The 72,089-nt window shown below is 24.8% G+C and overlaps 12 protein-coding genes across 13 annotated transcripts in view; 8 read left to right on the forward strand and 4 right to left on the reverse strand.

Moving 5' to 3' along the window:
- Positions 1 to 11,345: 11,345 nt before the first annotated feature.
- Positions 11,346 to 12,495, reverse strand: LOC128958563 (uncharacterized). The gene is made up of 2 exons (XM_054304442.1): positions 12,327 to 12,495; positions 11,346 to 12,250 (listed from the first exon to the last, which is right to left on the reverse strand). The coding sequence occupies exons 1-2, from the start codon at positions 12,386 to 12,388 to the stop codon at positions 11,485 to 11,487; spliced, it is 828 nt and encodes a 275-aa protein (XP_054160417.1). The 5' UTR covers positions 12,389 to 12,495; the 3' UTR covers positions 11,346 to 11,484.
- A 1,465-nt stretch (positions 12,496 to 13,960) lies between these two features.
- Positions 13,961 to 15,197, forward strand: LOC128958947 (serine proteinase stubble-like). Its single transcript, XM_054304914.1, has 3 exons — positions 13,961 to 14,076; positions 14,249 to 14,797; positions 14,875 to 15,197. Exons 1-3 carry the CDS (start codon positions 13,989 to 13,991, stop codon positions 15,195 to 15,197), a joined length of 960 nt encoding a protein of 319 aa, XP_054160889.1. The 5' UTR covers positions 13,961 to 13,988.
- A 907-nt stretch (positions 15,198 to 16,104) lies between these two features.
- On the reverse strand, positions 16,105 to 18,373 carry LOC128958562 (exosome component 10-like). The gene is made up of 6 exons (XM_054304440.1): positions 18,220 to 18,373; positions 18,036 to 18,153; positions 17,536 to 17,952; positions 17,319 to 17,429; positions 16,999 to 17,142; positions 16,105 to 16,487 (listed from the first exon to the last, which is right to left on the reverse strand). Coding segments are annotated over exons 1-6 (1,140 nt in total). The 5' UTR covers positions 18,222 to 18,373; the 3' UTR covers positions 16,105 to 16,139.
- An 85-nt stretch (positions 18,374 to 18,458) lies between these two features.
- On the reverse strand, positions 18,459 to 19,612 carry LOC128958564 (uncharacterized). Its single transcript, XM_054304443.1, has 2 exons — positions 19,355 to 19,612; positions 18,459 to 18,843 (listed from the first exon to the last, which is right to left on the reverse strand). Exons 1-2 carry the CDS (start codon positions 19,453 to 19,455, stop codon positions 18,513 to 18,515), a joined length of 432 nt encoding a protein of 143 aa, XP_054160418.1. The 5' UTR covers positions 19,456 to 19,612; the 3' UTR covers positions 18,459 to 18,512.
- A 97-nt stretch (positions 19,613 to 19,709) lies between these two features.
- LOC128958948 (exosome component 10-like) lies at positions 19,710 to 23,967 on the forward strand. Its single transcript, XM_054304915.1, has 14 exons — positions 19,710 to 20,082; positions 20,188 to 20,321; positions 20,410 to 20,527; positions 20,609 to 21,022; positions 21,124 to 21,234; positions 21,380 to 21,523; positions 21,602 to 21,949; positions 22,065 to 22,213; positions 22,335 to 22,385; positions 22,461 to 22,765; positions 22,842 to 23,059; positions 23,163 to 23,261; positions 23,376 to 23,777; positions 23,869 to 23,967. Exons 1-14 carry the CDS (start codon positions 19,930 to 19,932, stop codon positions 23,950 to 23,952), a joined length of 2,730 nt encoding a protein of 909 aa, XP_054160890.1. The 5' UTR covers positions 19,710 to 19,929; the 3' UTR covers positions 23,953 to 23,967.
- A 1,196-nt stretch (positions 23,968 to 25,163) lies between these two features.
- LOC128958950 (serine-rich adhesin for platelets-like) lies at positions 25,164 to 30,804 on the forward strand. The gene is made up of 2 exons (XM_054304918.1): positions 25,164 to 29,733; positions 29,815 to 30,804. Exons 1-2 carry the CDS (start codon positions 25,164 to 25,166, stop codon positions 30,570 to 30,572), a joined length of 5,328 nt encoding a protein of 1,775 aa, XP_054160893.1. The 3' UTR covers positions 30,573 to 30,804.
- Positions 30,805 to 31,761: 957 nt separating this feature from the next.
- On the forward strand, positions 31,762 to 35,244 carry LOC128958593 (DNA topoisomerase 3-beta-1-like). Its single transcript, XM_054304472.1, has 5 exons — positions 31,762 to 32,286; positions 32,392 to 32,511; positions 32,594 to 32,761; positions 32,848 to 33,748; positions 33,836 to 35,244. Exons 1-5 carry the CDS (start codon positions 31,969 to 31,971, stop codon positions 35,164 to 35,166), a joined length of 2,838 nt encoding a protein of 945 aa, XP_054160447.1. The 5' UTR covers positions 31,762 to 31,968; the 3' UTR covers positions 35,167 to 35,244.
- A 1,053-nt stretch (positions 35,245 to 36,297) lies between these two features.
- LOC128958594 (lethal(2)neighbour of Tid protein-like) lies at positions 36,298 to 41,868 on the forward strand. Its single transcript, XM_054304473.1, has 8 exons — positions 36,298 to 36,724; positions 36,816 to 37,069; positions 37,649 to 37,809; positions 37,900 to 38,020; positions 38,331 to 38,527; positions 38,625 to 38,704; positions 39,241 to 39,376; positions 41,661 to 41,868. Exons 1-8 carry the CDS (start codon positions 36,484 to 36,486, stop codon positions 41,848 to 41,850), a joined length of 1,380 nt encoding a protein of 459 aa, XP_054160448.1. The 5' UTR covers positions 36,298 to 36,483; the 3' UTR covers positions 41,851 to 41,868.
- Positions 41,869 to 53,600: 11,732 nt separating this feature from the next.
- On the forward strand, positions 53,601 to 55,531 carry LOC128958555 (allatostatin-like). Its single transcript, XM_054304435.1, has 2 exons — positions 53,601 to 53,747; positions 55,208 to 55,531. The coding sequence occupies exons 1-2, from the start codon at positions 53,616 to 53,618 to the stop codon at positions 55,421 to 55,423; spliced, it is 348 nt and encodes a 115-aa protein (XP_054160410.1). The 5' UTR covers positions 53,601 to 53,615; the 3' UTR covers positions 55,424 to 55,531.
- A 10,023-nt stretch (positions 55,532 to 65,554) lies between these two features.
- LOC128958956 (putative uncharacterized protein DDB_G0279653) lies at positions 65,555 to 68,727 on the reverse strand. The gene is made up of 4 exons (XM_054304925.1): positions 68,286 to 68,727; positions 66,831 to 67,337; positions 66,391 to 66,761; positions 65,555 to 65,558 (listed from the first exon to the last, which is right to left on the reverse strand). The coding sequence occupies exons 1-4, from the start codon at positions 68,679 to 68,681 to the stop codon at positions 65,555 to 65,557; spliced, it is 1,278 nt and encodes a 425-aa protein (XP_054160900.1). The 5' UTR covers positions 68,682 to 68,727.
- Positions 68,728 to 69,874: 1,147 nt separating this feature from the next.
- LOC128958869 (coatomer subunit beta'-like) lies at positions 69,875 to 71,306 on the forward strand. Its single transcript, XM_054304826.1, has 2 exons — positions 69,875 to 70,040; positions 70,263 to 71,306. The coding sequence occupies exons 1-2, from the start codon at positions 70,038 to 70,040 to the stop codon at positions 71,289 to 71,291; spliced, it is 1,032 nt and encodes a 343-aa protein (XP_054160801.1). The 5' UTR covers positions 69,875 to 70,037; the 3' UTR covers positions 71,292 to 71,306.
- Positions 71,307 to 71,873: 567 nt separating this feature from the next.
- Positions 71,874 to 72,089, forward strand: part of LOC128958868 (coatomer subunit beta'-like) — a 3,435-nt gene continuing 3,219 nt past the window's right edge. The window contains exons 1-2 of one of the 2 annotated variants that reach the window (XM_054304825.1): positions 71,874 to 71,929; positions 71,999 to 72,082. In XM_054304825.1, coding sequence (XP_054160800.1) covers positions 72,080 to 72,082 — 3 coding nt within the window. In that variant the 5' untranslated portion in view covers positions 71,874 to 71,929; positions 71,999 to 72,079. The other variant, XM_054304824.1, reaches the window with a different exon arrangement.

The raw sequence follows: 72,089 nt of genomic DNA on the forward strand, positions 1-72,089 counted from the left end.
TAAATAAACATATATTACAATCTTACAGTTTTATTTTTTCTTTAACACAATTTTTATTAATTTTACAATTTTTAGAACAGCACTGTTTATTTTAATTACAATTTCATATGCTTTTTTATTCTTATTTTGTTTAGTTAATAAATATTATTAAAATAATAAATTTCAAATAAATAATAGTAAATATTACTGTAATTTTTATTTATATTATTATTATATTTTATTAAAATTTTTAAATAAACTTGATAATGTTAATAATATTTGAAATAAATTGTTAGCTTTGATTTACTAGTTTATGATATTAGTTTTAATAATTTTTATAGTTATTTTAGGTATTTTTTAAATTGAATTGTAATGTAGGTGTTTCCGATAATGTTTACTAAATGGGTGGTGGAGGTGCATGTCGGTTTCAGATTGTTTTTACTTTTTTTTGGGTGGTGGAGGTATGTTAATATTTTATAATACAATATATATATATATATATATATATATAATGATAATAATATTATTTTAAAAAACTTTATTATTATTTTGACTTGTTTTTTCGATATCATTAGTAATATAGAAATATAATGATTCAAAAATAGAATATATTTTATTAAAATTACTAGAAAATTTGATAAAATATTAATGTATTATATAGAATAATAATTTTTTAAAAATTTTTTAATATATTTAATTTTATTTATATAGTTTTTTAATACCTTTAAGTTTATTATGGATTACATATATTTTATTATAATATTAATAATTACTAGTTTGTCCCGCAGAACATGTATAGCTATTCTTTTACTAATTTTAGAATATTCATCAATTTGAATGACTTTTTATACAACAAACTAATTTATTAAAAGTTAATATAAATGTTATTTTTATTTATATTTATATTAATATTAGACATATCAAATAATCCTCAAACAAAAATAATTAATTAATTAAAACTTTATACTTAACAAAAAAATATAGTGACTAACAAAACAATGTTTGTTGTCACCGATATTTATATTATATTTTTAAAATAAAAATAAAAATTGTTTTTCTAATATATATAAATATATATACAAAATAATATTATAGACAGTTTAGTAATAGTTGTTTTAGTTATTTTTCAAATAAGTTCAATCACATATTGATTTTTAAAAAATATATAAATATTAATATTTTATATTATGCTGAAAGAAATTTATTTTATTAAATATTGAATATTTTCCAAAAAAAATCTTGAAAAGTTTTGTTTACTGAAATCTATACGAGCCTATTTTTGTCTGTGAGTTTGTCCGTCTGTGTGTAGTAATTTTTTTTGCGAATTTTGAAATTCTGACTTCAGATTCGGTTAGAGGACTACTAATAATGTATAGAAAAGTTGCATTAAAATTTTGATATCTCTTCGGGAACATAGAGAAAATGGCGGTCAAAGTAAAGAAAAATTTAGAAATTTTTTTTTTCGATAAATATAGATTTGAATAAAGCATGAAAATCAATTATAAGAAATATGTATTATGTATATGTATAATTATTATTATTATAATGATTTGTTTTGTCACTATTATTATTATTATAGAAATATTATGATTTAATAATAGAATTTTTGAAATAATATTAATATATAATATAGAATAATAATTTTTTTAATTTAAAAGAAAAGTTTTTATTTTTTAAAAATATATTTAAATTATATTTATATAATTTTTTATATACCTATAAGTCTATGGGATACATATTTTTTTAAATATATTAATATATCATTTAGATTTATTCTATTTAATTTATCTATTTAATTTTTATTATAAGTTTAAGTTTTAAAATTATAAATAAAATATATTTTGTGTTTAATTATGTTATTTATTTTTTTTGCTTTATTTTTTTAGTTAATATTTATTTTTAACTAATTAATTAATTTATTTTATTTTAAAATAAATAATAGCTTATATAAATAATAATTTTTATTTATATTTATTATTATTAGACATACAATACTGTACTGTAGTAGTAGTAGTTGTGAAGCGATGATAACATAAAAAACAATTGTTTAGTAAACATAATGATTGTATTGTAATATACGGTACCAATAGTATTAAATATATATAGTAATATAAAAATACAAACAAACTGCTTATATGTTGTTAAATTATTTTTTTAAAATAAAATAAAATAATTTATTGATTTATTGCTTATTAGTTATATTTACTAATGACATAAACATGATATAATCTTATCATATATATATATATAAATATTTTTGTTATTAAATTAACTAAAAATAAAAAATAGTTAAAGATATTAAATTATATAAAATTTGTATTATTTTTTTGCAAATAAAAATAGTATGAATATTTTTTTTGGTTATATTTTTAGTTAATTAGTTTTAATTACAAGTTTTTTTTAAGTTAACTGTTATTTATGTAAACTTATATCGATTAAACAATCAGTGAACTAAAATAATCAAAATCAATATATATATATATATATATATATATATATATATATATAAGTTAGAAATATTATAGCAAACAAAATACTACAACTATTACTTTAATTTAAATTAATTAAATTAATTATATAAATATATATAAAACTTTTACAGTAATTTAATATAAATATAAAGTAATATTTAGTAATTGAAAACAATATATTAATAACAATACTGTTATGTTAGTTATAAAATAATATAGTTTGAATCACATACAGTTATTAATCAATAATATAGCATAACAGCTAAATATTTGACAAAATAGAAAAATAGTAATAATAATAATTATTTTTTATATAATATGATATATTATAAAATTTATTTTCTATTATAACATCATTGCTTCTAATATTATGAAAAATTTATTTATTAAATAGAAATATTAGATTCTGGTAATGTTTTTATAACTTGTTTTTAATAATAATTATAATAAAAATACATGTAATTTAATAACTTTTAATTTGTTTAACCATATTTTTATTTAGTTGGCATTAAAATAAATAGTATTTTTCAGATTTAAAAAAAATTATATTACAAATAATATCTATTTTTTTAAAAAAAAAATTATTACTAATAAACACAAATATTTTGTATAGTTATTGTACTCTATGCTAACAAATACTACTGAAACAAATCTCCGATAACTTTAAATGTTTTAAAAATAATCTAAACATTACACTATAGTTAATAAATTTTTTTTATTATATTTTAGTTTTAATTTTTTATAATTTAATATAATATTCACTATGATAATAATAATTATTTTATTTATATATTAGTTAAATCTTAGCTGTCAATAATAATAATACTAATAAATTATTTTAATACAAATATAATTAATACAAAAAAAACTAGAAAAATAAATACAGTATTAAACTAAAACAAACAAAAATAATTGCATTAATTGTAATCATATAATTAATAAAATAATAATATACTAATAATATATTAATAAATCTCTCTAATAAAAAATAATTCATAAAAAATAAAAATTAATTCAATAGTTTTTAAAATTTATTTAATTTTTTCTAAATATATTGTAAATTAAATATTATTATTTAGATTGTTTTTATTGAATTATATACTAATAAAATTATTTTTAAAAATATTTATTTTTTTAAAGTTAGTTATATTTATTCAATTCAAATTATATGTTATAACATTTTAGTTGATTAATGAATAATAAAATTAAACTAAAATAATATAATAATGCAATTTTTGAAAAAAAAAATTATTATAATTTTAAGTTATTTAATATAATATTAGTGTTTAAACTGTAGAATCTATTATTATGTTTTAATTTTTTTTTAAATAATAATAATAATAATTATTATTATTATTATAGTCATCATCAACCGGGGGGAGGGTGGGGTCGGGCACCACATATATGTCCATATCATTGAGTAGTATCACAACCAATAAATACAAACAATGGACACCATCTGACCCGTGATATACACACACCTATTACATACCTGTGCCGATAAAATAACCTGTTTTTAGGGCTGGTGGGGAGGGGGTATTGGTGCCCAATGTTATTGTAAACACACACACACACACACACACACTCATAAACCGTGTGGTAGCCTCTCGACACCCGCGGACTTTAGTCCCCGTCCCCCCCCCTACCGATCACGGAATGGCCAATTGTTTGGTTGGTGTGGTTGGACGGCAGGCGCCTGTTTCGGCACAACAACAACAACACCGATACCAGTGTTGTTTGTGGTGTCCATCACTACCCGCACGGATCCATTTGTTTTAAGATAGCCAACGGTTGCGCCAGTAGTACATTGATTGGCAGCCAATTATGATGATAATGATGTCGATGATAGACTCGGAAGTGTTGTAAAATATAAATAAAAATCTAAACTAAAATCTATAAAAAAAAACCAGTTGAGAATGCTTTAAAAGCATTTCCACACGAATTCCTTAACTTAAAAAGGAAAAAATCTAAAAAAATCAAAAAAAATCAAAAAAAAATCAAAAAAAATTTTGTAGCGGAGCCTGGATTCGAACCTATGTCCTCATGGGACAGACAGACAGACAGACAGACTTTTAGAATGCATATACGTATTCCTTTCAGGAATTCGTGAATATATATATATAAGGAATATACTGTATATTAATAATTAAATCGATTGATAATATTGTTTATTTGATAGTTATTTAATTATTTTACAAAAAAAACAAATAAATAAAGTAGTATAAATGTAATTTAATTACATATTTTATTTGTCGATATTTTTTGGACACTCATTGGACACCTCACTGACAAACTGACTGACAGTCAGACAGACAGACAAACAGACAGACAGACAGGCAGACCGACAGACTTTCAGGAGTTGTAAAAAAATTATTATAACATTATTTAAAACTACTGTATATAGAAAAGTTAATAATAATAAAAAAAATTTTTGTTAAATATTAAAGATTTGTTGAAAAATTATAATGTTTACAATAATTATGATGTTTTTTATACCTTTTTTTATGTGTAAACTTAGCAAACGTTATAAAAAAAACAATATAAAATTTACGAACAAATATTTTTAAAGTAAATTTAAATTGTTTCATTATTGATTTTCAATAAATTTAATTAAAAAATTTTTAAATGTTTTTACTAGAAATTTTACAGAAAATAATATCAAAATTAATTTAATAATATCTATATACAAGAAAATTAGTTTTAGTTAGTATTTTACAGTAAATTAATTATATTTTTAAAATAAATACATAATATATATATATATATATATAATTAATAAATAAATAAAATTTTGTTATTTTTATTTTATTTTCAATTCAATTATAATTTTATAAATCATTTAATATTATATATATATAATAATAATAATATTTTCGTTTTATTTTATTATATTATTTTATTGAAAAGAATTTTATTATGTAAAAGTGTAAAATAAATTTTAATTTAATAATAATATTGAAAATAAAAAATTATTTTTGTTATAATATTGTGTTGTGTTGCCGTCTTTTCTCCCGTCATATGCACTTTATGTCCCGAGACCTTAGTCGACACACACAACCCGAGATCTGTCCGACCGTAGATCTCGCCGAAGACCGTCCGATAATAGCCTTCGCTGAGGACCAACTATCCTCTACAATATCCCAGTCGACACAATGAAGTAATCCGTAATAATGGTACACACAGTATAATAATTAAATGAATTGTTTATTTGATAATAATAAAATATAAGTATACAATAGTAAAGTAAAGTTCATAACAATATACAATACATAACTGCACTGCCCGGAACTGCTGACCAATGCTTTGCAAGTCGATGCAAAGCAGAGGCAGGCCAGTCCAGGCAGAGCCTAAGCTCACTGTTAAGAGTTAACTATTCGAAGTCCGAACTCTTATAGCTCTGTGTATTGAGCAGACTAGTCGAAGTCCTAACTCAACACTTGAGTCAGTTTACAATGAGAACTACATCAGTATTTATATGCTTTTGAATCAATAGGTCTTATTGTTTGCAGACGACACCAATGAGTGTCGTGTGCACACAAGCCCTACTATACAATATGTAAGTTCCCCTCACTTAGACATTACTAAATATATTCCCATTAATAACAAAGACATTATATTTACTACTTAATGTTCCCACTAATATTCCTTAATATTTCCGTTTAGTATTTAACCCTAATTATAATAGACTACTATTTTTAGACGGGATAATTCCCGGGTTTACTCGGGTAATTATCCCTTAATTATATAACTTTAACTTTTAAATCCCGGGACACCTGGTTTATCCCGTTGGGACTAAAAACAGAAATCCCGTTTACAACTCTATTGTATGTGGTGTCGGTATCCATCGATAGATGGCAGTACCGGCGCCACAATACATGTACTTCTTTGCCTGACAGTAATTATACAATAATAATAATAATAATAATAATAATAATAATAATAATAATAATAATAATAATAATAATAATAATAATAATAACAATAATAATAACAATAACAATATATAACAATAACAATATATAACAATAATTATACTCAGTATTACAATAGTATTTACCTTAGTATTGTTTTACAATGTATTGAAACCAAAATAGTATTAACCCTTAAATATCTAATAGTATTAAATTCAGTATTAACGCACAACACTAGTCACTAATAAACCACAACAATATTAAATTATAGTAATTAACAACAATAACAATAAGTATTAAAATAATAGTATTTAAAATTGTAATATAACAAAAGTATTACATAGTATTACTACAAAAAAAAGCCGTAAAAACCTATATATTAATTAACAGTATTTTTAAGTGCAAAAATACAAGTACAGTATTATTTTAGTATTTATTTAATAATGAGTATTTAATTTTATATTTGCTTAATCAGTATTATTTTATATTAAAACTAATATGCATAATAAGCAAACAGATAACAGTCAATAGGACTGTTATCTTTAGTATACATCAACATAATGCAATATAATTATACTGTAAAAAACAACAATAGTTTACTAACTATGATATACTATAGCATGATTTTAATTTCAATTAAATAATATTTATATATATATTTATTTCTAATAAAATATAATAATAGATTTAATTAAATTATTTTAAAAATAAATAACTTAATGTATTATATAAAATTTTATTTAATTTTTTTTCTCAATTATTTTTAGTAATATTGATACTTAAGTTTTATTTTATTTGACTGAGCTTTGAGTGTATGAATGTATGCCTTCAATAGTTTAAACATACAGTACTATCAATAATACGTTTTTAAAAAAAACAAAATTGTAGAAAATTTTGTATCAAAACCAGGGTTTTAAAAATGGCAGGCATAAACAATAGATGCCAATTTTGCCAAATGCCTGCCCTCTCTCTGCCATGCCCTGGGCATCTATTTTCATGTGGTGACACCTATTATTTAAATTTTATATTATTAATTAATTTATAAAACATTGTTTTTATAATGTATTTTTGTTTTGTATACCTTTAATTAAAAGATAAAATCATTGGAAATAAGCAAATTTATTTAACACGTTAAAACACTAAATTACATTATTTTTATAAATACATTTGCTTTTTAGCAATTTAAATTGGCAGGCAAATAAAATAGATGCCCAAAATGCCAGGCATTTATGGCATCTATTTGGGCATTGCCAGGGCAGGCATTTATTTTCTTAAAACCCTGATCAAAACACTATTATTTTTTTTAAAAGTGATATACTTTTGATAATAAAAAACATATAATAATATATTAAATATTAAGTTACATTACTCTTAGTTATTGTTTTAATCCCGACCCCACTACACAAATGCTATTAATACGTATATCAAAATTTATTGATTGGATTGTTAATACTGTTTTAAACAATATATGTTATAATATATGTAATACTATTGTGTATTTTGTTTGTTTTTTTTATTATAATATTTTTTTTTAAAAAAAATTATTTATATAAATTAAAATTGTTTTAACAAACAAAAATTAATTTTTTTTAAATGTATTTTATTTTTTATTATTTTAATTACTAAATTTAATTCTATAATAATAACTAATTTTTATTCACTATATATTATAGGTATATTATAATCAGCAATAATCAATATATTAAAATGTAGATAATTTATTAATTGTAATACAAGCACCAAAAAAAATGTATAAAAATTTCTAAACATTTTATAAACAATAAATTTGATTATTATTAGTATTATTATTATTATTATTATTTTAATTTCAATTATTATAAACAAATACAATACCTTTTAAGTTTTATAAAATATTTTTTTTATAAAGTATTATATGAAATATCAAACATTTTTTTTTTATTCATATGATTTGATCTTTCAATCCATATGTTGTTGTTGTTGTTGTTGTTGTTGTTGTTGTTGTTGTCGTATCTGAAGTTCAATCAAATTGTTTGGTCCACAACTGATGTTGTTGTCATTGTTGTCATCAATCAATTGTCTGATCATTTCTATCACTAATAGTTTGTCCGAAATTTTTATGCAGTAATTACTGTATGTTTGCGATAAATGATGACAACTATCGCCGATATTAACATTAATGCCATTACTATGCATAAGACAAGTGTAATTTGACATTGATTTTGACATCTATAGGATCTGTTTTAAAAAAATTAATTAACTAATTAATTAATTTGTTAATTAACTATTAATTGATTTTTTTTTTGATAAAAATGTTTCTTACAATTAGTTACTATATTATCGCTAAATTGTATTTCGTTATTATTAGTATCGATTGTTTCATTAGTAATTGATGTAATATTCAAGATATCAATGTTGATATTAGTTGTCATATTTATTTTTTTTTGGAGTCTATAAAAAAATGTTTGTTATTTTATAGTAAAATTTAATTATTGTTTTTTTTAAATCAAAAAATAATAAAATTATATTTTACTCACAGTTGTTATGCTTTTTGTGTTAAATTATACGACCAATAGTTGATATGTGATATTAGTTTGTTATTAAAACTTATTTATAGTAATATATTTCTCACATTAGCTAATATATTAAAAATTAAATACTTAAATAATTATTATTCTATAAAAATATTTAATATAAACTTACCTCTAATATAAAGTATATATATATATATATATATATTATATGTATGATTTATATATATATATATATATATATATATATATATATATATATATATATATATATATATATATATGAATTAAATATATATTTTTAAATATACTGTATTAACAGTAAATTAGTTGAATATTATTATTGTATTAAGTTTAGCTATAAATTATTAATAAATATATATATAATATAAATTATTTACTGTTACTTACAGTATATATATAAAACTAAACTAACTTTAAGTAAAGTTATTATGAATTGTTTTAAATACAAATTGATTATACATTTTATATTTATGTATTATTAATAATTTGTTGTTTTTGTTAAAGAATTTGTTATTTAAAAAAAACAATTCGTTATTTACATTCAAACTATTGGTTTGAATTTTTTCAAAATCATAACATAACTGTTTTTTTTTCAATATAATTTTTGTTGCAAAAAATGTCTCATATTTTCTATTAACTATAAACTATTAATTTATATACAGCTATATATATATATATTGTGTGTATATTGTTATTGTAATAAATATTTATAGTTTAATTAATATCCAGTAATACTCTACTAATTGATTTTAACATTTGATATTAATATATATATTATTGTATAACAGGGGGGAAATATTTTTCTAATTAATCAATTTATATATATATATATATTAATAATTGTTGATTTTATTTTAGAAATTATCATCTAAAAAAACAAATTTTTATTTACATTTAAATTATTAATTGAATTTTTCAAACAAAATAAATTCATAACATAATTGTTTATAAATTATGTTATGATAACAACTGGTCTCATATATATTATTTTCTTTAATTAAAAAATAAAATAAAAACTATTAATTTAGTTAAAGTTATATAAAAGTATTTTATAATATATTATTTATATAATTTTCACTAATACATTATAAAACAATATTGAATATGCTTATGAAATATTTTATTATTAATTGATTTTTTTTTTGAAAAAATAACAAAATAATTTTTAGTTCAATAAATTTTCTTATATATTTTTTTAACTACACTTAAAATTATCAATACATTTATAAATATTTATTAGTTATATTAATAGTAAAATTTTTAAAAAATAATATTAATTAACAACTTATTGTTTATGAAAAATTCAAACTTTTATTTGTTTATAAATTTTTAGTTTAACAAACTTTCTTAATATGTTTTGTAAATATTACTATTAGTCATAATTATTCATAATTGTAATCAAATATATTTGATTTAAATATCTAAAACTATTTTTTTTAAATATATGTCACTCTTTAGTTAAATAATTATTTAAAAAATAAATCAACAAAAAATTATAATGCTTTTTTTAAAAAAAAAATATATATATATACAAAATAAATTTTATAAATAAAAAATCTTAATACACTAATAGGTAAATAAATTATTAATTTCAATGTTTGTTAACTTTTTAAAATTACATTATTATATTCTTTATTAATTAATTAATTAATTAATTTTTGTAATATTTATATAAAAAAATATAGAAAAAAGTAATCAAGTATTTATTTTTATTAAATTTCTAATTATATTTTTATTTATAATTTTATTATTTTTATCCAATAGTATAATGTAAATATTTTTAAGTATTAATTATAAATTAAGAAATTTAAAATTATTTTTTTTAATTTTTAATGTTTAAACAATATTTATTTTATTTAATAGTGTTATATAAAATTTGATAATAAATTGTATTGTTTTTTTTGTTTGTAAATTAATATACTATAAATATCATAATATTAAACTTAGTCGCGGTCATACATATAAATATCTATATATATATCTATATATATATATATATCTATAAATACAGTATATCTATAATATATATAATTTGATTGTTAAATATATTATTATTATTTTTTTGGTAGTAATTGTATGCAAATTGTTATAACTATAATAATAATAATATATATAACAATTTGCATACAATTACTACCAAAAAAATAATAATAATATATTTAACAATCAAATTATATATATCTATATGACTGCTAATTGATGTTTAATGTTTCAATTAATTATATAATTTAATTTTTTTCATAATAATAATAATAACTAGAATTTATACATTAATTTTTTAAAATTTTAATTCACTAACTAAACATAGAAACAAAAAAAAAAGTTTAAAAATTTTTATTTATATATTTTTTTTATTTATTTATTTGAATAGAAAATAATGATTAGATTATTACTAAACAAACAAAAAAATTTATTAAACAGACATTGATGTCATATACAGTATATATTATATAATAATAATAATAATAATAATAAACTACAAGTTATCTAATTATTGGTTCATCAAAAAAACTGTGGCCAATATCTGCCAACAACAACACTACCGCCGATGACTATTCCCCGATCAAATCAAATCAATCAATCAATCAATTAGTTTTCGACAATAAAATTAGTTTCTTTACGATTCTTTCGGATCAAATTCCTGATGTGTTCGAAATATTCTTCTTTGGTTATGTCTTTCGGCTGACGATCTATTGTATCCAATATATTGTTGACATACAGTTCCGGATCAAAATCTTCGGCTTCTTTGATTTGGGCCAACAGTTCCGCTCTGAATACCTTTTCTTTCATTATATTTTTCTTCAAATTCTTCTTCTTAAGCATGGCTACCATCTTCTTACGCCATTTCATACGTTTATGTTTAGACATTTTCCGGCGGCGAATGACCGTCAAGTGGCTGTACGATCGCGGGTCACGTATTATTACGTAATCCAAACGCATCGTACGATTTGATTGGACGGCAGGCGCCTGTTTCGGCACCACAACACCGATACCAGTGTTGTTTGTGGTGTCCATCACTACCTCACGGATCCATTTGTTTAAGATAGTCGACGGTTGCGGCGGTAGTTCATTGATTGGCGGCTGCCGCTGATGATGATGTCCTGGATGATAGCCTGGAAGTGCATTGGGAACAATTGTCATCGACATCGGCGGTAGTGGTGGTGGCGGCGACTTATGGTGATAATCATAATGTTGTTGTTGTTGATGATGGTATGTACGGATGTCTTGACGGCAACTAATCATTGCCGATGAAGACAACAACAATCGGTTCACATGTGTTGGTGTTGTTGTTGTCGTTGTCGTTGTCATCGTTGCCATCGTCTTCTTCAGACAATCGGTAACCAATCGAAGACATCTAAAGTGACATAAAAGTTGTGGTCAATTAAGACATCAAAAAGATCTTCAACAACAACAACAACAACAAAACAAACCTCTGATGAGTAGACACTTTGATGGCCAACACGTGTTGTGATATCATTATCGACGACAACATTGTTGTTGTGTTTTTTGATAATCAATAACACAATAACAACAAACTGTATGTAAAAAACCAAAACACTAGATGTGTGTAAACCAAACTAATGTATCATTTAATGTGTAGTTGTTATTAGAAACCGAACCTAAAACCTAAAAAATAAATTATTAAATTATATGAAATTAAAATCATTTTTTTTTATAGTTTAGTTTAGTTTAAAGTTTATAACATTTTTTTTAATTTAGCAAAAATAATAATAATAATTATTATATAACATTAAAACCCGTAATCTATTAATGTATTACAAAATAATAATAATAGTAATACTTAGGAACCAAACCGGTTATAACAACAGTTTTGTACTCTACTCTACTATACAGTAGTATACTATTAATACTATACATTACTGTACAGTAATTACATAACAATAATCAAAACTATTAAATAAATATTAAAGTTTTTAAACTTTTAATATTTATATTATTAGTTAATATTAATTATTGGATTTATTATTAACTTATTATTATACAGTGTATATCATTATGTACTATACATATATATATATATTTGATAATTTAATTAATTATTAATAAATATAATGGGAAACTTATACAGTATAGTTGAAAAATTTTTAAATTATGAAAAACTTTATAATTTATTAATAAATAAATTTTTTTTTAAAGTAAAATAAAATGATTGATAAGTGAAAAGCCAGTAATGATTATTGAATGTATTTTTTTTGTCTATTTGTTTGTAAAGTACTCGTATAAAAGTGAGAGTTCATCAAAAAAAAAAAAAAATATTTGATAAAACTATTAATAAGTTTTTTTTAAAAGATATAAATTTTCTATAATAAAAAAGTTTTTTTTTATTCATATATCAAATAATATCTTTATATATATATATAATTAGTGATTAATTAACAATTTTTTTTGTTTATCTCTCTCTCTCTCTTTCATTCTCTCTCTCTCTCTCTCTCTCTTTCTCTCTCTTTCATTCTCTCTCTTTCATTCTCTCTCTCTCTCTCTCTCTCTCTCTCTCTCTCTCTCTCTCTCTCTCTCTCTCTCTCTCTAAATATGACATATTAACCGATATATGAATATATAAAGGGCTTAAAACACACAGAGATTTCCGGGAGATTATTATTGTCTTAATTAAAAGTGTCTAAACTTTTTATTATAATTATTATTTTTAGTCTACTTTTAGTCAGTAGTATTAGTCAACTGTATTGAAATAAATCCCTGAATTGAAAAAGGATTTTTAAACGACAAAAAAATTTGTAAATAATTTTTTTTTTTTAAAGTTTCATTTAGTATGTGATTCAGTAGTCAATCATAAGTGTTGGTCACAAACATATAAAATAATTGTTGATTTTATTTTTTCATCAAATAATCACATTTAAAAAAAAAATTATTTATTATTATTATTACTAATAATATATTTATACATGTATTTTTTATATATATAATTAATTAATAAGTAATAATATAAAACATTTGTTGTTTGTTACATTAGTTTATTTAAATTTGTTTTATTTATATATATATTTTAATTAATACCAAAAAAAAAGTTAAATTAGTTTTAATTTATTTTATCATTTAAAACAAAAACAAAAAACATGTTATCATTAATTAAATCAATTGTTTTAACAATTTATTGTCTAAATATATTGAATGAACTAATTGGACATAAAAATCAAGTTTCGGGTAAATATATATATTTTTAATTAATTAATTAATTAATTAATACTTATTATTATTAAATCAATTAAATTAAAAAAAACCAACAAAAAATAATATACTATTTAAAACATTTGATAATAATATCATTTATATATATATATATATATATATATATATATATATCTCTAAAAAACAGCCGCGGGATGTGGTGAACGACCGGCCGAACTGTTGCGGTCAAGTCGTATAGTCGGCGGCAACGATGCCTACTATGGCGAAGCTCCGTGGCAGGCACTGGTCAAAGAGGCCCGATTTTTCGGTATGTGGCGCTACAACAAGTGCGGTGCCGTACTGGTCAGCCACAACTGGGTGGTTACGGCTGCCCATTGTAATAGCGGACTGTTCGGGTCGTTGCAAGTAATATTCGGCGAATATAATCTGAAAACCCGTGAATTGATGTCCAAAATGGACGGTTCGTTGGCGTCGTCGGGAGTTGAAAGTAGTATTAGTAGTGACGGTAGCGGTGGTAGTGAACCGTTACCAGTGGTCGTACGTAAAGCCAAACGTGTGGTCATACATCCCGGCTATAATCACATGACACTTGAAAACGATTTGGCGCTAATCGAGTTGGACGAGGATGTCGAGTATGAGCCGCATATTCAACCGATTTGTTTACCCGATAGCAAATCGGACGACGATTTTATCGGATCGGATGCCTATGTTAGCGGTTGGGGTATACTATCGTATCGTAAGTTTTTATATATATATATATATAGCAAATACCTACCGAAAGGCTGTAAATACTTACTTTGATAACCCGTACAGAACAGCGGACACTACCCGAAGTGCTTCAGATAGTTCGGGTACCGATCGTATCCAATAGAGAGTGCGAACAAATGTATCGGCGAGCCGGCCATCGGCTGGTGGCCCGCAAAACGATTGTATGCGCCGGCTATTCGATTGGCGGTAAAGATTCGTGCGAAGGCGATTCGGGGGGACCGTTGGCCGTACGTAATCGTGATGATGGCCGCTGGACATTGGCCGGTATTGTTTCAAATGGTATCAAATGTGCCGAACCTAATCTGCCGGGTATTTATACACGTGTTTCCGAATATGTCGATTGGATTATAGATACTGTAACTAAATAATAGTAATTAAATAAAATTTAAAAAAAACTTATTTTAATTAAATATTTAAAATTAATTATTTTTTAGTATTTTAATTATATTTTAATTATATTTAAATTTTTATTTATTTTTAATTATCTAAAAAAAAAATATAATATATACATACTGTATATATGATATAATTTTATTAATTGTTGAATATATTTTTTTATTGATGAATAAATTGATTAATAATTTACATATAATTATAAAAGTAATCTCAAAATTTAATATATATATATATCAAAAATATATATATATTTTTAAATAATATTATTATAGGATTATTTCAATACCTAATTTTAATATATACTGTATAACATCTCTATTATTATACGGTATATATATTATATAACTTTAAATATATTTTTTTTTAAAAATCAATTTATACAGTATATATAAATTTACAAAAATATATTTTACTAATTTAATGACTAATTTAATATCAAAATTTATAATATAGTACATATATATAATATTTATCAACAAAAAATATTTTATTCAATAATATGTGTGTGTGTGTGTGTGTGTGTATGTTTGTAATGCAATACTTAACAAATAAATTAATAATGTTTTACAAAAACAAAACAAAAAATTAATTCAATAACTAATTCAAACGGTAAATACAAATTAAATGTATAAATATATCAAAAATCTTAGTTATAAATATAGAAATATGTACTGATAGTACTAATATAATGCAATAATATATAGCAAATAATGATAATAGCAAATAGCAATAATATATATGTGTATGAATGTAAATATGTATTTATTTGTATATATATATATATATATATATATATGTGTGTGTGTGTGTGTGTGTGTGTGTGTGTGTGTGTGAACATATGTGTGTTGGCAATTGACTAATTAACAGATTAATAGGAAAAATATATAAATTATAATATAAAAAACCCATAATTTTTAATTAATTATATGGAAAACATGCGGCACTTTGATCTCCACAACAACAACAAAAAAAACTAACCGATCGGTAAGCCAAATGAAACTGTTAGTGTTTGGCATTATGTGTATTATGCATATTACAGTACTTATCCGTAACATATCCGGGGTTAGCGGCCGTATACGCCAGTCGGCCAATTGAAACTGTTTGTTGGCATCGATATTGCAGTACTTTTTCAACAAATACGATAGAGATAAGTGGGGAAAGTCGAGTAGTTTGGAGGCCTGATAGGTATCGAATAGGTTGACCACATAGACACCGAAATCACGTTGAAGCCATTGGACATCCATGTCGGCGCCGTGAAATACCTGTCCCATTAACAACAACAACAACAATATACAGTATATTGCATAAAATCTCGGCTATTTACTACTACCACTAAAAGCGGTATAACTTTAAATATAAAAAATATAGAAAGGGGTGATATATATCATTGGAAAGGTTTTTAAATACACTTTCCAATGATAATAAACACACCATTCCTAATAGTGAGCGCGACTATTGAAAGTTGGCCCGAAAACATGCCAACCGAAAAAAAATAGGGGTAGTGTTGTGCTCTACACATAAATCACTGCTATTACCCCCACCATCGCTAAAATACCCGAAATTATTTAACCGAATGGCGGACTTACAGTTAAATTTTTTTAATTAATTATACAAATTATAAATTATTATATACTTATTTATTAATTTTAAAAATTATTTTTTTCTGTGATTTATTTACCGATTTTTATGTGCAGTTAAAAAAAGCCGAGATTTTATGCAATATACTGTAGATATATATTAAATAGTCATAAATAATAATACTAATTACTGTACTTTCAATATCGATGGACAGGTAAACACTTCGTTGAGCACATGTATCTCTGAGCGCAGTTCCAGAGCGTCTACTATAAAATCATTGGTTTTTGTCGATATCTGTATCAAACATGTAAACCCTTGAAATGTACGATACGAGTGATGCTATATATATATAATGAAAAATGTTTAACAAACAAAAAAAAGTGTTTAAATAAAAATAACTTTAAAAAACTAATAATTAGTTTGTATTTGATTGTTAAATTCAAATCATAATTATCTCTCTCTCTCTCTCTCTCTCTCTATCTATCTATCTATCTATCTATCTATCTATCACTGACTTCTAGATCGACGGCAATAATATCGCAAGTCTTCAACTGATTGCACATTTCCATCAAATCATCAGATTTTCTAATGAATTTGAATTCCGTTTCAGTGATCGGTTTCGGGAACTAATCAATTGGCAAATCAATTGAAAGAATAAGTAAAAAATTTTTTTAATAAAAAACCAATAATTTTTTGTTGTCATTATTTTTGGATCAATTCAAATGAGCAAACCTGCGGTACTTCGATATCCAGAAAGCGATCGTTCGGCCGAAACATATCGATCTCGAACTCATACGGATGTGAATACGTATCGAAGTCCGACTCTGTCTTCTCCAACAGTATGGCCAACGGTTTCAATGAATTTGGTTTGTCTTTAATGATCGGTACGAACGCATGGTTTGTATTATCGATTTTATCCTTGAATTTCAATTGCGATCTCTGGACTAATTTAGCGGACAATAGCTTCAAATTGCTATTATCTTTGCCTCTATTGTTGTTGTTATGGTTGGCGTGTATTATCTTTCGGCGATTCCACGATGAACTAGTGGTAGTAGCCGTAACCGATAGACGCTTATCCGAACCAATAGTGGCTAAGACTAGATCCGCTTCTTTTTGTTTAATACCGGACGCCTCATCCAAATAGTTTCCCTTTTTTTATAAGTATTAGTTAGTTGTTATCACTATTTAATTGATCCCAAAACAAATACAACAATCAATCAAACTATACGTACAATTTTGTCAAAGATATAGTCATTGGGATCACCCATTAGATCGCTTTTGTCGTCATCCGATTGGATCCGATCGATACGTTTGCCGACTTTCAGTTCATTTTGTATAAACGATGATAACCTGTCGGATAAGTAAAAAAAAGATAATATCACTTTGAATCTGATCCCAAACAGCAACAACACATACATATCGATACATTCATTGTTTTCGTGTCTAATAATCTGCAGAAATCGATCACTTGATCCACTAAAACAGCTAACATTTGGTCCCCGAAAATAATGTGTGTGTGTGTGTGTATGTGTGTGTGTATGTATGTGTATATGTGTGTATGTGTGTGTGTGTATGTGTGTGTGTATGTGTRTGTGTGTGTGTGTGTGTGTGTGTGTGTGTGTGTGTGTATGTGTGTGTGTGTGTGTRTGTGTATATGTGTGTGTGTGTGTATGTGTGTGTGTGTATGTATGTGTATATGTGTGTGTGTGTTACTGTTGTGGTTGCGGGGGTGTCGAGGGCGGCGAATTGGTGGCCAATTCCTCCGCAGACCATCTAAGTACCGGTAACTGGGAATTATTTCTAAACTGTTTGATGATTTCGCCAATAGCCCAATAATTGTCAGTGTTAAGCGGGTCGACAATCTTCATTGGATCAGTCAGTTCAAGAACGTCATCTAATTGACGTTTAACGCCAATCTTGACTTTAACGACAATCAATGGCCGAACTGGTTGGTGATCTGAGCCAATCGGCAATAGATTGTTGGGCTGTTGTAGTGGTACCACACTATTAACCAATTGTTCGCGCAATTGAATCAATTGACTAATACATATGTGTGCGGAAAAAAAATTAGATAAATATCATAATTAATCCATACATACACATACACATACACAAACATACATACACACACACATACACATACATACACACATACATATACATATACATACACATACACATACACATACACATACACATACACATACACATACACATACACATACACATACACATACACATACACATACACATACACATACATACACATACATATATACATACACATACACATACACATACATACACATACACATACACATACACATACATACACATACACATACACATACACATACACATACACATACACATACACATACACATACACATACACATACACATACACATACACATACACATACACATACATACACATACACATACACATACACATACACATACACATACACATACACATACACATACACATACACATACACATACACATACACATACACATACACATACACATACACATACACATACACACCCATTTGGATCAATTAAAATCAGATCACTTATATGTTTGACCAGTTCAGTGATCTTCTCTACAAATCTTCTTCTTTGATCCAATTGATCCAATTCATCCATTTCGCAAAAATTAATATCTTTTTCTGTAATGTTTGGTAAAGATTTGATATGATTTCTCCTTAATAGTTGGTTAATAAATGTTTGTCTTTTGAAACCACTTTTAGTAATACTAATACCAATACTACTACTACTACTACCAGTAGTATTGACTACAGATTTGATTGAATTATTCATAATTTAAAGTTTTGAAATTAAATTGTTATTATATATATATATACAGTAGTACTAAATATTTTTTTAAAAAATACACTCAACTTTAGTAATAATTAGTAAATACAGTCAACTTTACACACAAAACAACACAAACACACAAAACACGTGACACTCGATTGTATTCATATATAACATTACATATCATATACAGTGTGTGTTATAAAAATAAAATGTTTTTTTAAAAATAAATCGCGTGTTTTGTTGACACCACACACACGTGCGCTGATATTACACGTACACACAGATATAGACAGTGTGGACATGGATGTGATGAACAGTAGTCGACAACAATCAAGCAGTAGTAGCGGCGGCGGCGGCGGCGGCGGCGGCGGCGGCGGCGGTAATGGTAGCGGTAATAGTGACCATCAAAACAGCACTGAAGAGGAGATAATGGACATCAACTTGTTTTGTCAGGTAATTGAATTGAATATTGAATGTGACCATGGTCATATATATATATATATATATAATGGGATCAATTGTGTGATGATTTTATGATACACTTTACATTATATACAGAGTCTTCAGGCGAAAGCTCTTCGGGCGACCAAATCATCGATGTCTATAAAACCATCGGATGTTAGCTGTTTTAGTGGATCAAGTGATCGATTTCTGCAGATTATTAGACACGAAAACAATGAATGTATAGATATGTATGTGTTGTTGTTGTTGTTTGGGATCAGATTCAAAGTGATTATTATTATTATTAAAACATTATCTTTTTTTTTATTCATCCGACAGGTTATCATCGCTTATACAAAATGAACTGAAAGGCGGCAAACGTATCGATCGGATCCAATCGGATGACGACAAAAGCGATCTAATCGGTGATCTCAATGACAATATCTTTGATAAAATTGTACGTATAGTTTGGGATGGGATCAACTAAATAGTGATAACAACTATAACTAATACTTAATATTTATAATTAAAAAAAAAGGGTAACTATTTGGATGAGGCGTCCGGTATTAAACAAAAAGAAGCGGATCTAGTCTTAGCCACTATTGGTTCAGATAAGCGTCTATCGGTTACTACCACTAGTTCATCGTGGAATCGCCGAAAGATAATACACGCCAACCATAACAACAACAACAATAGAGGCAAAGATAATAGCAATTTGAAGCTATTGTCCGCTAAATTGGTTGAGAGATCGCAATTGAAATTCAAGGATAAAATCGATAATACAAACCATGCGTTCGTACCGATCATTAAAGACAAACCAAATTCATTGAAACCGTTGGCCATACTGTTGGAGAAGACAGAGTCGGACTTCGATACGTATTCACATCCGTATGAGTTCGAGATCGATATGTTTCGGCCGAACGATCGCTTTCTGGATATCGAAGTACCAGAGGTTTGCCATTGAATTGATTGAAAAATAATGAATAAAAAAAATTATCGGTTTTTATTAAAAATTTTTTTATCTTTTTTTCAATTGATTTGCCAATTGATTAGTTCCCGAAACCGATCACTGAAACGGAATTCAAATTCATTAGAAAATCTGATGATTTGATGGAAATGTGCAATCAGTTGAAGACTTGCGATATTATTGCCGTCGATCTAGAAGTCAGTGATTAGAGAGAGAGAGAGAGAGATAATTATGATTTGAATTTAACAATCAAATACAAACTAATTATTAGTTTTTTAAAGTTATTTTTATTTAAACACTTTTTTTTTTGTTTGTTAAACATTTTTCATTATATATATATAGCATCACTCGTATCGTACATTTCAAGGGTTTACATGTTTGATACAGATATCGACAAAAACCAATGATTTTATAGTAGACGCTCTGGAACTGCGCTCAGAGATACATGTGCTCAACGAAGTGTTTACCTGTCCATCGATATTGAAAGTACAGTAATTATTATTATTATTATTTATGACTATTTAATATATATCTATATTGTTGTTGTTGTTGTTAATGGGACAGGTATTTCACGGCGCCGACATGGATGTCCAATGGCTTCAACGTGATTTCGGTGTCTATGTGGTCAACCTATTCGATACCTATCAGGCCTCCAAACTGCTAGACTTTCCCCACTTGTCTCTATCGTATTTGTTGAAAAAGTATTGCAATATCGATGCCAACAAACAGTTTCAATTGGCCGACTGGCGTATACGGCCGCTAACCCCGGATATGTTACGCTATGCTCGCGAAGATACACATTCATTGATATTCATCTATATTCAGATGAAAAACGAATTGATTGCCAAAGGAAATGCCGAAAAAAACCTATTGAGGGCTGTGTTTGATAGAAGTAAATCAGTTTGTCTTAAGGTTTGTTATATTTCAAAAAAAAAAAAAATAAATAAATAAAAACTAATTTTTCGGTAATTTATTTTTTTTACCGATAACTGGTATATGTATGTGTGTCTGTACCGGTATAATATAGAAATATGAGAAGCCATTGTATACGCCAGATAGCTATAGACTATTGTTAAAGAAATCAAATGTCAATTTTAATTCAAGACAATTGTTTGCATTGAAAGAGTTGTACGCCTGGAGAGACCGTATGGCACGCAATGATGACGAAAGTATTGGGTATTTATAATTATCAATAAAAATAATAATAATATTAATTATTAATTAATTGATTTTTAATTAATTTAATTTGTAATTACAATCTATTTTTTTTTAATTGTTTGTTAAACACACTCAACAGTTATGTATTACCAAATCATATGCTTCTACATATTGCCGAAGTATTGCCCCGGTATGTAGTAATTATGACTTTTAAAAATCTATATATATTTTTTTGATAATGATTTTTGATTTATACCAAATACAGTGAACAACAGGGAATACTAGCCTCTTGTAATCCCATTCCTCCGTTAGTCAAACAACAACTCAATGAAATACATTTAATTATATTGAAGGCCAGAGATAGGCCATTGAATAATAATAATAATGAAAATAACGATAATAATAATAATAATAGATTTGATGATAAATCTAATAATAGATATTCAACTATAAAAAATTTGTTTAGTAGAAAATATATCGATTTAGATGATCAACAGTTTGATTGCAAATACGATAGATTTGCTGCCGATTCCTATTTGAATACTAATCCATTGATTGACGACCAAAATGGTAATCAATTTTTTTATTTTTTAGTTGATATCTAATATATTTTTAACTAAAATTTAATTTTTTTTTGTTTTTAAAGAAATACATTACGAATTGATAGCAGATATTGATAAGAAAATTGATAACAAATTAGTTGTCAATAATAATAATAATACTAATAATAGTTTGTCACCGTTTGTTGACTTTTTTACCCGCGATTTATTACCGATAAAAAAATCTATGGACAACAACAACGGCAACAATACGCCAACAATTCATAAGACTATTTGTTCATCATTTATATCGCTATTTGACAGAGTATTTATTGATTATAATTGATTATAAACATTTACCCCCACCTCCACCCCCACATAAAAATGTGATTATAATTTTTGTAATTGTTATTCAATTTTTTTTTTAGTATCAATTAACTATAAAAAGACGACAAAATAGTATCAAAAAACAAGATATTGAAGACATTAAAGATAAGACAATAAAAAATGATAAAAATATAAATAGAGTATGAATTATATGAATATATATTTTTGTTTCAATTGTGTTTTTATTTTCAATGATATAATAATTATCCGGTAAAAAACTGGTTACTAAATTGATTTATCCGTTATTTTATTAGATATATTCGCATTATTTGGGATTAACTTCTTCTTCTAGTTCGTCGAAATCATCGAAAAACACTTCAAAAGTATCACAACAACAACAAGTGATTAAAGATGAAGAGGAAGAACAAGAAGAAGGAGAGATCGATGACATGAAAGACAATGTTGTTGTAAATCCCGAAACAACGAATGAGACTATTGGTGATAATTATCGAAAATCGAAAAAACCGAAGACATCGTCGTCGTCGTCGCCGTCCTCGTCGTCTATGTCGATGAATAAGAAAACGATCGAACCGTTCAACTATGAAGCCTATGATTATTCGACATTTTCGGCCCCCAGAACATCGGGAAACAATTCGGGAAAATCTGGAAATAAATCGAAAAGAAGACAACAATCGTTTAAAAATAATAATAATAAGGTTTTTCATTAGATTTTTTTTAGTTATATATATATTTATACCGTAATTGAAATTATTTATTAATTATTTGTTTGTTTTTGTTTAATTGCAGAAAACTTTTCAAAAAAATTCAAATCAATCGAAAAGCTATTCATTTAATCCAAACAACAATAGCAACAAAAAACAAAGATTTTAAATTAACTATAGGAAGGGTGGGGTGGGGTTGGGGTTTGTTAAGCAAAAATACTATCATTTTATTAACAATTTTTTAAAAATAAAATAATGTATAAATATTTTCAACAACAACAACAATCAGTTGATTATATATAGATTTATTAATATTTTTTTTATTATTATTAACCAAATAAACAAATTAATAAATTTTATTAAATTTTTTTAATAAAAAAAATTATTATTTAAATAAATATATTAAGATTTGATTAATTGTGATAATATAATTTAGAAATTAAAAATAGTAATATTTTACATACAAATAAATTATTTAGATAAATAATTAAATGATTACAACCAACAAACAAACAATTAATAATAATCTACAATATAATCATTATTATTGTTAACTTTTTAATTAATAATTTAGTTAATATTAACTATTAACGTAATATTTAATTAAACAAAAAAAATTTACAAATTTATTTTATATATATATATAAATAATTAAATGATTACAACCAACAAACAAACAAAAACAATTACCGGTAATAATCTACAGTATAATTATTATTATTATTAATTTTTTAATTAATTAATAATCTAATCTAATTAATTTAATTAACTATTAACGATAATATTTAATTAAAAAAAAAAAACAAAAACAAAAAACAAAATACAAATTTATTTTATATATCAAAAAAAAAAAATTATAAAAAATATATACTTTCAAAATTGGCGCTAAAATTGTCATTGAATGCCATCTATATATTGTTAAGCAAACATACAAAACAAATGTTTGGGTCCAATGTTTTTGGTGTTAATGTATTAAAAATTTTTTTGTTGTTTTGTTGTTGTGTTTTCACTTATAACTTATAATATAATAACTACTATATAATAAACATAACGTTATTTCCAAATGTTTAATACATTAATAGTAATAGTTATGACAATTGATGTCTAAAAAACAAAACAAACAATGATATCGATTACCGATTTGTTGGCCACCGATTTGTTGCCGCCGCTGCTGTTACCGATCGGCCAACAGGGTTAAGAGGATGATGAGAGTATTATTAGTATTAGTGGACATACGGGTCAATCAAAGTGTCCTGTTTTTTATTTGCAATCTGATCCCATCATTATCGTCATCGTAGTCAACAATGGTTAATGATATTTGTTGGTCACCGCTGAGATAGTAGTCGTAGTAATAGTAGTAATAATAATAATCATCCGCGGATGACGACAACTGTGTCCACGACCAGCAACAACAACAACAACTCGACTGCAGTCGCGGCCACAGCTACAGTCACGTCGATGATGGCCACATCATCCGTGTCGACGACAACGACGGGAATCAGTAGTGGTGGTAGTGGTGGTGGCCATTGTTTTGTCGGTAACAACAACAGTACTACTACTTCGGCCAGTACTTCATCGATGTCCTCGTCGTCGTCGTCGTCATCGATAAGCCAAATGCCCAGCGAATTGTTTACAGACAAAGAAGTCTTTATGAATCTCGTTCACAACGACAACTGCGGTGGCGGCGGCGGCGGCGGCGATGATGGCAATGGTCACCAATTGTTGTCTTCATCGTCGTCATCATCACTGTGGCAACTGTTAAGCGATCGTAAACGACAAGAGTTGTGCGACAATTATCTGCCCAATGGATTCACGTCGGCCGAAAAGTTACGTACAATCGAAATGCTATTCGCGGGTCAACTGAAACGATTCGATAGCGACCAGTTGTCGACGGTATTTGTCGGTTTGAAATTGCAGCGAATGAGTCCCGATCTGATCCGTACGCTGGACGAAGTGAAACAATTGAGGAAACGTTTGTTTGCCATCTATGAACAAAAACGACAGTCGCAACTGTTGACCGAAGTCTTAAACAAGCGGCGACTACTGGTCGATGAGTCCATACAAACAACAACGCCGAGGACGAGGACAACGACAAGCAAACAACGGCCAAACAACAAATCGCAACTCATATCACAAACTATTAATATTAATAATAATAATAATAATTGTCTTAAAGACAGGGCTCGCCGTAGATATCTTAAAGAATTGAAAGATATTTGCAGTAAAAGTGACGAAATCTCTTCGGATGACGAAAAACAACGACAACAACTAATGGATATTAAAAACAATAGTTTTGTTAATAGTATTACTAATAATAGTAGTAATAGTGATAATAATAATAACAATTCTTCATCATTGGTGTCTACATCTAAACTCAATGGTAGTATCAATACTACTACTACTACTACTACAGTGATCAACAATAATCATCAGATAAGTGACGAACAATACTATGAAATGTTAAGAAAACATCGGCGAAAACGTAAGGCCAAAGAGTCGTCGTCGTCGGACATCATTGGTAGGTATGAGCCGACACTGGAGACACAGAATATTTGTTTAAGCGATATAATAGCCAGAGTTACAAACACTGCCATCAATGCCAGCGGCGGCGGCGGTAACAACAAATCATCGGTAAACTCATTAACGTCGTCGTTGTCGTCGCCATTGACATCATCATCGGTGACGACACCATCGCTACAGTCCACGTCATTCATTCCCAAGTCTTCCTCTTCATTGTCGTCGTCCAAGAAAAAGGCGAAAACTTCTTCTTCTTCATCTTCAGCGCAGAGTTTAACAAAAATCAATTCATCGATGAATAATAATAATAATAATAATAATAATCAGAACCAAACTCTTCAGCGAAAATCTCAATCATCGCCGACAACAGCAATGATGGCGACGGCGACAATAAAACAAGAAAAACAAGTGATAACTACTACTACTACTAACACTACCACTGCTGCTGATACTACCGGTGGTATTACTAGTACAGCAACAGCAGCGGCGACAACATTACCAACTAGTTTTCAATTAACTAAATTTAGTGATAGTTTTAAACAACAACAACAAACACTTATGACTACCAGTGCTGGTGATAGTTGTGTTGGTAGTGGTGTTCGTGACAACAAAAATGTTTCGACAAAATCAAGTAGTAGTAGTAGTAGTAGTTCTGCGATTAAAAGTACAAATATAACCATTAAAACCAGTTCCCTGTCGTCGTCATCATCGACGACAACAACAAGTGATTCACAACAATCATCCGACTATCCAATGGTTGTCGGATCGCATCAATCGTTGGCATCAATGGTTAAACAACAACAGTCGACGAATACGACAACACCTGTGACCACAACAGAGCCGCCGCCGCCACCGCCGCAGAGTCCGGCAGCTGCTATAGCACCGGCCGTACCGTTTGAAAAGCCGCCGAAATGTTTCTTTTCGCTACTGCGCGACATATTCACGACGAACGCCCCGAACGATCAGAAACTAACGCTACATAAACTCGAAGAACTGGTCAAAGACAAGCTCCGGGTGTTTAGTCCGTTTCTGGGCTGGTCTACCGAAATGGTATCGCCAGCTATGAACTACTTGAGCGGTGTACTGCCGCCCCAACACTTGATACCGCTAGTTGACTACAAAGAAAAGAATCAACAATGGCAATGGATTGGCGGCGGTCGTGACCGCGATCCGGATCTGAGTCCGCTGTGCGACCAGTGGCTGAAAAGTAGGGGCGACGAAAATTCGGCTATCGGTGGCTCAGGCGGCGGCGGTCTAATGAATTTTTCGCAATCGTTGCCGCCGCCGGCCAAATGTACTACCGATTGGGTGGTCAGGCCGTCCAGTCACGAGGAAAAAACTAAATATCGTGTACAGGAAGCTATCAGATATAACAATCCTAATAAAGCGTTCACTTATCGGGTTCACGGCTACGAAAGTGTTGTCGGACCGGTTAAAGGTTGCGGTATTGCAACGGCCAATGGCCATACAAACTCGAGTCCGAACAAAGCTCGCGAACATTCACTGTTGGTGAACGATAGGCCACCGTTTGTTACGCTGTTGAGTCTGGTCCGGGATGCGGCTGCACGGCTGCCCAACGGTGAAGGTACCCGAGCAGACATTTGTGAACTGTTGAAAGATTCACAGTATTTGTTGCCAACAATATCCGACCAACAAGTGAATGGTATAGTCAGCGGTGCACTGGATCGCCTACACTACGAAAAGGATCCGTGTGTCAAATACGATGTCAACAGGAAAGTATGGATCTATTTGCATCGTAATCGTACGGAAGCCGAATTTGAACGGCTACATCAGGTCCAGATTGCGGCCGCAAAAGCTAAACGATCGATGAGTAAGGCTTCCCGAAAGACCAACAGTGCTACCAATGCCGCCAACGCTGCCGCTGCGTGTGGTGCTGCTGCTGGTGGTAGTAGTAGTAGTAGTGGTGTGGCCGCCGCCACCGCCAATCATCAACAACAACAACATCATTCAGGAGTTGGCAATCAATTGTTTCCGAAGACAACCCAACAGGCAATCAATCAGACTGTTAACAATATATTGAATTCGGATGTTCTGAAAGTTACCACTAAGTCGTCGTTGAGTTTAAGCGATTCTTCTATCGAATCTACGACAACAACAACACCTCCTGTAACTAATACCTCATCTGGTTCTTCAACAACAGAGGTTCAGACAGTAAATGCCAATAACAACAACAGCAAAGACTTTATTTCCGATTTGAAATCTTCGCTATTGTTTAACAAAATCATCAAAAAAGACAAAGACATCATCAGTAGTAGTAGTAGTACTACTAAAGGCATCGAAACCGCCGCCGCCGCCGCTAATACATTGTTGAGCTCACAGTTGTTGTTAAACAACGGTCCGCTATCTTCAGCAACGGCAACAACAACAACACCGTCGACGATGACATCGACAGCGAGTCCGTTATTTTTATCACTACAGACAGCAACACCAACAGCGAACCAACAGATTCTTCGAGACAACAAATCATCTACAGATAGTACTACTACTACTACTACTATAGCTATCAATGCCGCTGACCATCATGTCTTAGTTGGCGATAACACCACAACCATCAGCAGCAGCAGCAGCAGTAGTAGTAGTAATAACAACAAGAAGTTTACAAAACTGAAAGACATTAAGCTATTAGAACCGCCTCAACAAAAGATTATCTCAAAAACAATGTTTGATATGCCGAAGTCGTCGACTATCATTATGGCTGCAGTGTCTACTGCCGCCAGCAGCCCATCCCAATCCCACTCCAACACTGTTAGCCTATCCATAGCTGCCAGCGATACCTCTGCTATGACTACTACTACTACGACTACTCCTACAACAACAACAACAGCCACCACCAAATTAATTGTATCAAACAATTCCATAAAAGTGACGCCAAAATCACAACCGATGATGACTGGAGGAGGAGGAGGAGGAGGTCTGAATCATAACCGAAATGTTAGACAAGCGAAACAACAACATCCGCCAGCGATTAAAGTCCAGATACCGAAAACAATAACACTTCCCATATCGACTCAAAATACACTGAAAACACATCATCAACAGTCGTCATCGTCATCATCACTGGTGATGAAAACTAGTGCCACTGCTGCTGGTGGTGTTGAAGCTATTCCGGCGCTTATAAACGTATCGAATCCTACGGTAAATAGAGGATCAATTCAGATATCGTCAGCAGCAGCAGCCGAAGCTATTCAACAACAACAACAGCAACACTCGAGACCGCATCCAATCGGATCGAAGATATTGACGGGAACTGCTTATACTGTTAGCAATAGTAGTGGACACCACCAACACCAACACCACACCACTGTTAACAATAGTCCGATACACCATCATCCTCAGCAACAGCATCATCATCATCAGATAACAATACCGGCTTCGATGCTAATTGGTGCCCGACCCGGATCAGTTGTATTAGGTTTGTCACCCAAATTTTAATTGATAATTGTGCAAATTTTATATAATTATTATTATTATTACCGATACTCCTCTTAAATAGCCACTCCTAACGGCAAGTCCTATATGATGGCAGCAGCCGGCGGCGGGTCGTTTGTTTTGCAGCCAAACAATTCATTGTCGCCAGCAATTGTCGGCAGCGGTGGTGGTGGTGGTGGTTCCAGTGATCCATTATCAGCGTTAACGTCGTCGACATCATCGTCCCAATCGACGCCAGCGTTGACTATGCGTACACTTCAGGGTATTCGTGTAATACCTGTGAGCACAACAACCAATGCCAACTCGTCGTCGTCGACAAACAAGTTGACCAACAATGCAACGATTATCGGTAAAGTGGGCGTCACAGTCAACAGCACATCCGGTGGCGGCGGCGGCGGCGGCACACCGATAGTAATGACCGCTCAGCCGCAGAACGCCAACATTCCGCCTCATCATCAGTTTGTTGCCCGTATTATAACCACTGCTCAGGCGGCGGCCGCCGCGGCCAGTCGTGGCGGTGGCGCCGGAAATCTACAGCAAACACAGATAGTTATACCGTCGACGTCGGCTCTGCAGCCGATATTCTTAGCCCATCCTCCGTCGCAGTCGAACACCATTACCACCAATACATCGCCGCAGACATATATTACCGCTGCTGCTGTGACCACTGCTTCTGCCGCAGCCGCCGCCTCCTCATCGGCCACCACTACGACTACAATGTCCAGTGATTTACAGAAAGTCAGTGTTGTTTCGCTAGCGAGTAGTAGTAGTAGTGGTGGTAATAGTCTTTCATCGACGACAAGAACTACACCGTCGTCTTAACGGATGATTTTAGTGACCGAATATAGTTATAACCAAAACAAACAAAAAGTGATTATTTCAAAGACAATATAAATTTAATATATTAATTGTGTATAAGTTTTTAATATGTTTAATATGTGGACAACAAAATTGATGATAATTTCAACCAAAAAAAAACAAACAAATTAATTAATTGATTGAATCAAATCATTGATTGGGAATAAATTAAAACAAAAAAACTACTTAAGAAAATAGTGACAAAAAACTAATAATTTTTATAGTTATATATACTGTATATTATTATTATTATTATTACATAATAACTCAATGATATAGTTATTATTAGTTAATAAATAAAATTATCATTTAATTGATGATTGATTATTTAGTATATAATTATTTTAATAATAAACAAACAAACAAAAAACTTTATACTGAATATACAGTTAGAAGTTAGGATATATATATATACAGTATGTATACATATTAAAATAGATTGATAATTAAATATATATATATATATATGATATATTTTAAATTTTACAAAAAATTAACAAACAAACAAAAATAATTGTATTTAAATCATATGTAATAACAACAATGGTATTAGATATTTGTATAAATTATTTTTTATTTTCAATCAAATCAATCAATTTTTTTTTTAAATTGTTAGTTTGTTTAACTTATAAATATTATATTATTATTATTATTATTAATTATTATTGAATTAATTTATAAAAAGAAATTGTATCTATATCATTTTTTGTGTGTGTATATGTATGTATGTTTCAAATTGATTAATAATAATAATAATAATAATTTTATCAATTTATTTATAATAATAATTTAAAATTATATAACAGCAACACAAAAAAATGATTGTAATTTTTGTTTGTTATAATAATAAGTTTATTATTTTGTAATTATAATTATAAATATAATTATTATTAAAAATATTTCACAAACATATATATATATATAATAAGCAAACATTAATTTTTTTTAAAAAATAAATAAAATTATTATTTAGCTAATTATAGCCCACTCCTGCCTCCCTCCCACACCCCCCCCCCCAAACTTCACCGCGGGAGTATTGTTTTTTTTTTTGGGCACCTGTAGTGTCTATTATACTGTATATACACTACCATATGGTAAGGCATATAATTAAGTAATACCAGTGTATATCCAATAGGAGTCTAATACTACTACTGTATTAATACATATAAAAATGTTTTTGTATTGTAAAGTCTAAGCGCTTTATACCATACATACCATACATACTGTTTAGTATTGTATTGTCAAACACATTGACTTTCGGGTCTCGAAAGATATATATACTAAATAGTGTCTACAATCGGGTGAATCACGAGACAATCACCGATAGTGACCACCACTGCCACCACCAACAACCACAACCATGGCCTGTGTGCTAATGGTAGCCGAAAAGCCATCGCTGGCCCAATCGTTGGCCCAAATCCTATCCAATGGTAAACTCCGGACCCGTAAGTCGACGGCCAACAGTGCCTGCAGTATACACGAGTATCGGTCCTCATTTCGTGGCCAACGGGATACGTTGTTCAAGTTTACATCGGTTTGCGGACACGTTATGTCAACGAATTTTACCGGCAAATACAACAACTGGGACGCCATCGAACCGGTCGAACTGTTTGACTGTCCAGTGGTCAAAGAGGAGGCCAACCCGAAGCTAAATATGTTGAAATTTTTGCAGAAAGAGGTTAGCAATTATCATCAATAGCTACTACTATTACCGATGATGATGTCCAGTCAAATTAAATACGGCGGTAATTGCCATCTAATTTCCTCTTTTCCGCACCAATAGGCCCGCGGATGCGATTATCTGGTCCTATGGCTCGACTGCGACAAAGAGGGCGAAAATATTTGCTTCGAAGTTATCAATGCTGTCGAGTCGTCGATGAAGATATCGTTCGGCAGTCCGCAGGTTTGTTTTGGACACATTATCCGTCCGCCCGCCCGACGGAAATCCCAATTGATGTTATATTCACACCATTTCTTCCTCTTAGACTGTATTTCGGGCAAAGTTTAGCGCAATTACCGAAAAAGATATCAAACAGGCTATGAGTTCACTGGTATTACCGAATGAATTGGAATCTATGTCTGTCGATGCCCGACAAGAACTAGATTTGCGTATTGGATGCGCTTTTACCAGATTTCAGACCCGATTTTTTCACGTAATGATAGTCCACACACACACACACACACACCATCTATTTGATTGACAATTCATTATTATTATCATCTATTCATTCATTCATAGGGAAAGTACGGCGATTTGGACAGTTCGCTGATATCGTTCGGTCCGTGTCAGACACCGACACTCGGCTTCTGTGTCGAACGACACGACCGAATACAGACATTCAAACCCGAACCCTATTGGGTGTTGAGTGTTAGTGTACAGTCGACTACTGGAAATACGGCACCGATAGCATTGGATTGGGACAGGAGTCGAGAGTTTAGCCAAAATCAAGCGAAATCCTACTTGAATTCAGTAAAATCGCAAAAAAGGGCCAAAATTTTGTCCATTAATACGAAAGACAAGACCAAAGGTCGCCCGAATGCCTTGAATACTGTGGAACTGTTGAAGATTTGCAGCTCAGGTCTGGGCATTGGTCCGCATACGACAATGCAAATTGCCGAACGACTGTACACTCAGGGCTATATCAGTTATCCTCGAACTGAGACCACCCAATACCCGAGTAATTTCGATTTGATTGGTACGTTGCGTATACTATCGGCCGATAACAACTGGGGTCAGGATGTCAAGCAGCTGATCGAGTCGGGAATATCCCGACCGAAAGGCGGTCACGATGCCGGCGATCATCCGCCTATTACGCCGATGAAGTTGGCCCAACAACACGAACTATCCGATCGGGATTCGTATCGTATTTACGACTATATTTGTCGACATTTTATCGGCAGTATTAGTCCGGATATGCGCTACAGTCAGACAACGCTGACATTTGGTATCGGTTCGGAAACATTTTCAAAACAAGCATCAATGGTAACTGATCCCGGATTTACCCGATTTATGACCTGGCAGGCTATTGGCAACGACCAGCGTATACCATCGAGTCTACGGGTTGGCGACGAATTTCTGATAACTGACGCCAAACTAGTCGAACGTATGACTACACCACCCGATTATTTGACCGAATCAGGTATTGGAAGTGATTTAACTGATCTCTAATATCATATTAATTTATATATTTTTTTTTATATCCAATCCAATCATATCTGATCACCAGAACTGATCTCATTGATGGAAAAGCATGGCATCGGTACCGATGCTTCCATACCGACTCATATCAATAATATTTGTCTAAGAAATTATGTTAAGATATCGACTGGCCGTCGGCTAATTCCCACACAATTGGGTATTGTTTTAGTTCACGGCTACCAGAAAATCGACATCGATTTAGTGCTGCCAACCAAACGGGCAGCGCTGGAAAAACAATTGAACGAAATAGCAGCCGGTCGGGCCGACTTTGATCGGGTACTTAACAAAACTATCGATGAATTTTGCAAGAAATTCAAATATTTTGTCGATAATATACCGGCAATGGATCAACTGTTTGAGGTATCGTTTTCATCGCTGGCCGATTCGGGTAAACCGATATCCCGATGCGGTAAATGTCGCCGCTATTTGAAATTGATTCAGGCCAAACCGCAGCGGGTCTATTGCGCCACTTGTAACGATACGTATTCAATACCGCAAAACGGCTTAATTAAGACCTACAGGGAGTTGCGCTGTCCTATCGATGACTTTGAGCTTCTCTACTATACGAAGACAGGAGGCGGCGGAGGAGATAAAAGTTTTGTACTTTGTGTCCACTGTTTTAATGAACCGCCATTCGAGACGATGCCGAAAGCTAGCGGCTGTAATCAGTGTCCGAACGATGAATGTCGACACTCAATGGTAGCCAATACGCTAACCGATTGCCAAAACTGTCGACACAATGGCCAGCTAGTATTGGATCCGGGTTCGGGTCCGCCCACTTGGAAGATTGCCTGCAATAAGTGCCAGTTTTCGATGTCGGCCTTCAAAGATGCACAAAAAGTTACGGTCGAACGGGATTTGTGTCAGAAATGCGGGCGAAAATTGTGTTCAATTGAATACAAACCGGATAAGTCTCGGCTGAAAGACGGTAGTCAACAGTTTCAGGGATGTGTCTGGTGTTCGGATGATTATTCATCGCTGGTTCAGGCAATGGACAGATTGCAGATCAACTTTTCCAATAGAGCTACAGCAGGAGGTGCTGATGGCGGCGGCACTGATGGTCATTATAACAATCATTTTGATTCTGGACGTCGCGGTGGCGGCGGTGGTCGCGGAGGAGGAGGAGGATATGGAGCTCCAAGAAGTAGAGGTAGAGGTCGTGGTGGACGAGGAAGAGGAGGAGGAGGTAGTAGTTTTGGAGAAGACGGTGGTCGCGGATCTTCCAGAGGAGGCGGTAGAAGAGGCAGAGGTGGTCGCGGAAGAGGTCGAAGAGGAAGAGGTGGTGGCGACGATAGCGGTGACGAAGACTATGGCTATTCAGCACCGAAAGGAGCGATGACTCTCTCGGACTTTCTCTGAATTAATAATTAATTAATTTTTTAATTATTTTGTTTTCATATTTTTTTTTTGTATTTCTAATTGTAATTTATTTTTTAAAACTACACATTTTTTCTGACAGTGTTTGTAATTAATTTAATAAATAATAAAAAAAATTTTTTATATATAAAAATATATAAATAAACTTTTTTCTTGATAATTAAAAGTAAATGAGTAAAAAAAATATTTATAAAATGTTTTAGCGCATCAAAAAAATTTTTTTAAAATTATCTTAAAAATTAGTATATGATTTTTTGTTGTTAAAAAAATAATTTATTAATATTTTAGAAAATTTTAATATACCGTAGATTATAATATGTCTAATAAAATTTTTTTATTAGCTTATCATAAATAGCAATATTAAATACAATTATTAAAACTTTACAGTTTTCAAAAATATATATATATATATCATATATATATTTAATTAATTATAATTATAAATTAATATAAATTTTAATTATTATATAGTATTACACTGAACAGTATAAGTACAATAAAATAATTGATATCAAAATTTTTTTTTTTAAAAATAAGTAATATGAGAATTATTAGATAATAATAATAATAATTTTTTTATTAAAAATAAAATATTAGTGGGGTTTACAAAAAATTGTATTTATAAAAACAAAAATTTATTTATTTTTAAATATATATAACTTAATAAATAAATTTTTGTCAATATTTTTTTTTTAAATATAAACCATCTGGAAGTTTGTCATAACTTTTTTTTTTAATTGTTTAAATTTAATTCAATTTAAATTTAATATTCAATATCAATTTAATAATTATAATTTAAATAAATTGATGGCATTATACACTATGTGTTACTATAAAATAATTATTATCTATACTATAAATTATACTATAAATTATTTATTTATTTTAATAAATAATTTTGTAGTTTTAATTAATAATAGCATCTGATTATCATATATTGTTTTTTTTATTAAATTAAATTTAATTGATGAAAATTAAAATTAATTAATTTTTATAATACCCGCGCCCCCGCCCAATATAAATACAACATTGAAATATAATAATTAATATTTAATTTAAATTTAGAAATATTTATTTTAATAAACAGTGCCATCGATTGTCATATACACTGTACTACAGCATTGTATTGAAACACATTGTATTTATACAGTAGTATAGAGTAAATACTGCAAACATATTGTATTATACAGTACTTAACACACGTGTCTTTCATACACTTATTGTTTGTTTTGTTTACCGATGATTGTTGTCCACCAAATTGCGGGTATCATTTGGTCCCGAATTTAGTATAGAAGACACATGAGTAGTCATCAACAACAACAACAACAGTTGCGGCGTTCGCTGAGCCGACAACCGTTGGCCGGCCGACGATCGGCGGCCGGCAGTTGGCAACGCTATGGCCACCAATTATCGGCATTTGTTCGGCACAATTGTCTAACATTGCGGCTACTATTTGATGGCCAATTTTCAGCGGCCATAATGGTCTTACTATTGGTCGGCGAATTCGTACTGAACATCTATATTATCAATCGTGTTAAATGTAAGTCCGCGGCGGCGGCCAATTGATGGTTATTATCGGTAATACTTGAATAATTGGTCCCATTTTTTGCCCCCTCCCCCCCCCGATTTAGATACCGAAATCGATTGGTCAACCTATGTCCAACAGGTCGAGTGTTTTGTCCAGAACGGTACCGTAAACTATGAACAGATTGGCGGCAATACGGGACCGATTGTCTATCCGGCTGGCCATCTGTACTCGTATTCTGCGCTCTACTATCTGACCAATCGGGGTACAGATATCCGCCGATGTCAATATATTTTTGCGGCCATCTATCTGTTGACATTGGCCTCAGTATTCCGTATCTATAGACGTATGGATCAAATGGTTAGTTTGAGACAACAAAATCAAAATGTTTTGATATTCAGGTCAAGTCTGTAGTGTGTTTCGGGACTAATTGGTAATCAATACATACCATACATATCCTGAGGATGAGGAAGTGGTCGATGATTAAGACACAAAATGAATTTGCTGTTCACATTCAGACAAAATTGTTTGGTGATAACAAACCATATAATATGAGACCACTTTTTTTTATAGATCTTTTAATTGATCCCTTATTTTAAATATAATTTATAGTATATGTAGTAAAAAAAAACTCAAAAATAATTACCAATATATCATATATGATATAACAAAAAATACTTTATAAATAGATTTTTTATTTAAAATAATAATTTTAATCAATACTAACAAAAATTGTGAATTTTTTTTTAATTATCCAAAAAAATAATTATTAATATTTTAATAGTAAATTAGTATTTATTAGACATTAATTATATAGTAATAATAATTATTAATATTATTATCTTTTTTTTTTATTTCTACTAACTATATGTCCATCAATCGGGTGGGGGAACCATATGGTGATGTCGTGTATATGGATGGATATACCATCAAAAACAGTTGCCTCCCTATGTGTTTATAGTGATGTGCTGTACATCCTATAGGATACACTCGATATATGTGCTCCGTTTGTTCAATGATACCATAGCTATGCTATTACTATACATAGCCATCAACTTTTTCATTGACCGCAAATGGACAGTCGGATCAATATTTTATAGGTTTGTTGTGCTATATATATATATACATAACTATATCTTAATTAATATCAAACTTTTTTTTTGTTTTGTTTGTTTGTTTGTTAACTATAGTTTGGGAGTATCGGTCAAAATGAATATACTATTGTTTGCACCGGCATTACTGCTTCTATACATTGAAAATAATAGTTTGAAAAATGTTGCCAAAAATCTGGGTATTTGTGCTATAATTCAGGTAATTATTATACAATATATATAGTGATACATAAAATTTTATATAAAAAAATGTTTACTATAAATGTATTACTAGTAGTAGTAGTAGTAGTGATATATAGTATAAATATATAGCTAATGATATATACTTTATATATCTAATTAAATTTTTACATAAACTAATTAGCAAAACGAAAATAAATTAGAGAAAGAGAGAAACAAACAAAAAATATTTGATTACTATTTTCAAATTAAATTGTCTACAAAAATGTAAAAAACAAATCAATTAAACCAAAAAAAAAAACTTCTTTTTTTCTATATGTAAATCTAAGTTAATAATAGGTTTACCATTTTTGGCCAGTCATCCGAAAGCCTATCTGATTAGATCATTCAATTTGGGCCGTATATTCATGCATAAGTGGACAGTCAATTGGCGATTTCTACCCAACCATCTATTTATTAGCCCTTATTTTCATCTAATTTTATTAACATTACATTTGATGACAATTGTATTGTTTTTCAAGTCAAGGTATAACTAAATTTTTTTATAACAATATTTGATTAAAAATTAGGGTTATATTTGAATTAATTTTAATTTAATAATTGTATTTATTATTACTATATAGATATATACAATGTTTTAAACGTATTATTAATGTTAAAAAATTGACGAAAACAACTGCCGCTAATGTGTTGACAAATAATCGTAAGTATTATTATTATTATTATACTGTATATAAACTTATTATTATAATATACTGATATATATATATACAGTATATATATTTAATTTATTTTGAATAGTAAACAACAAAATGGTTTATATTTACCCAAAAAAAATTTTACTATTTATACTGTAGATTATAAAATTAGTAGTCAATTATATACAGTATATATATATAATTAGCTAAAATAAAATCTATTTTATTTTGTCAAAAAAACAATTAGTTTCATAAAAAAAACAATTTAATTTGTTTTCTATAATAATAATAATAATATTTACTGTAATTTTTGTTTTTGTTTTGAATCACTATTTAATAATATTATTGAAGCGTTAATTAAAGCAAATATAGGAAATACACACTTATTTTGTTTGATAATTGATTTGATAACTAAAATAATTTATATACAATATATACATATTATTATTATTATTATTATATATTTATTTAAATAAAATTTAAATACTAATTGTAAAATCTATACTAATTTAATAATTGTATGACATTTATAACTAAACAGATATATTATGGACACTATTTATCGCCAATTTTATTGGTATAGCCTATTCTCGTTCACTGCACTATCAGTTTTATGTTTGGTATTTCCATTCACTACCGTTCCTATTGTGGTCGACACCATATTCACCAAAGACTAAGTAAGTGTTGATTATTATATTATATTATATCATATATTGATATATATATATATATATATATATATATATATATATATATATATATATGTTGTATATCTTATTAGACAATACATACACACACACACAATGAAATACTAGTGTCTAATGTTTGTTTAAATACGATAAGGGCTAACCTAACCAACCAATAAAACATATAAAAGACTAACCGCTAATGCATTTTGATTTTGATTATTACATGTGTTATGAATAGTTATGTGTACTGTATTTGCTCATCCATTTATATATATATATATTTTATTAAATAACTAACTGTCCACACACACACACACATGTATGTTAGCTGGCTATACATATCGGGTAATTTTTTTTAAAGGATATACATAAATAATACCAACAAATATACTATATATATATATATATATATATATATAGTCAATAGTTTGCTAATATATATATTTATTTATTTAGCTAGTATAATTTATTTTTATTTAAAATAATAATTAATTAAAATTTTTTTATAATATTCTTTATGTATAGAATATATTCTATAAATATATAAATATTTTTTTTTACTATAAAATACATTCAATATTATATAAATAATAATAATAATTATTATTATTATTTTATTGTATATAAAGTGGTCGATGATTAAAAAAAACTATTTGCTGTTCACATTCAGATAATTAAAAAAAAAATTAATTGTTGATCAAAAAAATAATATGAGACCACTTATAAATACTATTGATATTTATTAATTGATTTGTTTTAAAAAAAAAACTAATTAAAAAATAATTATATAATAAAAAAGTTTTATAGAAATTCTAGTTTCAATTGAAAATTGTTGTTTCAATAATAATACAATAATAATAAACAATTTGAATCATATAAACCAATGCATATTATTATTATTACAAATGTATTATTGAAATTGTTTATACAAAAATACAGTACTATACTATTGACTATAGTTTTATTTTTATTATATATATACAGTATAAACTTAAAAATAAAACAAAATACAGTATAAATCAAATAATTTATTATAGCTTTTAATAAGTACATTGACTGCACAATTATATTGTGTTTGTATAGTATAGTCTATATAACTATATAACTAATGTATTTATACTGTATGTGTGAACCTATAAAATATAGTAATAGGCTTTTAATTTGATACTGTATTTAATAATAGTTAATATATTAATAAATAAAATTAAATTTTATAGTATTTATCTATTGTAACAATTAGTTAACAAATTTATTAATTATTAATTTTTTTGGGCTAATATAAAATATCAATACAATGTATAGTACTATATATACAGTATATAAAGTTTATATTATTATTTTTTTTAAACATGAATATAATGTACTGTATAACAAAATTACAAGTATTAATAAAATAGTAGACAATTTTTTTTTAATTATTATTATTATTATTATAAATGTATGTCTAATATAAATTAAAACTAAGGAGAGATTTATTTTTTGTATAAATTAATTAATTAATTAATTAAACTAAAAAAAAAATATTGTATATAACTGTCAATATTATTTACAGTATAATACAGTATAAATTATTTCAAATACTATATATATATATATAAACAAATTGAATAAATTTTTTGTTTGTTTATTATTATTGTTAAAACAAATTAAAAGTGAACTAGGAAATTAATTAAAAAAATTTTTTTAGTTTTTTTTGTTATAAGATTAGATTTCTAGTCTAATTTAATTATTTATTTTAAGTTGAATATTAAGTGTCTATTTAAGTACTGTATACTAAAAATTTATTCAATATAATGTAAATTAACCATGTATAATTTTGTTGTTGTTGTTGTTTTAATTGATTAAATACAAATTATTATTATTGACATTATTTAATATGTATTTAATCATAAATTTTTTGTTGTTGAAAAAAATTACTTTTTAAAATCAATTAGATTTTTGTTTTAGCAAGCTCAAATTTATACATTCAAGCAAAAATTAAGTGTTTATAAAACATATATTATAAATATATATATATATATTTAAATAATATGTATTATATAATAATCAATGAATAAATACTAAAAAAAATAAATAAATAAATAATTTAATCTTATATTTTAGGTTTTTATATTTAACTTTTTTTTAAATTGAAAAAAATAACTTATTATTATAATATAGAAACTAAAAACTTTTATATATAAAATTTCTATATATATTCAATATATTGTTTTTATAAATAAATTTATTATTATTTTTTAATTTTTTAAAATTATTTTTTTTTATTGAATAGACTGTGCCTTTTGGGTCTCATAGAGTTCTCGTGGAACTCCTATCCGAGTACTAGTCTAAGCAGTGGTATCTTACATATGGTTCATCTGATCCTATTGTTTGGTTTGTGGCGAAATAGATCCCAATATGATATCGGATCGCATAATAATAATAATACAAATAATAATACAACGAAAAAAAAGATAAAATGAAATAACATTTATTATATATATATAAAAAAAAAACTCAAAAAAATAACAAAATAATTGATTAATTTGTTTATATTGATATACCTGTATATATATATATATATAGATTTTATTATAAAAATATTATATACACTTAATATATATATATACAGTAAGTACCGGTAATAATAATAATATAGATATATAGTGTATATATATATATAATATATTGAATAACATTTTTTATTCACTGGAATTTTATTATTAATTTTTATTGTTGTTATTATTTTCTAAATAATTTTTTTTTGAAAAATAATTTTTCCGTTTTTGAAAGTTATTTTTATTTAGTTTTTTAAAAAACCGAAAGCGATATTTTCAGGCAATTTTTGTTTTGTTATAATAATATTAATGCTGTAATACTACTAATAATATTGTATTTATTATTATTATTATTTATTTGTACAAAAAATAAGATTTTTAAAATTTAATTTAATATATAAATACATTAATAAAATATCAAAAATATTTGTTAAATATTTAATTTAATTAAACTCGGATATACACTGTGTGTGTGTGTTTGTATATTAACTATGTATAGAAATGTTATAATAATAATAATAATAACTTAATAATAATATAATATAAATATTTATATAATTGCCTGCCAGTCATTTTTGTTTGTTAATTATTTTTTGTTTTATATTATTATAATAATATTATTTAAAAATTTATTATTAAAAATAGTTTAGTTTCTTCTCTCTCTCTCTCTCTCTCTCTGTTTGTGTGTATATTTAAATTTTTTGAATATTTTCTATTGATATAAATAAATAAAATAAATGATTTTTGAATATTATATAATAATTGTAATTATTATTATTTTATATATAAATTATTTACTTTAATAATTAATACTGAATTATGATATTTATATTTAAAAATATTAAATATTTTTTTAATTAGATGAAAATATATAACTTTATTTTTATTATATAAACTACAATTCAATAGCAACAAAATTTGATTAATTTATTATTATTGTTAATTATATATTGTTAAATGCTTTTAACAAAAATAAAATAATAATAATAACACTGTATTTAAATATATGAGCCCCCAGTTAATTACCGTATAAATTAATTCATTGCCTTATTCAACAAAAAAAGCAATTATTATTATTATTATATTTTGTATTTTTAATTTATATTATTATATATTGCCGGTAAATATAATATATATATATATCATATAATAATTTTTTATTTATTTATTATATTTTAATGTTGTTTTTTCTACCTATCTATCTATCTATTGATTTATATCATAAATATTATTAGTATTGATATTATTGTAATTTAATAGCCTATAGACAATCGGATATTTTTTGTTCAATAAAATATATATATATAATAATAATAATAATATTTTTTTGTATTAGTTAAAGAAATCGGATATTTAATAATAATAATAATAATAATTATTATTATTATTATTATTGATATTATTTATTATTATCTATGTAAAAATTTAAAGGTTATTTATATATTGCTAACTTTATTTGATATACAGGTAATATATATATTGTAATTGTAAATACTTGACACATACGGTTAATAATAATAATAATAATAATAATATTGTACTAAACACTATATATATATAAGTAATTAATTAGATAAAAATGTCACTGATGATAATAATAATAATATTATATAATTGCATACCATATAGTTTTTTTTGATTGATAATATTGATTATTTATTAATAACCAGTTCAGATTCATATAATAATATGTACAGTAATTATATCCAATATATATATATGTATATCAATACCCAAAATAGTTATTAGGATTGCCAACTAAACACACACACACACACACACACACAAAATAACAATAGACACTAGTATTAAACTTGACATTCAATAAATTGTTAATTAAAAATAATAATAATAAATAAATTGAACTTGTTGAAATGGATAAATAAAAAATGTAGATTTTAAATTTAAAAGCTATTTTTATACTTTAACTTAGTATATAATTTATATATATATATATTATGAATTGATTTTATATTTAAATATAAACACCGGGGTTTTTTCATTGTGTATAACTATTTTATTATATATATATTAAAACTTTATTTATAGTACTTTATTTAAATAATAATACTAATTTAAATAATAATACTAAATGTAAATTATGTTATGTCTAGTAATTTAATCTCAAGGGTGACACACTTGTATAATGGACACCCTATTGATTTGTGATTTAATTATATATATATATATATATATCTAGATAACTTTAATTTAGTAATATATAATATATTTATAGCCAGAAAAAAAATTATAAGGCTTATATTTTATTACATAGGTTTGTTATATACAGTATATGTTTTATATATCACGTAATATATTATAAGTTATTTTTCATTAGATAACCAAATTAAATATTAACCTTTAATTATATATATATATATATAATAATTTTAACATTTAACAATAAGCGCACATTCATACCAACACTTTCATACAAACAATTGTATAGTTTATTATACGATAGATTACATCATGTAATTGGTAACACATAGACAACCATACATAACGTAAAATATATATATATATATATATATCAGGGTTAAGTAAGGGGGGGTAGGGGGGTATGGCCAAAATACCCCCCTAAGATCGAGATTTTGGGATTTTACCCCCCCAGACTTTGACCAAATGGGAAAAAATGTCGCTTAAAAACGAGGAGAAATGACCCCCCCCTAAAATTTTGACGCCGAAGGCGCCAAAAATTTTTTGAAGTTTTAAAAAATTTTAATTTTAGTGTTTTTAGTGTTTATATGTTTTTAAAATTTATATGAATCTAATTATTGATTATAAATAAATAAAATAGTTAAAATAACGTTAAAACTCATGAAAAAATAACATAATTTTAATTAAAATATTAAACTAAAAAATTAAAAATTACCTATTTGTTGAAAAAAGTAATCATATTAAAATTTAAATATAAGTTTAAGGTAGTTTAATAAGTTAATAAAACAATAAATACTTATATTACAAGGTTTTTATTAATAATTTTTAAAATTTTAACTAAAAAATCTTAAAAATTTTGAATTTAATAATTAGTATTCAGTCAGTATTTATATAAAAATAATATTAAAAAATAAAATTATATATATAAACTATGAACATTAAGTATTATTTAAATAATTAATTATGTTAAAAGTTAAAAATTATTAAAATACTAAAAATAACTCATAGTGTATCATTAATGCTTTTATCAACTATTTTTAAATCTTAAATACATTATTTTATTTTTTGTTAAAATGTTTTTATTAATTTTTAAATTTTTTTTAAAAAAATATTTATTTTTTGTTAAAATTTAAGTTTTTGTTAATTTTTAAGTTTTTTTTATATTTTTGGAAATTTTACCTATTTTCCCGGGAACTTATACGGGAACTTAAGGGAATTTTATTGAATTTACATGGGAATATTCGGGAACTTAAGGAATTTTTAGGGAATTTTCTCTTGACACCCCCCCTTGATTTTGGATTTTTGAAAAAATTGCTGTTTAAAAATGCAATAAAAATCTTACCCCACCCAATACCCCCCCCCCAAGATTTTTCGAGAATTTTGTAAATTTTACCCCGGTCTACCCCCCCCCCTAAAATCCAAAACCTTGCTTAACCCTGATATATATATATTAAGTATTTTAACATTGATAATAATTATTATAAAAATTAATTAATAAATAGCAAAAAATATAAATTATTAAAAATCACATTATATTCAATTATTTAATATAATAATTTTTTTTTAAATTGCAAAAATTAAAAAAAAATTATTATGATTATATGTATTTATAAGCATTTTTTATTGTCATTTCTATTGCTTATTAAAATTTTTTAATGTTTTGTTTTGAAAGTGTTGGTATGAATGTGCGCTTATTGTAATATATATTCATATATATAGTTTTATCAGATGATAATATGAGAGTCAAAATACATATGATATATCAACCTTTTAACGGACGGATAAATTATAACAAATAATATAAACAATACATCTATCGATCAAAATGGGCATCAATTATGTCACTAATTAAGAAAATAATATTTTTTAATTTATATATGAAATAATACCGTAATAACTCAAATATATATTTAAACTATCTTATATATATATATAGTTAACTCATGTTTTTAAAATTAATACCGTATTCCCATATTAAAAATAGTTTTTTTTGAAAAATACCGTATTCCCATATTAAAAATAGTTTTTTTTGATAAAGTACCGTATTCCCATATTAAAAATAGTTTTTTTTGATAAAGTACCGTATTCCCATATTAAAAATAGTTTTTTTTGATAAAGTACCGTATTCCCATATTAAAAATAGTTTTTTTTGATAAAGTACCGTATTCACATATTAAAAATAGTTTTTTTGAAAAAGTACCGTATTCCCATATTAAAAATAGTTTTTTTTGATAAAGTACCGTATTCCCATATTAAAAATAGTTTTTTTTGATAAAGTACCGTATTCCCATATTAAAAATAGTTTTTTTTGATAAAGTACCGTATTCCCATATTAAAAATAGTTTTTTTGAAAAAGTACCGTATTCCCATATTAAAAATAGTTTTTTTTGATAAAGTACCGTATTCCCATATTAAAAATAGTTTTTTTGAAAAAGTACCGTATTCCCATATTAAAAATAGTTTTTTTTGATAAAGTACCGTATTCCCATATTAAAAATAGTTTTTTTTGATAAAGTACCGTATTCCCATATTAAAAATAGTTTTTTTTGATAAAGTACCGTATTCCCATATTAAAAATAGTTTTTTTTGATAAAGTACCGTATTCCCATATTAAAAATAGTTTTTTTGAAAAAGTACCGTATTCCCATATTAAAAATAGTTTTTTTTGATAAAGTACCGTATTCCCATATTAAAAATAGTTTTTTTGAAAAAGTACCGTATTCCCATATTAAAAATAGTTTTTTTTGATAAAGTACCGTATTCCCATATTAAAAATAGTTTTTTTGAAAAAGTACCGTATTCCCATATTAAAAATAGTTTTTTTGAAAAAGTACCGTATTCCCATATTAAAAATAGTTATATGGTAAAAATTGTGAAAATCATTTAAATGTGAGGCTATACGGTAAAAATTGAGAATCATTTAAATGTGAGGTTATACGGTAAAAATTGAGAAAATCATTTAAATGTGAGGTTATACGGTAAAAATTGAGAAAATCATTTAAATGTGAGGTTATACGGTAAAAATTGTGAAAATCATTTAAATGTGAGGTTATACGGTAAAAATTGTGAAAATCATTTATATGTTATACGGTAAAAATTGTGAAAATCATTTATGTGAGGTCATACGGTATAATCTAATGATTTTATACAATTTTTAATTTTTGGTCATAATTTATGGACAAAAATTTTTAATTCAATGTTTTGTGGTCCGTCCGCTGAATGGGGATTAGAGAAAAATAATTTAATAAATTAATAAAACTATTTTTAAAATTTTTTAAAAATTTATTCTCTTTACTAATATTTTCTTAGATATTTAACCTGTATATAAAAAATAAAAAATTAATTAATTAATTATTAGTTTAATTATAATTAATTTTCAAACTTACCCTTTATTTCATCCACTATTGCGTTAACCAGACGTTGTGTGTGAATTTGTGTCCAATATACATTATATGAGAGGGCATATAAATATATGACCCCTTTATGACAACAATTGATTAACAAATGTGTTAATTGGTTATCCACTGTAGGTGGATTTATAATATATATATATAATACTGTATATAATTAAATGATATTAATAATTTTTTTTGTTTGATTGAAAATCTTTTTTGAATAAACACAAGGATTATAAGATTACCTTTAATTTAGTTTATGTTTATTGAATTTATATATAATTTAAATTTATATAATAATATATACAGTATATATAAAAGCATACACTATATACTGTATATATAATATATAATATACACTGTATTAATATACAGTCTATGATATAATATAATACTGTATATTAAATATGACGACTATGTATGTATGTGTGTGTATGTATGTATGTGTGTGTATGTATGTTTATGTGTATGTATGTGTGTGTATGTATGTTTATGTGTGTGTATGTATTTATGTATGTATGTATGTGTGTGTATGTGTGTGTGTGTGTTATCTATGGGGAAATTTGTGGCTAAAAATTAAGGCCAATCTTTATCAGAGAGAGAGAGAGAGAGAGAGAGAGAGAGAGAGTCTGAAATTCAAACAATGATTTTTATTTAATTTTTGTTGTTGTTATCATTTAATAAAATCATTTTTATTTGCGTCAAAAAAACTTATATAATATTATTATTAATTAAATATTTAATATATATTGTGAGATAATATTATATTAAATAATTTTATTTATTTTTTTATGTAAACTCGATTTATTTTCATATGTTTATTATTATTATATGATATTATTAAATAATCAGTCAAAATAACACTAACAAATTGATGGCCACTTTTATAATATTTCAATAATAATAAACATTTTGTTTATTTAAAAAAATAAAAAATAAAATAAACTTCAAGTTCATAAAACTAGATATTTTTTTCAAAAAAAAAATATTTATATTTTTGTTTGTTTTAATATTAAAAAAATATTGTTTATATTATATGGTAAATACAAATGTTTACAAACTATGTAATAAATATCATATATATATAGAAATATATTTACAAATTTGATTAGTAATAGTTAATATTAATTAATATTATTATTTTTTTTAAATCTAGATAATTATAATTAAAATGTTAATTAATTTATTTTAGTAGTTATTTTCTACAGTTTCAAAATAAAAACACTTATTAGTAGTTTTTTAAATAAATAAATAAATAATTATTTAGTAATTATTACAAATAGTATTTTTTTATCATATTTGTGTCGGATGTTTTTTTTAATTTATTTTATTTACATTTAATAATTATATATATATATAAATAATTCATATAATTGTTTAAAAAAATAATTTTTTATAAATTTGAAAATTATATTCAACCAAAAAAAAATAAGCCCTTGACCATTTAAATAGTGACACATATTTATTAATATTTTTAAAAAATTTATTGAAAAAAATACTTATAAAAAAAGTTTAATAACAATTGTAATAATAATTTTTTATTTAAAATATTAATCAATTTGTTTCAAACTTGTTGTTGTTAAACAACAAGTTTATTACAATTGTTTTCATAATTAATAAATTAATAATAATAATAATAACTAATGAGAAACTAAATTATAACAATAATTATTTAAATTGTGTGTGCTCATTTTATTTAATTTATTTTGTTTGAAATATAATAAAAAAAATATTATATATATATATAAATATATATTTGTAATAATAATTGCTTTGCTTTTGGCCAAACAATTGAAGGCTAATTGAAAAATAATAATAATTTAATATACAGTATATATCATATATAGGAAAAAATTTGTTTTATATTATTATTATTATTATTATTATATTATCTAACAATCTCATTGACTATATATCAACCTTCTAATCATATATATATATATATATATATATATATATATATATATTAATATATATTTATAATAATAATAATAATATACAGTAAATAATATAATATTTATTGATATTTTTTCTCAATTAAATACATTTTTAGAGTTTGATATTATTAAATAGTCAGTGATTTATATAAGTTTTATATATGTTTTATATATATTATATGTCTTATCTCAACAAACAGAGAGAGAGAGAGAGAGAGAGAGAGAGAGAGAGAGAGAGAGGGCTTTTAATTAGACGATTGTCTCCAAAACAACTATTAATATATAATATAATATAATAAATAAATAATAAATAATAATAATTCCCAGAATATTCTTCTGAATTTGATTTATATTAATAAAAATACAAACAATTTTTGTTGCTATGAATGTCTTGTATATGATTCTTGAAATTTATAAATAATAATAATAATTATTATTATTACTATATTTTTATATTATTTTTATATTATTTTATGAGCTTATTTCGTGTGTTACTAAATAGTTTTTATATTTTATTTATTTTTTTTTTTTTGAAAACTAAAAATCTTTATATAAAGTAAAACACTATTCATATAATCAATTTATATAATAATAATAATTGTTTTACATTAAACTTACATTTTTGTTATATACAGTATACTATACTAAACTTTTTATAACAAAATATATTTTATTTTTTTTGAATTAAAATATGACACAAACCAAACATCAAATCCAATATTAGATATTCAAAAAAAAATTATTACTTTAACAGATTATATAAAGTTTTTTTTGTTGAAAAAATAAGTCTAAATAATCTTATTTTACACAATATTTTATTGTGTGTGTCTGTAATTGACTTATAAAAAATAGAAAGATTTTATGAAAATAATTTTTTTAATAGTTATATTTGATTTGCAAATATTTTATGATTTTTTCTGTATGTCTCCGAAAGAGAGAGAGAGAGAGAGAGAGAGAGAGAGAGAGAGAGACTATAAGTGAGAGATGTTTTAATTTTAATTATAACTTTATTTGTTGGTATAATTTTATTATAGTGTAAAACATTTTTAATATACAGTATATATATATATATATATATATATATTAAAAGGTTAAATATTTAAATACATTTAGATATTGGATAAAATCAAATCAAATTATATATATATATATATATTTGCGCCGACGTCAGGACACTTGCATTTCGGGTGAGAAACATAGTTAGAGAGAGAGAGAGAGAGAGAGAGAGAGAGAGAGAGAGAGAGAGAGAGAGAGAGAGAGAGAGAGAGAGAGAGAGAGAGAGAGAGAGAGAGAGAGAGAGATTGAAAAAGAGAGAGAGAGAGAGAGAGAAAGAAAGAGAGAGAGAGAGAGAGAGATTTGAAGGATTGTATTGAGATTGTGTATTGACTGGCACCGGGACCGACCAACCAGAGCACCTACATCTCAAAACGCGTGCCTCTTATATATATATATATATATCATATATACAATCAATATATATATAACTATATATATATATAAAGGTTTTCTGGGCAAACAATTATCTCTCTCTCTCTCAGTCATTGACAAAAAAAAGTCATATTTCAATATAAAGTTTTATTATATATATAAATATATATAAAATCACTGATTTTTAAAATTTTGATTTTGTTGTTGAATATTATATTGAAATTTGAAAAAGAGTTGAATAATATTTTTTATTATTATTTTTAAAAAAAACTTGATTATTATTATTATTATTTGTGTGAATTGAAACACTTGTGTCTAAAAATTTCAAAAATAAAAAAGGTTAGTGTCTATAATGTATATAATTTTTTTTTTAAAAATTATGTTTTTTGTCTCTCTAAAATGTTTACTATGTTTTTTGCAATAAATTATATATTTCTAAATAATTTTTTTCTGTAATAATTAATATTTTCAATTAATAGTATTATTATTATTATTTGACAAGTTATTTGAATTGTACATTAATTATCAAATATAATAACTATATATATATATATATATAAGCTATGATTGATATGATTTTATTAGTATTATAAAAAATATTGTCTTAAATATATTGACAAAAAATAAATTATTATTAATAATACTTAAATAATTAATATTATTTTTGGATGAAAACTAAATTTTAATATATTTGCATTGTGTAAAAAAAGTAATTAAATTATTTTTTTAAAAAAATAGTATCTTAAGATTATATATATATATATATATATATATATATATATATATATATATATATATATATTAATATATTTATAAGTTTTATATCTATTTAGTAATAAAAGTTTCTTATTATAAATAGGACTACTCTATTGAATTAAAAATAATATATATATATATATATTTGTGTCTCTTGATAGTAAAATATATATATATATATATATATAGTAATAATGTTTTTTTTATCATTTTTTAATCAAATGATTGTTTTTTTTTAATTTTAAATGTCTTAAGAGTTTTAAAGTTAAAAGTTTTATAAATTTATTTCCATAGATTTTTTTAAGTATTAAAATACATTATAAAATACATTATTAAATATATATTTATCCAGATTTTTGTTGTTATTGTTGTTTTGTTGAATAGATAGTAGTTTTATATTAGTTTATAATTTTGTTTGTTTTTTTGTCGACAAAAATAATATTAAATATCTTTCTATAAATATATGGAAATGATATGAAATATTGAAAAAAATATTTGTTATTTATTGACAATAACAAGATATTTATTATTTTAAGTATAAATTATATATTTAATATTTATAAAATTATATATATATATATAAATAGTTTATTAAATTTAAAATAAATAATTTTTGATACTAATTTTAGTTTTTTGGTAATAAACAAAATTAACGGGTGGTCAAAATTTAAACATATTTATAAATTATACATAAATATTATCATTATTATTATTATTTAATATTCAATTGACGTCTAAATTATCTATATTTAAATATATCTATATATATATATATTGAAAATATTTATTTAATACATATTTCAAATTTTTCATTAACTACTATATTATTTACAGTATATTTAATATTTATCTATAATTATAATAATATATGTCTATAATTTTGTTATCGCAAAATAATATCAAATATACTAAATATGGTATCAGAGAGTATATACTGTATATATATATATTATACTGTATTAGATATATTAAAATTAGTATTATTATTTTTTTTTGTAATAAATATTATAGTTATTTTTGTAAAGTTTTCTCATAATATTTATATATTGTATATTAATATTTTATTATATCATTTTTAAATTTTTAATATTATATATTTAAAAAAATACTGTAATATATATTATAAATCGGTTTATTGTAATAATAATATAGTTATATATTTTTTTTAAAAAAAATAATAATAATAAATTACATCAATAAATCATAATTTTTTTTATTTGTTGTTGTTATTGACTTGACTTAGTTTAAAGTTATAATAGTTAAAAAATCAAATTTTTATTACATAATATTTTATTTATTTATTTTTGATAATAATATTTATAATAATTAAAAAAAATATTTTTTTTTATAACAATCAATTGGTATTATATATATTAACTTTACTTTATATTTTGTAATATATATACTGTATATATATATATATTGATATTTTCATACAATTGATACTATAATTTTCAGGTTATTTTTTGTTGTTAAGCATTTTACTACTTAATTATTTTTATTCAAATAGCAACTTAAATTTCATATTATTATTATATAATAGATTATATATATATATATAATACTATATACAGTATATACTAAATATATTTAAATTTAAAACTTAATTTAAACTATTTTTAAACTTTTGATTTTTTTAAATATTATAAATCAACAACAATTTGATAACATATTATTTTAAATATATATATATTATATATGCAATTAACCGATAATTTACTTACGGAAAAAACTTTTATATATAAAAAAATCCTTAAATTACTACTAAAACTACTAATCACTTGAATTTAGTTGTGTATTATATTACTACTACTACTACTACTACTACAACTACTACTACTACTACTACTACTACTACTAATTATATACAGTATTTAAACAATATATAAATAAAAACGTTATATAATTAAAGATTAACCTTTTTTTAATTGTTATCTCTTTCTAGTATATCATTGGCTTTTTTGGTGCAAAAAAATTATATATATTAAACAATAAAACAAAAAATTATTGAAATATGATATCAATGACAATGAAGATATCCATTTGCAGTCTAATTGTTTCGCTAATGGTCTACACATTAGCGGCTAATAGCGATATCAATGACGGCCGCAACAAAATGTCACTACCAGTAGTACCCGATACTATTGTAAGTATATATATATATATATATATATATATATATATATATATTTATAAAAAAATATATTATTTTTAATTTTCATATATATATATTATGTAATAATTTTTTTTATAAAAATTAATAATCATCAGTACTTATAGTACACTAAATACTAACTATACTTGTTTTTGTTTGTAAGTACTTATAAGTACTTATAGTACTACTACTACTACTACTACTACTACTACTACTACTACTACTAGTATTACTATTATTATTATTATTGTTATTATTATTGCAGGTATTATACTGTAATATATTAATAAAAAAATGTTATCTTGATTTTTTTTGTTTAATTATCAAATTTATTAATATTTATTTTTTATCAATTAATAGTAGACTAAATGTACCTAAAAATGTATAAAACTTTTACTTTTATATTAATACATATAGTATTATACTACTCTACTATATCATTATTATTATTATTTAACAAATTACATAACATTTAGTTAATTTTTTTTTGATTAGATTAAAATATTTGATTAACAAAATATGCAGACAAAAAAATTTTTGAATTAAATATAATTATAATAATAATTAATGTTAATATTAATTTTATTATAGATTATAATTATAACAAATTTTTCATACAGTTATTGCGCAATATAATTATTATATTACTAATAATCTTAATAATTTTATGTAATGTCTAATTTAATTTATTTATTATAATAATATTAGACATTAATTTATATTTTAATTGCGAAATATAATTATTATTATAAATCTTTTTTTTTTTTTTTGACTTAAAATTATATTTTAATTTTTAGTTAATTATAATAAGTTATATTATAGTATTATATATATGATATACAGTATATATATATATATATATATATATAATATTATAGAATATTCTGTAAATATTTTATTATTAAGCCAATAGAGGTTAGCTCTTTAGCCATTATTTTTGTTACATTAAAAGTATAGTAAAGTATAATAATAATTGTAATAATCGTTTGCTGTACTAATGTAATAATAATTATTATTATAATATCATATATATAATATTATAGTTTTTTTTTTGTAATACAATCTACAATATATTACATTTAACTAGTAATTTAATTTAATCTAAATTTATTTTGATAATCATATTATATTTATTTTTATAAGTCAAAACTGTATGAATATTTTTTAAATTAAAAATTTCAATTTCAATTAAATAAATATTTATTATTATTAAATCATACAATAACTACAATAATAATATTAAATATTTATTTATTAATGATAAATATATATATATATATATATATTTTAAATAGTAATATAATAACTATTAATAATTATAAATATAATAATATATTTCTGATTTAATAATTTATATAATAAAAAAATTATTAGTATTATTATTATTTTAATATACATTAATTAAATTAATTAATTTTTATTTAATTATTATTATTATTGCGATTTATTAGGATGAAGATGCCCTAAATGAGTACAATCGGGCCCTATATTTGGACAAATTAGACAAATTGGGCGCTATTATCAACAATCCCAAGCACCGGGTGGTAGTCCAGGCCAACAATATGGGCGGTTCGCCGGTTGCTGGCTATGAGGGCCATCAAAAACGACAGATCCGTTACCATCAATGCTATTTCAATCCCATCTCATGTTTTAGACGAAGAAAATAAAACATTAATAATAATAATAATATTTATTTTTATTTTTAATTTTAAACACACAAAAAATATTATTATTATTATTATTATTATGAATATATAAACAAAATGACTGAACAAACAAACAAACAATTTTAAAGTTTTTTTTTAATTATTATTATTTTACAGCAAAAATAAAAATAAATTTCAGTCATTATTTGATTTTTTTTTGTGAAAAAATCTATTTGTTTAGTCAAATCACAATTAATTTTTTAATTATTATTATTATCATAATTATCAGTATTAATATTAGTATTATAATTAATATATTAATATATAGATTATATTTATGTCTATATATATATTGGCGCTCCCAAGTCATCTCATTTTATTTTTTTCAATAAATATCTAATATATTAAATATAAATATAAATATAAATAATAATATCAATTGTTATATAAACTTTTTTCAATTATAAAAAAACACTTGTACTGTATTTTAATTAAACATTAAAACCAATTATTATAATTATTAAATATAAATATTAATAAATTTTTATTTAAACAATTTTTGACATTGGTAATTTTATTATTATTATTATTATTAAAATCATAATAAGTCTATTTATTTGTTGTACATGTTATAATATATTAATTGTTATAAATATAAAAAAATATATTTCAAGCACTGGTATTTATATATATATTATATTTAATTTACAAAAATAATTAATTCAATTACTTATATAATTATTATAAAAATTTCAATTTTCTCTCTAAATATATATTTGAATTAGTTGTTAAAATAAATTGTGTAACAAATTTTAATTAAAATATATTATAATAATATTCTGGCAATTATTAAGTTTCTTGAAATAAACAAATAATTAGTTTAATTTTATTTATATTATTATTTTTAAATTTTTATGTTTTATGTAATCTTTTATTTGAGAGTATTAAAAAAACTAAATAATTGTTAAATTTTGTTAAATTATTAATAATATGCTATCAATTTTAGTTTATCCTAAAAAAAGTGATCAAACATTTATAGAAATTTTGCAATATTTAAACATAAAAAAATATAAAAAAAACTATTATATATATATTTATATATATATATTACCATAGTTTCTATAAGCAATGTTATGTAATATATATACTATATATAATAATTTGATGTCAATGATATACGTAAAAGCATTTATTTTATTTTTTTTTGTTATTATTTTAAACACAATAATACTAATATATTTCACAAAAATAAAATCATATATATATATATATTATAAATACTATATAATATGATCTAGTTAAATATAAGCTAAATAAAAAAAATATAATTTATAAATGTTTTGAAATCACTTAATTTAGGCCAACAATATCTTATACTATAGTTATTATTATTATTATATCATTGATATTATATGATTATTATTAGCCAATTGTTTTTTCTATACATAACATATACCCCTCCAAAAAAAGTAATGATTATTTGAAAAATTACAATACAATTACATACAGTATATATTATATACATGTATATATATATACTGTATATAACCAAATAATTGTTTAATGTATAGTTAACTACTAACTAGTTAGGAGGGATAACCCCCCCGTTGAGATCACATTATATATCAATATATAAAAGATATATCGATTATACAAATATATATATAGTTATATATACAGTATATATATATATATATAGTTTAAATGGTTTTCTCGATTTTGCTCAAATGTGATTATTTTATATATAAATTATATACAACAAAAAAAATTATATATACTGTATATATATATGTAAGAAAATACTTGACTTGAACTATAAAATAAAACTTATATAACTTTCTAAACATATATATATATATATAAGTATTTTATTTAAAACAAACAAAAAATATATTTATAAATTTATATATAAGTCATTGCATCCCTTTTATTATTAGTTTCAGATCTTATAATATCAATAATACTAATAATAAGTTAATCACTATTTTTTTGTGAAACAAAAAGTTATTTGAAAGCAATTATAACCAACAATAAAAAACTATTATAAAAATCAATTAATTAATTTTTTGTATTGTAAATCTAATATCTATATATATATTTTGTTGTTGACCACAATATATATATATTAATATATATCTATTGAAAACAAAAAATGATCCCAACATTAATGGCGTGCCTTTTGTTGGTTTTGATGACAACGATTTCAACGATGACAACACCATCGATGTCACTGCCATTCAAGACAAACGATTTCAATGTCTATCCAAAAGCAAGCATTTCTAATGTTAATAATAATCACAATAATAATAATAATAATAATAATAATAATAATAAAGAGTTTGTATCCTATTATCCATTGGTAAGTGATATCAATAATATATATATATATATATAGTATTACTATTGTATTATTATTATTAGATTAAATAATTATAAATTTCAAATATATATATATATATATATATATATATATATAATATTCAATAATATTATTATTAGTTTTACAACAACAAAAAAATTGTTTATAATTCAATTATAAATATCTAAATTACACTAAATTTTAGCAATAAACTTACAATACAATTATAAATTATTAATATATTATTATACAATTATTACAATATTTATTTTTATTATTATTTATATATATATATATAAATATATTACTACAAAAAAGTATTGACATTACTATTATTATTAGTTTATATTAATTTTGTTGTTGAAAAATATAAGTATGAAATATACTTATAAAATATTGAGTTAAAATTAAACTAAAAAATTTTTTTTAGCAATTTAACCTAAAAAATCTACATATAATATTGCATTTTTTTATTAAATTTTTTTTATCAAATTTATTATTAATCTATATATTTTGTTTTTGAAAATATAAATTCAATGAACTCAATTAAATTTTCATAAAATATATAAAATTTTTATTTTACAACATCAATATACATGTTAATATTGATAAATTGTATACAATATATACTGTATATATATATATTTTTATATATAAAACTAAATTTTTATCATTTTTCAAAATTATTGTGAAATATTCAAAAAATTTCATAAATTATTAAATAACTATTTACAATATTATATATATATATATACGATAAAAGTTATTACACAATATTATTTTGTTTAGATTTATTTGCTTTTTTATATTGATTATTAACTTTTGATAAATATAGATAAATAATTTATTCACAATTTTACACATTTTTGATATTTTTTTTATATGTTTATTATTTGATTATATAATAAATATTTAAATATTTGGTATTTTATAAACAAAAATATATAGATTTATTAGATTTATATTCAATACAATACGATAAAATGATCAAGGATAATTATTTTGGTTATTACAGTAATTTTGATAGTTTTAATATATATATTTTTAATTATAAAATAACTTAAATATTTTTATATTTAAATTAGTTGGTTATTGTTTTGCAATTTTTTTTTTGATATGCAAAAAAACAAAAATTGCTAAAAATATAAATTACATAATAATTATTTAATTAATTATATATATAAACTATTTTTAATATAACCTATGTAAACACACATAAATAATATTAAAATTGTTTAAAAATATATATAAACTAAAATGAAAATAATTTATTTGATGACATGTATAGTACAGTAGTATTTAAAATTAAAAAACTTTTTTTTAAATGTCAATCAATTGTCAGATAATATTGGATATAATTGAAAGTATTGTGAAATTTATTGCCTAAACTTTATTTTATATATACTGTATATAAATATTAGTTATAAATAGATTAGTTATATAAAACAGTATTTACACTTTTGTCCATCAATTTTACAATTGATTGATACCTAAAAAAATAAAATTTTTATAAAAAAAAACACGGAATCAATTCAAAATACAATATATATATAATCAAAATCTGATTAAAAAATACTAATATCACAGTATAAGTACCGTTATATTAGTATATAATTTATATTTATATATAGTTTATAATTAAAGTTTTTATATATTAAAAACTTTTTATTTTATTTTTGATTAGCCATAGCTATAGATATCTTTTGTTACTATCATTAAAGTGTCAAAACTATTGTTTAATATATATATATAAAACAATTATTAGTAATTTAATGTAAACTTTTTATATATATATAAATAACATATTGTATCGGATATTAGTTTGTAAAATGGTTTTTTAATTTGTTTATTTACTTATAAAATATTATTATTATTATTATTATTATTATTAAACCAAGTAAACATAAACATATCTAAAAATAGCTATTAATATTGAATCCAAAATAATAATAATAATAATAAATATTATTCACAACAATTATATTCAACTATATTTATTGACACATTTTATATCTATATTTTTATAATGCAATAGAAATACATTTAAATATTTGTTTTTTGATTTATTTTTTATATTTTATTAGATTAGACCTTCAAAAAAATTTTCCATAAATTTAGCTAGGTTAAAATTGCATGATAATTTAATGTACCAACAATATTGACTTATTAGTTATTAGATAGTTATAAAAAAATCTCAAAAAAACAATATTATATTTTAAATCTATTATTTACTGGAAATTTTTGTTTAATAATTTTTGTTAAAAAAAATCAAGTTTTTGTTTGTTTGTCCCAAAAATATTATATAAAGTTTTTAGAAAATAATATTTTCTAATAATTGTTTGATATAAACAATAGTTTTAGTGGTACTGTATATATATAACTTATATATATATATTGTCCTAACCATTAACCCAATTATACCTAATTTCCGTTTAATAATAATAATAATAATCACATCATTTGTTTATCAGTGAGATATCAAGTTTTTATTATAATATATATATATATATATATATATATATTATATATAATACTCTTAACTATAGACTATAGACTAGACATTGATATTTATTTTGTGATTTATTATTTGATATTAAAACAAACAATAATATTATACTATATTTTTTTTAAAAAAAATTAGCATTAACGCGCTAACAACAAACGTGTGCCATCGGCACAAATCGATGTATACCTTTGAATCCTAAAGTGTGCCGTCGGCACAGAGCAAATCAACCAATCAGAATTGATCGAATTAAATTTAAACTATAGTTGATTTTAAAAATTTATCCATATGTTAATAAAGATTTATTCTATGTATGTCTTTAATAAGCAATTATAAAATATGTTTAAATTTTTTCATTTATACTTAGTCACAAATTATAAAATGGGAAAAAATAGCTGAAGATGGTGATAATTAGATCCAATTATCATCTAATGGTAAAAATAGCTGAAGATGATGATAATTAGATCCAATTATCATCTAATGGTAAAAATAGCTGGAAATACTAATAGCAAATGTATAATTTTAGATCACAAGCTGATTTTACCATTAAATGATAATATGATCTATTCCTCAACTTCTTAAGCTGATTTTACCATTAAATGATAATATGATCTATTCCTCAACTTCTTAAGCTGATTTTACCATTAAATGATAATATGATCTATTCCTCAACTTCTTAAGCTGATTTTACCATTAAATGATAATATGATCTTTTCCTCAACTTCTTAAGCTGATTTTACCATTAAATGATAATATGATCTATTCCTCAACTTCTTAAGCTGATTTTACCATTAAATGATAATATGATCTATTCCTCAACTTCTTAAGCTGATTTTACCATTAAATGATAATATGATCTTTTCCTCAACTTCTTAAGCTGATTTTACCATTAAATGATAATATGATCTATTCCTCAACTTCTTAAGCTGATTTTACCATTAGATTATGCTTATGGGTTTTGCTAGTATGAGTTAACAATTTATTAATGATTGTGAAACCGTTAAACAATTTAAATTATTTCTAAATTTTGATTGGTTTAGTATTAATTCAATATCGCGAGCTATAATAATCGGGAGCTAAGGGTAAAAATAGCTATATTTTACAGGTCTAAGAGCGTTTTTATTATAATTTATATTTAAAGCCTATAAGTTACCCCCACATAAATAGTTATACAATATAAAATATTATACATTTATAAAAACAAACAAAATTAAATTTAATTATATACTTTCAACTATAGACTAGACATTGATATTTATTTGGGGATTATTTGATATTAAAACATTAATACTATCAATATATATATATTATATATAAACTTAACATTAATATCCCCCACATAATAGGTATACAATATATAAAATATTACACATTTATAATAAAAAAAATTTAAATTTAATATCTATTATATAATTTTTTTAGTAATAAAATTGCATATATTTTTTTGTAAGATATTATATTAATAGGTTAAAGGTTAAAGGTCATAAATATTGCATTTAAATTAGCAAACAATGATGTAAATGAAATTAATTAATAAATGATTACTAAAAAAATAATTTGAAATAAATGATTACTAAAAATAATTTGAAATAAATGAAAATTTCTAAGAAAATTATATTAAAAAAAACAAACATTGTATAAAATAATCCACAAAAAAAAATAATTATTAAGTTTTAAATAATTAATTAATTCAAACATTGCATTTCATTAGTCGTCATATCAAATGTCACTCATTATATAAAATTGATTTTTTTTGGTTGTATTTTATATATAATTTCAATATCTATTATAACTTATTATACATGTAGTGTAGATCTAAAAAAATAAAATAAATTATATTAAACTAGATTTTTAATTATTATCTAACATTACATATATCAATATAATTAGTATATATTTATAACTACAAATGTAATTATATTTTATATAATATATAAAAAACAAAAAATTAATTAATTAATTAATTAATTACAATACGCCCATGCTAAATTAAATGTCAATAAAAATAAATATAGATTATAATTATTTTTTTTAAAAATTTTTTGTTGTTGAAAATTATATTAATAAATATTAAAATATTTAATAAAAAATATTTAATTAAAAAAAAATAAATAATTATTATTATTTTAACAAAAATAATTATTAGCATTACATATATATTTATAACTACAAATATAATTATATTTATATAATATACAACAATTAATTAATTAATTAATTACAATACGACCATGCTAAATTATACAAATAAATATAGATCATATTTTTTAAAAATTTTTTGTTTGTTGAAAATTAAATTAATAAATATTTAATTGCAAAAAAAATTACAGAGAGATAGGCCATCAGCAGCGGGACTGGCGATGATGGCGGCGGCCAACAAGTTTAAGCCGTTCGGTAGTAGCCGACCGATAGCCGTACCGGCCAAACGGTCGACAATGCTATTCAATAAGCTTATGCATGCCCTGCATATAGCACTGGACAATGAGGTCAAAGGTGGTGGTGGTGGTTCATCAAAGGGTGGCCGATCGTCATCGTCATCATTGTCCTCCTCCTCCTCCATGTCCTCACCATCATTGACTTCATCATCATCAGTATTAGCTGATCCAGAGCTGATGTTACCACTCATACAAGAGGATACATCATATAGTGGTAGTAGTCATCCGTCAATGGATTTGCATCGTCGAGGCGACGACAAAAAGACCCGATACTGGCGATGCTATTTCAATGCTGTCTCATGTTTTTAATGTCAACCATCACACTGACCCCTTGACCTCCGACCCCTGACCCACACACACCAACCCACCATATCATTGATATTAATCTACTGTATCTCTAAATATAGTATATTATACCTGTATCTGTGTATATCTAATATGTTAACCAATATATATATGTTAAACAAAAATGTGTGTATATTTTAATTAATTATTTAACAAAATATATATATATATTATATAATTTTATAGTAAGTGTCGTACAATATATTTGCATAATATAATAATTACCTATTAATATAAATGTCTATTTAATTAATATTATTAATTAATTAATTAATTAATTGATTTTTATTGTTGTTTGATTGTGTCAAAAAAATAATTATGTAATAACTTTATATATATAATATTATAATTAATTGTATAATATTAATGTTTTTTGTTGTTGTTGTTGTTGTAAAACGATATTTATTTTATTTTTTAAAAACAATTAAAACAATCTCTAACTAATTCTAGTGATATATTTCATAATAATAAATAAATTTATAATAAATATATAAAAGTTAAAGTATCTATGTTTTGTTGTAATAATAATAATACAAATATTAAAAGTATTTAATATTATTATAAAAAAATTAAGTTTTTTTGTGATCAAACCATTTTTATTGTAAAACATATATATAATTTTTATTACTAACAAAAATAATTAATAAATAATAATTTTAAAAAAAATTTGAATCTATAAATTTTATAAAATAAAAATTATTATTTTATGTTTGTTGACAATTTTGTTTCAATAAATATTTATATATATATATATATAAACCCTTCAAAACAAAATACAATAACATTATTTAAAAAAAACTAATTAATTAATAAAACTAAAAATATAAAATATAAATTATTATTGAAAAAAAATTGTTTCAATAATATACAGTATAAAAAAAACAATTATATAAAAATAAATAACAATTATATATATATATATATATTTGCCACTCGCTGATAATATAATATAAACTAGTTAATTTTTTTATATTGTTTACAAATAGGTTTTATTTTTTAATTCAAATACCATTGACATGTTTTCATTTAAATAACAAAATTAGGCAAAAATATTAATAGTTATAAAAATAAGTTTTTTTTGTTGTTGAAAAACATCAACAATTAAAAAATAAAACTAATATTATTATTATTATTAATAATAATAGTAACCAACAACACAAAAAAATCAATGTTTTATTTAGTAAATATTATTATTATTATTACTGTATATTGTATTTAAAAGAAAATTATGTCAATTGTTTATAGTTTTTTATAATTAATAATTATATTATTAAAATAATTTCATTGTTTTAGACCAATAAATTCTTGACCCAAAATAAAAGGGTTAATATTAATAAATAGTTCAGATTTTATATTATTTTTTTTTTAAAAAAAAGTGTCAATACTTTCATATATATATATATATCAAAAATATAGGAAAATTTTTTTTATTATAGAGAATATTCTGTATATAGTTTTTATTTCTATATATTTATATTATTCTATATTTATATATATTTGTATAATAAAAACTTTATTTTATTTTTTAATAGATTTTAACTACAAATTATACTATAAATTATTAAAAAAAACTTAAATGTCAAAATTGAAATTAACAAACAAACAAAATAATAGGCTATTTATAGTATCTGATGATATATTAGTAGTAATGATATTGAAAAAAAATTATTTATTTACATAATAATAGGTAAAATGTATTTTTAATACATAATATAAATGTAGAAATTAAATAACAACAAAAAAAACTAGAAAAACAATACAAATTAATTTTGATTTGATTTTTTTGTTGAACAATTTATATATCAAATATATAGTATGCTATAAATATATAATATAAATATAAAGATTAAATACAAATCATTATACTATACAAAATAAAACAATAAGATATTATTGATAGTAATATATTAGAAAAACAACATTATATTATATTATTGTTTTTAATCTAACAGTATATAGGATTCCCACATAATATAAATGATAAATCGATAAATTATTGTTTGTATGTGTGTTGGATATGCACTGATTAATTGCAATTGTCTATACAGTAGTATACATGTATATACCGGTATATACAGTATATAATATCATATCAATATATAATTGATTAAGATTTATATACGATTTTTTTTGTTTGTTTAGTATATAACTTTATTTTAACAGTCAAAATGTTATATATATATAGTATATATATATACACTGATTGTTAATCGACTTTTTTGTGTTGTTGTTGTATAATAGAGATAATATTGAGAGAGAGAGAGAGAGAGAGAGAGAGAGAGAGAGAGAGCTTTCAATTATCACATTTGCATGACGTCTAACACAATAAACTTTATCATCAATACTACTACTACTACTACTACTAAATTGATTACTATTGCCTCTCTCTCTCTCTCATAGATTATTTTATGTCATAGATTTTATGCTTATTTTTTTTAATATATTAATATCATATACATGTATATCATGTATATAAATTTCTAAACTTATACCGGGAATCTACCCATTAGTTAGCTTTCAAATAATATATTATATTATAATAGTTAAAGTGTCAATAATGCATAATTCAATATTATTAATATATAATATATATTAATATATATAATATATAATATATATATATAATATATATTGTTAATATATATTTTATTATATACTGTATATATTAAGTGGGTGTCATATATTATAATATTAATAATAATAATAATATATATTCAATATTTATATGAATATTTTCAATTTATAGCTTCCGGGTATTATTATTATTAAATTTACACAAATATAACTTATTGCTAGAAAAATATATTTTTTACAAAAAACTATACAATACTATTATATAACTTTATTTTTGTTAAAAAAAATATATGTAGTTTTATATTATAATATTATCATCAAAAAAAAAACAAAAATATGATCAAACATATTGCCTAATCACTAACCAATAATTAGTTTGATTGAATTGCACCCTAAATAAAAAATATGTATCATTTATTTATTTAATGACTAATAATATATTGATGATAACAACAACAAAATAATAGATAAAAAAATTACTAATAATAATAATAATAACTGTAATAAATGTCTAAACTATTAATAATATATTCAATACTAAATATTAGTATTATTTAATTTAATTTATTATTTTCAACAACAAAAATTAAATAAATTACTATTTGTGTAAATGACTACTAAATGCTAATATTAATGTATATACAGTATATTATTATTTATATTAATAATAATAATAATAACTATTTAACTTTTAAAAAAAATAAATAATCAAATTATAATAAATAAAAAACTAAATAAAAAAAATGTTGGAAATATTTTGGAAATTATCGACGAAATTATCGGATATAATAATAAATATCTACTAATAATAATTATATGACTGTCCATCAGCTGATGATGATGTGGTGATGATATACCAGTCGTCGTCGCTGATGATGATGAGTACATCATTGCCAGTTGATGACGTCGACGAGGACTGGGATCACCGTTAGGATTGGATGATAGACACGGTATATACTCAGTACAGGCACTATCATCGCCATCATTGCCATCATAGCTACCCTTACCATCGATTTGTTGTCTAAGTCTATCAACTAATTGATCGCATAAATTGTTATTACATTTTCTATATAAGCGCCGGTAGTATTGCTGTTGTAGATCATTGTCTAGACGTTCACCAGGACTTAGATTACATTTATTTAGCTAATAATAAATTAAAAAAATACTTTTCAAAATATTTAAATATCAATTTAATTAATTAATAATTTTTACCAATTTTTTTAGACTACAACTACGCTCCCGTTGATAGCAACATAATTGACGGCTAGTTTGTGTTAAATTATTATTATTACTATTAATCATTACGTTATAATTATAATTATTATCAATATTTTTGGTTATATTCCACTTTCTAATTAGACAGTTGTCTAGTTTGACTACCGTTGACATACAGGTGCGCATCGATGGTGGAGTAGTAGTAGTAGTCATCGACTGATGTTTAGACGGCGGCGACGACGGCCGCGGCCGCGGAAACAATACGGGATCGTCCAGAATATCGACGACTTTATTTGACGGCCCGATTACGACGTCCAGATTGTCGAAACAGGGTATATATGATCGACAGGTGCCCGACATTGACGACTGATTGACGATAGTGTTTAGCTGTTGATATTTTTGGCAAAACTCGACGTTAGTATTCAGTCCCAATCGGGTCTGACATTTGTCAAATGTCTGGGCAAATCCTAATACATCCGTAAAAGTTTCGTAACACATCCGGTGCTATAATAATTGCATACATAAGCTTATAGTCAAACACTATTGATTGTTAGTATTTTAGGTAAAACTTTAAAAAAAAAAAAAAATGATATCTCAAGACTACTACAGTATATGATTAAGATTAAGGATATGGATCTACACACACACACACACACACACACACACACACACACACACACACACACACACACACACACACACACACACACACACACACACACACACACACACACACACACACACACACACACACACACACACACACACACACACACACACACACACACACACACACACACACACACACACACACACACACACACACACACACACACACACACACACACACACACACACAAATACACACACACAAATACACACACACAAATACACACACAAAAATACACATACATACACATACATGCATACATACACACACATACATACACACACACACACACACACAAATACACACACAAAAATACACATACATACACATACATGCATACATACACACATACACACACATACATACATATACACACACACACATACATGCATACATACATACACAACAAAAATATATAATACTAACCCCACCCCCCCTCTATAATTTTCTCGGTACAAAAAAAGGGGGTAACCAAACACAACACTTATTTTTGAATTTCCCTACCATAGAGACAACTACTACTAGTGCTCTCTCTCTCTCTCTCTCATCATTCAATAAGTTATGGGTTATGTACGGTATGTTTGGGGTGGAGGGAGGGAGGGATAGGGTCTCCTCCTAACACTTACACCTGGTTTAGTTAGATTTAAAGATCGGGTATTTCAGGGTATATACGGGGCATATATTGATAGACTACTATTGACACCAATTATTATGATATCTTATTTTTTTCGGGGGTGGGGGGGGGTGGATCCAATAAACCCCCACCAAAACAGGGAACTTACTATTCTTCTATGAGAACATTGCCTTTCTTTAGCTTTACAGCAACTGTCCTGATCTGTGGTAACTTTCATCATCACCTGATCATCATTATCATCAGCATCATCGGTGGTAAACACTGTTGATGTTTTATACCATTTTTTATCTAAACATTTATCGACAATTTTCACTACACGATTGCAGGCCTCGTTTAGTATAGGATATAACGGTTTAGGATTATTATTAGGATTAGGATTATTATTATTATTATGTTTGTTGTTGTTTTTATTATTTATATCCATATACTTATTATCACCACTGCTACCGTTACCACCACCACCACCACCATCTGCAACATAGTCATCGTCATTGACAATAAAAATATCCGATAGTATCATATTATTTGATAACAATGTAGACATTACTACCACTACTACTACTAGTATTAAGTTTATTGAATTGTTTAATAATAATAGATTCATATTTTTTTTAATTATTTATAAATCTAATTATATATAAGTTTTTATTTTGGATTTGATTTAAATCAACAAAAAAATCATTTATATTGATAAACACATAAATAATTAATTAATTAAATTATAAATCATTGTTTAGTTTACATTTTTTTTCTAAAGGTCTCGCTATTAAACATATATTATATTTAATTGATTTTTTTTAAACATTGATATTATTGTCGCACGAGTTATAACTATAACTATAAATTAAATTTAAAAAAAATTTAAATATTAATAGGTGAAAACAGTTAGAAATAAAACACAATAATTAATTATTAATTAATTAAATATTAATTAATTAGTTTTTTAAAAAATAAAATACAATAATAATATAGAAATACAAAAAACAAGTTTTTTTTAAATAATAAGTAAATCAAAAATTTAATTTGTTGTCAATTTTATTAATATCAATTTTAAAAAATATACATTATTTTAATAATACAAATCAAAAAAAATTAATTATTTAAAAAAAATATATAAATTATACTAAAAACATATTAAATTACTAAAACATTTTTCATTTTGTTTATTATGATTATTACTACTACTAAATATATAATTAATTTCTAATAATTACTAATTACATAAATAATAATTTATAATTACTGTCTAAACATATAATATTTATTGATTTTTATAACTTATTCAAAAAATAAAAAAAATAAAAATTAATAATTTAATCAATTCAATAATTATCAGGTAATAAACAATATAATATACAATATATTATTGTATATTATTGTAATAAACTGTATATTAACTAACTAATAAAATTATCTTGATTATATATATATGATTCATCAGTTTTAAAAATAAATTAATTTATTTATTTATAAATATAAAAAACTTTATATGATTGATAACAAAAATACAAATATTGATATTACACCAATATTAAGCAAATATTTTAACACATTTAAGCATAAATAAATATATTTACTAAAAAAATAAAATAAATTAATTAAGATTATATTAGTTTATTTATATTATAAATTTGATTTCACCCTCAGATATGTAATAATTAAATAAAAATTAGAGTTTAATTTAGTACAATATTGCATCAGTTAATAGACTATAATACACGTCAAATACTGGTATTTATCAATAAAATGTTAGACTATATATATATAAAAACATAACAATTTTTGCATTGAATTTATATGTTTGTTAACCACCGCTGAATTAGTCGGACATAAAAAAACAAACAATAATAAAGAAGAAAAATAGTAGACAAAAGTCGACAAAACAATTACAACAACAACTATGGTATGTATACTAATGGCCGGTCTATTACCCGAAACTACCCGATTGTGTTGGGCTAGTCATAAGCACCCGATTGTGTGGGGCCAGTCATAAGCACCCGATTGTGTGGGGCCAGTCATAAGTACCCGAAAGTTGTCAATACATTTGTTTAACTAACTCCTCTCTCTCTCTCTCTCTCTCTCTCTCTCTCCACTCTCTCTCTCGCACCCGAACCACACCCGATAGCCAGTAAAACTTGATGTCCAACGTAAACTACTGTCCCGATCGGATCGGGTCAAGTGTTGCGATCTACATCCCACTGAACCGTTGATGTTGGCCTCACTGTTCACAGGTCAGGTACATGTCTGGAATTACGACTCGCAGGAGTTGGTCAAAAGTTTCGATGTTTGTGGTCAACCCGTACGGTCGGCAAAATTTGTTAGCCGTAAAAATTGGATAATTACCGGTTCGGATGATATGATCGTACGGGTATTCGACTATTCAACCCGGGAGTTGATTCAATCGTTTGAAGCCCATACGGATTATATCCGATCTATTTGTGTCCATCCGACCCGACCCTATCTGCTGACCGCATCCGACGATAAACTAATCAAACAATGGAATTGGGATGAAAACTGGTCGCTAAGCCATGTATACGAAGGTCATAGTCATTATGTTATGGAAATTGCGGTCAATCCGAAAGATACCGACAGTTTTGCCAGCGCTTCGTTGGACCGTACGGTCAAAGTCTGGCAATTGGGTTCATCATCGGAACCGATGTTTACATTGGAAGGACATGAAAAAGGTGTCAACAGTGTTGACTATTGTCCATCGGCTGATAAACCGTATCTGATATCGGGTGGCGACGACCACTTAGTCAAGATTTGGGACTATCAGACCGGGACAGTGGTACAGATATTGGACGGTCACACCAAAAACGTATCGTCCGTACGCTATCATCCGCGATTGCCGATGATTATTATGACCGGTGCGGAGGACGGAACTATACGTCTATGGGATTCGGTGGCGGCCGACAACCACTATCGGCTGGAGAGGACATTGGACTACGGATTGGAAAGAGTTTGGTCCGTATGTTGTCTGAAAGGGTCGGATGCAGTGGCCGTCGGCTACGATGAGGGCAGTATTGTCTTGAAATTGGTGGACAGGGAGGAGGCGGAGGAGGTCAACATTGATCCAATAGGAGGCGTATCGGCTGATGAACTACTACTACTAGAAGATGATAATGTTTTACCATTGAGTTTGAAAGATAAATGAATTTATAATTAATTAATTAATTAATTATGATAATTAACTGATCATGTTAATTTAGTAAATTAAACTTGATACATTTTTATCTTTTTTAAAATAATAATAATTTTTTTAGTTTTAATTAATTCTAAAAAAAAACTTTTTTATCAAAACTTTTATATACTTTATAGTTGATAGTAAAGTAGAATAAATTTTTGTATTTTTTTTGTTAACTAAATTATAATTGAAATAAAATTTATTTTTTCATAAAAAACTATTAATTAATTAATAATTTTTTATTGTAATAATAATTATTATTTAATAATAAAAAATAATTAATTAAATAAATATAAAGTATTTATTATTTAATAATATATTTATTTAAAAAAAATAATAATAAATAAATAAATAATTTTTAATTGTAATAATAATTACTATTATAAAACTAAATTAATTAATTAAACATAAAGTATTTATTATTTAATAATATATTTATTTATATAAAAAAATTTGTTTTAAAAATACAATTAGAATAAACTGTAACATAGTATATGAATGGCCCGAAAGTTATTATTCATATACAATAGCCAAACAACACACAACACATACAGTAAACACACTATACTATAGACGACTAACTATACAGTACTTACACGTCATATACGGTAATCACTAAATGTTTGGCTAATAATAACAACACAATTGCATTGAATTTTTACATTACATTACATTAGACTAGACGTGTCATTACATACCCGCCGCTGAATAAGTGGACAGAAAAAAACAAAAACAAGTCATCGACAACACCAACAACAATGGTATGTA

This window comes from Oppia nitens, unplaced genomic scaffold (genome assembly GCF_028296485.1).
Source record: "Oppia nitens isolate AA-2021 unplaced genomic scaffold, nextdenovo-longstitch-racon4-pilon3 scaffold3_pilon_pilon_pilon, whole genome shotgun sequence".
Lineage (NCBI taxonomy): Eukaryota > Metazoa > Arthropoda > Arachnida > Sarcoptiformes > Oppiidae > Oppia > Oppia nitens.

Excerpts from the sequence above, each read along its gene's own strand:
- LOC128958563 (XM_054304442.1), bottom strand. The coding sequence starts at position 12,388 with ATGTTGTCGTCGATAATGATATCACAACACGTGTTGGCCATCAAAGTG. Across the intron at positions 12,251-12,326 it reads AAAGTGTCTACTCATCAGAG|ATGTCTTCGATTGGTTACCG; the intron begins GTTTGTTTTGTT and ends ATGTCACTTTAG.
- LOC128958947 (XM_054304914.1), top strand. The coding sequence starts at position 13,989 with ATGTTATCATTAATTAAATCAATTGTTTTAACAATTTATTGTCTAAAT. Across the intron at positions 14,077-14,248 it reads ACATAAAAATCAAGTTTCGG|CCGCGGGATGTGGTGAACGA; the intron begins GTAAATATATAT and ends TCTAAAAAACAG. Across the intron at positions 14,798-14,874 it reads TTGGGGTATACTATCGTATC|AACAGCGGACACTACCCGAA; the intron begins GTAAGTTTTTAT and ends TAACCCGTACAG.
- LOC128958562 (XM_054304440.1), bottom strand. Across the intron at positions 17,143-17,318 it reads TTATTGCCGTCGATCTAGAA|CATCACTCGTATCGTACATT; the intron begins GTCAGTGATAGA and ends ATATATATATAG. Across the intron at positions 16,488-16,998 it reads CCTGTCCATCGATATTGAAA|GTATTTCACGGCGCCGACAT; the intron begins GTACAGTAATTA and ends TTAATGGGACAG.
- LOC128958564 (XM_054304443.1), bottom strand. The coding sequence starts at position 19,455 with ATGGATGAATTGGATCAATTGGATCAAAGAAGAAGATTTGTAGAGAAG. Across the intron at positions 18,844-19,354 it reads ATTTTAATTGATCCAAATGG|TCAATTGATTCAATTGCGCG; the intron begins GTGTGTATGTGT and ends CATATGTATTAG.
- LOC128958948 (XM_054304915.1), top strand. The coding sequence starts at position 19,930 with ATGGATGTGATGAACAGTAGTCGACAACAATCAAGCAGTAGTAGCGGC. Across the intron at positions 20,528-20,608 it reads ACAATATCTTTGATAAAATT|GGTAACTATTTGGATGAGGC; the intron begins GTACGTATAGTT and ends TTAAAAAAAAAG. Across the intron at positions 23,262-23,375 it reads ATGATAAAAATATAAATAGA|ATATATTCGCATTATTTGGG; the intron begins GTATGAATTATA and ends TTATTTTATTAG.
- LOC128958950 (XM_054304918.1), top strand. The coding sequence starts at position 25,164 with ATGACGACAACTGTGTCCACGACCAGCAACAACAACAACAACTCGACT. Across the intron at positions 29,734-29,814 it reads ACCCGGATCAGTTGTATTAG|CCACTCCTAACGGCAAGTCC; the intron begins GTTTGTCACCCA and ends CCTCTTAAATAG.
- LOC128958593 (XM_054304472.1), top strand. The coding sequence starts at position 31,969 with ATGGCCTGTGTGCTAATGGTAGCCGAAAAGCCATCGCTGGCCCAATCG. Across the intron at positions 32,512-32,593 it reads TATCGTTCGGCAGTCCGCAG|ACTGTATTTCGGGCAAAGTT; the intron begins GTTTGTTTTGGA and ends TCTTCCTCTTAG. Across the intron at positions 32,762-32,847 it reads TTCAGACCCGATTTTTTCAC|GGAAAGTACGGCGATTTGGA; the intron begins GTAATGATAGTC and ends ATTCATTCATAG.
- LOC128958594 (XM_054304473.1), top strand. The coding sequence starts at position 36,484 with ATGAGTAGTCATCAACAACAACAACAACAGTTGCGGCGTTCGCTGAGC. Across the intron at positions 37,810-37,899 it reads GTCGGATCAATATTTTATAG|TTTGGGAGTATCGGTCAAAA; the intron begins GTTTGTTGTGCT and ends TGTTAACTATAG. Across the intron at positions 39,377-41,660 it reads CCATATTCACCAAAGACTAA|ACTGTGCCTTTTGGGTCTCA; the intron begins GTAAGTGTTGAT and ends TTTATTGAATAG.
- LOC128958555 (XM_054304435.1), top strand. The coding sequence starts at position 53,616 with ATGATATCAATGACAATGAAGATATCCATTTGCAGTCTAATTGTTTCG. Across the intron at positions 53,748-55,207 it reads CAGTAGTACCCGATACTATT|GATGAAGATGCCCTAAATGA; the intron begins GTAAGTATATAT and ends GCGATTTATTAG.
- LOC128958956 (XM_054304925.1), bottom strand. The coding sequence starts at position 68,681 with ATGTCTACATTGTTATCAAATAATATGATACTATCGGATATTTTTATT. Across the intron at positions 67,338-68,285 it reads AATGTTCTCATAGAAGAATA|CACCGGATGTGTTACGAAAC; the intron begins GTAAGTTCCCTG and ends CAATTATTATAG. Across the intron at positions 66,762-66,830 it reads GTTGTAGTCTAAAAAAATTG|CTAAATAAATGTAATCTAAG; the intron begins GTAAAAATTATT and ends ATTTATTATTAG.